This window comes from Taurulus bubalis (genome assembly GCF_910589615.1).
Source record: "Taurulus bubalis genome assembly, chromosome: 3".
Lineage (NCBI taxonomy): Eukaryota > Metazoa > Chordata > Actinopteri > Perciformes > Cottidae > Taurulus > Taurulus bubalis.
Window position 1 is genome coordinate 2,047,876 of NC_136591.1, and position 72,089 is coordinate 2,119,964.

The window sequence follows — 72,089 nt, forward strand, 5'->3', positions numbered from 1 at the left end:
TTTTTCCCCAGCAACAACAGACTCATTGGGTGAAAGGTCGATCCAAGTTGTATCTCCTCACTCACCAACTTTGTGGGGTCAAAAAACGTGCGCGCACACACACGCGGGCGCACATAGACACACACAGTCAATCGTTTTGTGATAATTCTGTGTGTGTCTAAGTCTAATGTATGATATATAAGAATGTGTGTGAAACGTTTTTTGTAGAGTTTAAAATAGAGTGTCTTGGATGTCAGCTGACCAACGTCAGTTGGCTCCTCCTGCGTTTGTATCACCGGTTGTCGTGGTGACAGCCCTGATTGGCTAACTTAAAACAGGTGTGACACTGTCACAGAGCGGGATACTGGACTGTGGATTTAATGAGAAAACAACCTTTCAAACTATTGTATTTGACAGACAACCATGGATCCCATCACGAAAATAATGACATCATGAGAAGCACAAGACTTCTGAGAACGTTTCCGTCTACTTAAATATTTGTAAGGATTTATAAATGAGAGCGTAAATTCAGTTTGTAAAGTGCTCACGTTTCCGTCATGAGAGAAAATTGTGGTCCGATTTAACATGGAGGTTAATGGAGCAGTTGGCCGGTCTTCATGTCGCTTTCAGGCTTGCTGACAAAACAGTATACATTTGTTGGATTCCACGACGCATGTGTACCACCGGCACAATATTTCCAACGTTTTCATATATAAATTATGCCTCAAAAGTCAATATTGTGGAGTGAATGGCAAAATACAAATACAAAAAGGTTGTTTAGGACACAGCTCTGTAGTGGATTTCTATGTTCCTGAACTTGAATAAAAGCCAAGGGGATTGAATAAAATCAAGGATTTAGAGATTAGTTTATATTTAACATTAATTAGAATAGGAGGAGGGGAGAGGAGCTCTTTGCAGGGGTCTGGGTGAAAGTCTCTGTGGGTGCAGCTCATTTGCATAAGGCGGGAAAACCGTGGGTGTGGCTCATGAGCGTCTGACAGAGGACGTTATTAATGGTCTAAAATGTCTATTTGTGTGCCTTATTGGTAATATTAGGATGTTTAAACCGTGTCTATGAGTCTTAAGCTTGTTTAAGTGTTTAATAAGAGGAAGCATATGGAAGAAAAGAAGTTAAGAGGCGTTTATTTGTGTCTTGAGACCGGTGTAAGTGTAGGTAATGAAGATGGCCCATTATTCGAGGTAGGGCGCAGAATTGAGTAGGGAGGTGTGGTTACACCAAGAAATAATACTATTGTATTTGACAGACAACCATGAATCCCATCCCATCACGAAAATAATGAAATCATGAGAAGCACAAACAGTCAAGTGTCAGCTGACCAACTGACAGTTCCTCCTGCGCGTGTGTGCGTGTGTGTCACCGTTGCCATGGTGTTCACTGAGAGAGAGACAGGAGAGTTGATTTAATGAAAAAACTAACTTTCAAACTATTGTATTTGACAGACAACCATGGATCCCATCACGAAAATAATGACATCATGAGAAGCACAAGACTTCTGAGAACGTTTCCGTCTACTTAAATATTTGTAAGGATTTAGAAATGAGAGCGTAAATTCAGTTTGTAAAGTGCTCACGTTTCCGTCATGAGAGAAAATTGTGGTCCGATTTAACATGGAGGTTAATGGAGCAGTTGGCCGGACTTCATGTCGCTTTCAGGCTTGCTGACAAAACAGTATACATTTGTTGGATTCCACGACGCATGTGTACCACCGGCACAATATTTCCAACGTTTTCATATATAAATTATGCCTCAAAAGTCAATATTGTGGAGTGAATGGCAAAATACAAATACAAAAAGGTTGTTTAGGACACAGCTCCTCGTGCTCTAGCGATGACATCACAGCTCTAACCTTCCCCACACACACCCATTGTAAACTCTGAAATGGTTCCCACATTTTCCTAAACTTGAACAATAATTACATGAAAACTGTGCTAGCTATCAAAAAATGCCCAATTGGGCAAATAAACTCCAGACTTTTGTCAACGTTTTAAACTTTAAATCATTTCTCTACGATACATTATGGCGAGTCACTGTGGGCACAAAGATGTATGTTTTTTTGCTCTCTTCAGTCCGAAACCCCAGTCAAGTGAATGGGACAATTTCTCGCCGTTTTTCGCACTTTTCGGGAAAATGGCTGGTCGAATCTCTTAGAAAAGTCATAGCTCACGATTCCCGATCGGGCCGCACGTTTTGATGTATTTTTTACGCATGTGCGGGCAACGCTGTGGGAGAAGATACGGTCCAAAGTTTGGCGGAATAAGAAGAATAATAATAACTAGAAAATTTCACAAGAAATTTTGAAAGTGTGGCTACTACTGCCGTAAGACGTCGCAATATGTATACATTACCGGTAGTGAGATGTGTTATTGAGGTAACACATCTCTCAATAACACAATAACCTCAATAACCTCTGCCACCTTCAGAATTATCAGATCAAATGACTTTCTTTGAGAGGGTGAAAAACGTAGTTTTTTACACAATGAAAAAAAAAAATCCTTAACCGAAAGCCAAATAAAAAAGAGCCAATCAGACTTCTTCTATGGGAGGAGCCTAATCGGATTCGTTGTGTTGTCCATTTTTCCCCAGCAACAACAGACTCATTGGATGAAAGGTCGATCCAAGTTGTATCTCCTCACTCACCAACTTTCTGGGGTCAAAAAACGTGCGCGCACACACACGCGGGCGCACATAGACACACACAGTCAATCGTTTTGTGATAATTCTGTGTGTGTCTAAGTCTAATGTATGATATATAAGAATGTGTGTGAAACGTTTTTTGTAGAGTTTAAAATAGAGTGTCTTGGATGTCAGCTGACCAACGTCAGTTGGCTCCTCCTGCGTTTGTATCACCGGTTGTCGTGGTGACAGCCCTGATTGGCTAACTTAAAACAGGTGTGACACTGTCACAGAGCGGGATACTGGACTGTGGATTTAATGAGAAAACAACCTTTCAAACTATTGTATTTGACAGACAACCGTGAATCCCATCACGAAAATAATGACATCATGAGAAGCACAAGACTTCTGAGAACGTTTCCGTCTACTTAAATATTTGTAAGGACTTATAAATGAGAGCGTAAATTCAGTTTGTAAAGTGCTCACGTTTCCGTCATGAGAGAAAATTGTGGTCCGATTTAACATGGAGGTTAATGGAGCAGTTGGCCGGTCTTCATGTCGCTTTCAGGCTTGCTGACAAAACAGTATACATTTGTTGGATTCCACGACGCATGTGTACCACCGGCACAATATTTCCAACGTTTTCATATATAAATTATGCCTCAAAAGTCAATATTGTGGAGTGAATGGCAAAATACAAATACAAAAAGGTTGTTTAGGACACAGCTCTGTAGTGGATTTCTATGTTCCTGAACTTGAATAAAAGCCAAGGGGATTGAATAAGTTCAAGGATTTAGAGATTAGTTTATATTTAACATTAATTAGAATAGGAGGAGGGGAGAGGAGCTCTTTGCAGGGGTCTGGGTGAAAGTCTCTGTGGGTGCAGCTCATTTGCATAAGGCGGGAAAACCGTGGGTGTGGCTCATGAGCGTCTGACAGAGGACGTTATTAATGGTCTAAAATGTCTATTTGTGTGCCTTATTGGTAATATTAGGATGTTTAAACCGTGTCTATGAGTCTTAAGCTTGTTTAAGTGTTTAATAAGAGGAAGCATATGGAAGAAAAGAAGTTAAGAGGCATTTATTTGTGTCTTGAGACCGGTGTAAGTGTAGGTAATGAAGATGGGCCATTATTCGAGGTAGGGCGCAGAATTGAGTAGGGAGGTGTGGTTACACCAAGAAATAATACTATTGTATTTGACAGACAACCATGAATCCCATCCCATCACGAAAATAATGAAATCATGAGAAGCACAAACAGTCAAGTGTCAGCTGACCAACTGACAGTTCCTCCTGCGCGTGTGTGTCACCGTTGCCATGGTGTTCACTGAGAGAGAGACAGGAGAGTTGATTTAATGAAAAAACTAACTTTCAAACTAGTGTATTTGACAGACAACCATGGATCCCATCACGAAAATAATGACATCATGAGAAGCACAAGACTTCTGAGAACGTTTCCGTCTACTTAAATATTTGTAAGGATTTATAAATGAGGGCGTAAATTCAGTTTGTAAAGTGCTCACGTTTCCGTCATGAGAGAAAATTGTGGTCCGATTTAACATGGAGGTTAATGGAGCAGTTGGCCGGTCTTCATGTCGCTTTCAGGCTTGCTGACAAAACAGTATACATTTGTTGGATTCCACGACGCATGTGTACCACCGGCACAATATTTCCAACGTTTTCATATATAAATTATGCCTCAAAAGTCAATATTGTGGAGTGAATGGCAAAATACAAATACAAAAAGGTTGTTTAGGACACAGCTCCTCGTGCTCTAGCGATGACATCACAGCTCTAACCTTCCCCACACACACCCATTGTAAACTCTGAAATGGTTCCCACATTTTCCTAAACTTGAACAATAATTACATGAAAACTGTGCTAGCTATCAAAAAATGCCCAATTGGGCAAATAAACTCCAGACTTTTGTCAACGTTTTAAACTTTAAATCATTTCTCTACGATACTTTATGGCGAGTCACTGTGGCCACAAAGATGTATGTTTTTTTGCTCTCTTCAGTCCGAAACCCCAGTCAAGTCAATGGGACAATTTCTCGCCGTTTTTCGCACTTTTCGGGAAAATGGCTGGTCGAATCTCTTAGAAAAGTCATAGCTCACGATTCCCGATCGGGCCGCACGTTTTGATGTATTTTTTATGCATGTGCGGGCAACGCTGTGGGAGAAGATACGGTCCAAAGTTTGGCGGAATAAGAAGAATAATAATAAGTAATAATAATAAGCCCGAGCAATAATATGAAGTGCGCTTTGCTATAGGGGTCTATGACCCCTCTAGCTGAAGCCACACTTAACTAGAAAATTTCACAAGAAATTTTGAAAGTGTGGCTACTACTGCCGTAAGACGTCGCAATATGTATACATTACCGGTAGTGAGATGTGTTATTGAGGTAACACATCTCTCAATAACACAATAACCTCAACTAGAAAATTTCACAAGAAATTTTGAAAGTGTGGCTACTACAGCCGTAAGACGTCGCAATATGTATACATTACCGGTAGTGAGATGTGTTATTGAGGTAACACATCTCTCAATAACACAATAACCTCAATAACCTCTGCCACCTTCAGAATTATCAGATCAAATGACTTTCTTTGAGAGGGTGAAAAACGTAGTTTTTTACACAATGAAAAAAAAAATCCTTAACCGAAAGCCAAATAAAAAAGAGCCAATCAGACTTCTTCTATGGGAGGAGCCTAATTGGATTCGTTGTGTTGTCCATTTTTCCCCAGCAACAACAGACTCATTGGGTGAAAGGTCGATCCAAGTTGTATCTCCTCACTCACCAACTTTCTGGGGTCAAAAAACGTGCGCGCACACACACGCGGGCGCACATAGACACACACAGTCAATCGTTTTGTGATAATTCTGTGTGTGTGTGTGTCTAAGTCTAATGTATGATATATAAGAATGTGTGTGAAACGTTTTTTGTAGAGTTTAAAATAGAGTGTCTTGGATGTCAGCTGACCAACGTCAGTTGGCTCCTCCTGCTTTGTATCACCGGTTGTCGTGGTGACAGCCCTGATTGGCTAATTTAAAACAGGTGTGACACTGTCACAGAGCAGGAGACTGAACTGTGGATTTAATGAGAAAACAACCTTTTAAACTATTGTATTTGACAGACAACCATGAATCCCATCACGAAAATAATGGCATCATGAGAAGCACAAGACTTCTGAGAACGTTTCCGTCTACTTAAATATTTGTAAGGATTTATAAATGAGAGCGTAAATTCAGTTTGTAAAGTGCTCACGTTTCCGTCATGAGAGAAAATTGTGGTCCGATTTAACATGGAGGTTAATGGAGCAGTTGGCCGGTCTTCATGTCGCTTTCAGGCTTGCTGACAAAACAGTCAGCAAGCATGTGTACACGACGCATGTGTACCACCGGCACAATATTTCCAACGTTTTCATATATAAATTATGCCTCAAAAGTCAATATTGTGGAGTGAATGGCAAAATACAAATACAAAAAGGTTGTTTAGGACACAGCTCTGTAGTGGATTTCTATGTTCCTGAACTTGAATAAAAGCCAAGGGGATTGAATAAGTTCAAGGATTTAGAGATTAGTTTATATTTAACATTAATTAGAATAGGAGGAGGGGAGAGGAGCTCTTTGCAGGGGTCTGGGTGAAAGTCTCTGTGGGTGCAGCTCATTTGCATAAGGCGGGAAAACCGTGGGTGTGGCTCATGAGCGTCTGACAGAGGACGTTATTAATGGTCTAAAATGTCTATTTGTGTGCCTTATTGGTAATATTAGGATGTTTAAACCGTGTCTATGAGTCTTAAGCTTGTTTAAGTGTTTAATAAGAGGAAGCATATGGAAGAAAAGAAGTTAAGAGGCGTTTATTTGTGTCTTGAGACCGGTGTAAGTGTAGGTAATGAAGATGGGCCATTATTCGAGGTAGGGCGCAGAATTGAGTAGGGAGGTGTGGTTACACCAAGAAATAATACTATTGTATTTGACAGACAACCATGAATCCCATCCCATCACGAAAATAATGAAATCATGAGAAGCACAAACAGTCAGGATGTCAGCTGACCAACTGACAGTTCCTCCTGCGCGTGTGTGTGCGTGTGTGTCACCGTTGCCATGGTGTTCACTGAGAGAGAGACAGGAGAGTTGATTTAATGAAAAAACTAACTTTCAAACTACTGTATTTGACAGACAACCATGGATCCCATCACGAAAATAATGACATCATGAGAAGCACAAGACTTCTGAGAACGTTTCCGTCTACTTAAATATTTGTAAGGATTTATAAATGAGGGCGTAAATTCAGTTTGTAAAGTGCTCACGTTTCCGTCATGAGAGAAAATTGTGGTCCGATTTAACATGGAGGTTAATGGAGCAGTTGGCCGGTCTTCATGTCGCTTTCAGGCTTGCTGACAAAACAGTATACATTTGTTGGATTCCACGACGCATGTGTACCACCGGCACAATATTTCCAACGTTTTCATATATAAATTATGCCTCAAAAGTCAATATTGTGGAGTGAATGGCAAAATACAAATACAAAAAGGTTGTTTAGGACACAGCTCCTCGTGCTCTAGCGATGACATCACAGCTCTAACCTTCCCCACACACACCCATTGTAAACTCTGAAATGGTTCCCACATTTTCCTAAACTTGAACAATAATTACATGAAAACTGTGCTAGCTATCAAAAAATGCCCAATTGGGCAAATAAACTCCAGACTTTTGTCAACGTTTTAAACTTTAAATCATTTCTCTACGATACATTATGGCGAGTCACTGTGGGCACAAAGATGTATGTTTTTTTGCTCTCTTCAGTCCGAAACCCCAGTCAAGTGAATGGGACAATTTCTCGCCGTTTTTCGCACTTTTCGGGAAAATGGCTGGTCGAATCTCTTAGAAAAGTCATAGCTCACGATTCCCGATCGGGCCGCACGTTTTGATGTATTTTTTACGCATGTGCGGGCAACGCTGTGGGAGAAGATACGGTCCAAAGTTTGGCGGAATAAGAAGAATAATAATAAGTAATAATAATAATAAGCCCGAGCAATAATATGAAGTGCGCTTTGCTATAGGGGTCTATGACCCCTCTAGCTGAAGCCACACTTAATAACCTCTGCCACCTTCAGAATTATCAGATCAAATGACTTTCTTTGAGAGGGTGAAAAACGTAGTTTTTTACACAATGAAAAAAAAAATCCTTAACCGAAAGCCAAATAAAAAAGAGCCAATCAGACTTCTTCTATGGGAGGAGCCTAATCGGATTCGTTGTGTTGTCCATTTTTCCCCAGCAACAACAGACTCATTGGGTGAAAGGTCGATCCAAGTTGTATCTCCTCACTCACCAACTTTCTGGGGTCAAAAAACGTGCGCGCACACACACGCGGGCGCACAATGACACACACACAGTCAATCGTTTTGTGATAATTCTGTGTGTGTGTGTGTGTGTCTAAGTCTAATGTATGATATATAAGAATGTGTGTGAAGCGTTTTTTGTAGAGTTTAAAATAGAGTGTCTTGGATGTCAGCTGACCAACGTCAGTTGGCTCCTCCTGCGTTTGTATCACCGGTTGTCATGGTGACAGCCCTGATTGGCTAACTTAAAACAGGTGTGACACTGTCACAGAGCAGGAGACTGAACTGTGGATTTAATGAGAAAACAACCTTTCAAACTATTGTATTTGACAGACAACCGTGAATCCCATTACGAAAATAATGACATCATGAGAAGCACAAGACTTCTGAGAACGTTTCCGTCTACTTAAATATTTGTAAGGATTTATAAATGAGGGCGTAAATTCAGTTTGTAAAGTGCTCACGTTTCCGTCATGAGAGAAAATTGTGGTCCGATTTAACATGGAGGTTAATGGAGCAGTTGGCCGGTCTTCATGTCGCTTTCAGGCTTGCTGACAAAACAGTATACATTTGTTGGATTCCACGACGCACGTGTACCACCGGCACAATATTTCCAACGTTTTCATATATAAATTATGCCTCAAAAGTCAATATTGTGGAGTGAATGGCAAAATACAAATACAAAAAGGTTGTTTAGGACACAGCTCTGTAGTGGATTTCTATGTTCCTGAACTTGAATAAAAGCCAAGGGGATTGAATAAGTTCAAGGATTTAGAGATTAGTTTATATTTAACATTAATTAGAATAGGAGGAGGGGAGAGGAGCTCTTTGCAGGGGTCTGGGTGAAAGTCTCTGTGGGTGCAGCTCATTTGCATAAGGCGGGAAAACCGTGGGTGTGGCTCATGAGCGTCTGACAGAGGACGTTATTAATGGTCTAAACTGTCTATTTGTGTGCCTTATTGGTAGTATTGGGATGTTTAAACCGTGTCTATGAGTCTTAAGCTTGTTTAAGTGTTTAATAAGAGGAAGCATATGGAAGAAAAGAAGTTAAGAGGCGTTTATTTGTGTCTTGAGACCGGTGTAAGTGTAGGTAATGAAGATGGGCCATTATTCGAGGTAGGGCGCAGAATTGAGTAGGGAGGTGTGGTTACACCAAGAAATAATACTATTGTATTTGACAGACAACCATGAATCCCATCCCATCACGAAAATAATGAAATCATGAGAAGCACAAACAGTCAGGATGTCAGCTGACCAACTGACAGTTCCTCCTGCGCGTGTGTGCGTGTGTGTCACCGTTGCCATGGTGTTCACTGAGAGAGAGACAGGAGAGTTGATTTAATGAAAAAACTAACTTTCAAACTAGTGTATTTGACAGACAACCATGGATCCCATCACGAAAATAATGACATCATGAGAAGCACAAGACTTCTGCGAACGTTTCCGTCTACTTAAATATTTGTAAGGATTTAGAAATGAGAGCGTAAATTCAGTTTGAAAAGTGCTCACGTTTCCGTCATGAGAGAAAATTGTGGTCCGATTTAACATGGAGGTTAATGGAGCAGTTGGCCGGTCTTCATGTCGCTTTCAGGCTTGCTGACAAAACAGTATACATTTGTTGGATTCCACGACGCATGTGTACCACCGGCACAATATTTCCAACGTTTTCATATATAAATTATGCCTCAAAAGTCAATATTGTGGAGTGAATGGCAAAATACAAATACAAAAAGGTTGTTTAGGACACAGCTCCTCGTGCTCTAGCGATGACATCACAGCTCTAACCTTCCCCACACACACCCATTGTAAACTCTGAAATGGTTCCCACATTTTCCTAAACTTGAACAATAATTACATGAAAACTGTGCTAGCTATCAAAAAATGCCCAATTGGGCAAATAAACTCCAGACTTTTGTCAACGTTTTAAACTTTAAATCATTTCTCTACGATACATTATGGCGAGTCACTGTGGGCACAAAGATGTATGTTTTTTTGCTCTCTTCAGTCCGAAACCCCAGTCAAGTGAATGGGACAATTTCTCGCCGTTTTTCGCACTTTTCGGGAAAATGGCTGGTCGAATCTCTTAGAAAAGTCATAGCTCACGATTCCCGATCGGGCCGCACGTTTTGATGTATTTTTTACGCATGTGCGGGCAACGCTGTGGGAGAAGATACGGTCCAAAGTTTGGCGGAATAAGAAGAATAATAATAAGCCCGAGCAATAATATGAAGTGCGCTTTGCTATAGGGGTCTATGACCCCTCTAGCTGAAGCCACACTTAACTAGAAAATTTCACAAGAAATTTTGAAAGTGTGGCTACTACTGCCGTAAGACGTCGCAATATGTATACATTACCGGTAGTGAGATGTGTTATTGAGGTAACACATCTCTCAATAACACAATAACCTCAATAACCTCTGCCACCTTCAGAATTATCAGATCAAATGACTTTCTTTGAGAGGGTGAAAAACGTAGTTTTTTACACAATGAAAAAAAAAAATCCTTAACCGAAAGCCAAATAAAAAAGAGCCAATCAGACTTCTTCTATGGGAGGAGCCTAATCGGATTCGTTGTGTTGTCCATTTTTCCCCAGCAACAACAGACTCATTGGGTGAAAGGTCGATCCAAGTTGTATCTCCTCACTCACCAACTTTCTGGGGTCAAAAAACGTGCGCGCACACACACGCGGGCGCACATAGACACACACAGTCAATCGTTTTGTGATAATTCTGTGTGTGTGTGTGTGTCTAAGTCTAATGTATGATATATAAGAATGTGTGTGAAACGTTTTTTGTAGAGTTTAAAATAGATTTCAGAAATTTCTAAATTTCGGTTAGGGTGTTGTCTGAGATGTGTGTGTTTGTGTGTTAATGGGAGGTTATTAAGGGGTTAAACCCGTATATTCAGGCTTAACGAGAATTATACCGAAGAAAGATAAGGGGTAAAGTACCTGTAGTGGATTTCTATGTTGCTGAACTTGAATAAAAGCCAAGGGGATTGAATAAGTTCAAGGATTTAGAGATTAGTTTATATTTAACATTAATTAGAATAGGAGGAGGGGAGAAGAGCTCTTTGCAGGGGTCTGGGTGAAAGTCTCTGTGGGTGCAGCTCATTTGCATAAGGCGGGAAAACCGTGGATGTGGCTCATGAGCGTCTGACAGAGGACGTTATTAATGGTCTAAAATGTCTATTTGTGTGCCTTATTGGTAATATTAGGATGTTTAAACCGTGTCTATGAGTCTTAAGCTTGTTTAAGTGTTTAATAAGAGGAAGCATATGGAAGAAAAGAAGTTAAGAGGGGTTTATTTGTGTCTTGAGACCGGTGTAAGTGTAGGTAATGAAGATGGGCCATTATTCGAGGTAGGGCGCAGAATTGAGTAGGGAGGTGTGGTTACACCAAGATATAATACTATTGTATTTGACAGACAACCATGAATCCCATCCCATCACGAAAATAATGAAATCATGAGAAGCACAAACAGTCAAGTGTCAGCTGACCAACTGACAGTTCCTCCTGCGCGTGTGTGCGTGTGTGTCACCGTTGCCATGGTGTTCACTGAGAGAGAGAGAGGAGAGTTGATTTAATGAAAAAACTAGCTTTCAAACTAGTGTATTTGACAGACAACCATGGATCCCATCACGAAAATAATGACATCATGAGAAGCACAAGACTTCTGCGAACGTTTCCGTCTACTTAAATATTTGTAAGGATTTAGAAATGAGAGCGTAAATTCAGTTTGAAAAGTGCTCACGTTTCCGTCATGAGAGAAAATTGTGGTCCGATTTAACATGGAGGTTGATGTAGCAGTTGGCCGGTCTTCATGTCGCTTTCAGGCTTGCTGACAAAACAGTATACATTTGTTGGATTCCACGACGCATGTGTACCACCGGCACAATATTTCCAACGTTTTCATATATAAATTATGCCTCAAAAGTCAATATTGTGGAGTGAATGGCAAAATACAAATACAAAAAGGTTGTTTAGGACACAGCTCCTCGTGCTCTAGCGATGACATCACAGCTCTAACCTTCCCCACACACACCCATTGTAAACTCTGAAATGGTTCCCACATTTTCCTAAACTTGAACAATAATTACATGAAAACTGTGCTAGCTATCAGAGAGAGAGAGAGAGAGAGATAGAGAGAGAGAGAGAGAGAGAGAGAAATCAGATTAACTAATATCATGTCAGCCACGGAAAGGGGGGGGCCAGACAGAGTTAGACAGACAGGGGGCGGTATATAGATCGAATGGCGGGAAAAAAATAGCACTCAAACACTCATGCGAAAAGCCCATTGGGAGGGGCAGAAGAGGGAGAAGACCTTGAAACAATCATGTCAGCCATCAATTAACCAGAGCTGCTCAATGTAAAAAAGTACAACTTTGCCTCTCTCCTACCCAAGACTTCAGTTGGATTGTTTAAATAAAATGAAATGAATAACCATGTTTAAATCCATGAGTCAGTCACAACAGATATGAATAAAAGCAATGAAATCATGAGAAGCACAAACAGTCAGGATGTCAGCTGACCAACTGACAGTTCCTCCTGCGCGTGTGTGCGTGTGTGTCACCGTTGCCATGGTGTTCACTGAGAGAGAGACAGGATAGTTGATTTAATGAAAAAACTAACTTTCAAACTATTGTATTTGACAGACAACCATGGATCCCATCACGAAAATAATGACATCATGAGAAGCACAAGACTTCTGAGAACGTTTCCGTCTACTTAAATATTTGTAAGGATTTATAAATGAGGGCGTAAATTCAGTTTGTAAAGTGCTCACGTTTCCGTCATGAGAGAAAATTGTGGTCCGATTTAACATGGAGGTTAATGGAGCAGTTGGCCGGACTTCATGTCGCTTTCAGGCTTGCTGACAAAACAGTATACATTTGTTGGATTCCACGACGCATGTGTACCACCGGCACAATATTTCCAACGTTTTCATATATAAATTATGCCTCAAAAGTCAATATTGTGGAGTGAATGGCAAAATACCAATACAAAAAGGTTGTTTAGGACACAGCTCCTCGTGCTCTAGCGATGACATCACAGCTCTAACCTTCCCCACACACACCCATTGTAAACTCTGAAATGGTTCCCACATTTTCCTAAACTTGAACAATAATTACATGAAAACTGTGCTAGCTATCAAAAAATGCCCAATTGGGCAAATAAACTCCAGACTTTTTTCAACGTTTTAAACTTTAAATCATTTCTCTACGATACATTATGGCGAGTCACTGTGGGCACAAAGATGTATGTTTTTTTGCTCTCTTCAGTCCGAAACCCCAGTCAAGTGAATGGGACAATTTCTCGCCGTTTTTCGCACTTTTCGGGAAAATGGCTGGTCGAATCTCTTAGAAAAGTCATAGCTCACGATTCCCGATCGGGCCGCACGTTTTGATGTATTTTTTACGCATGTGCGGGCAACGCTGTGGGAGAAGATACGGTCCAAAGTTTGGCGGAATAAGAAGAATAATAATAAGTAATAATAATAATAATAAGCCCGAGCAATAATATGAAGTGCGCTTTGCTATAGGGGTCTATGACCCCTCTAGCTGAAGCCACACTTAATAATAATAAGCCCGAGCAATAATATGAAGTGCGCTTTGCTATAGGGGTCTATGACCCCTCTAGCTGAAGCCACACTTAATAATAAGCCCGAGCAATAATATAAAGTGCGCTTTGCTATAGGGGTCTATGACCCCTCTAGCTGAAGCCACACTTAATAAGCCCGAGCAATAATATAAAGTGCGCTTTGCTATAGGGGTCTATGACCCCTCTAGCTGAAGCCACACTTAATAATAAGCCCGAGCAATAATATGAAGTGCGCTTTGCTATAGGGGTCTATGACCCCTCTAGCTGAAGCCACACTTAATAATAAGCCCGAGCAATAATATGAAGTGCGCTTTGCTATAGGGGTCTATGACCCCTCTAGCTGAAACCACACTTAATAATAAGCCCGAGCAATAATATGAAGTGCGCTTTGCTATAGGGGTCTATGACCCCTCTAGCTGAAGCCACACTTAATAATAATAAGCCCGAGCAATAATATGAAGTGCGCTTTGCTATAGGGGTCTATGACCCCTCTAGCTGAAGCCACACTTAATAATAAGCCCGAGCAATAATGTGAAGTGCGCTTTGCTATAGGGGTCTATGACCCCTCTAGCTGAAGCCACACTTAATAATAAGCCCGAGCAATAATATGAAGTGCGCTTTGCTATAGGGGTCTATGACCCCTCTAGCTGAAGCCACACTTAATAATAATAATAAGCCCGAGCAATAATATGAAGTGCGCTTTGCTATAGGGGTCTATGACCCCTCTAGCTGAAGCCACACTTAATAAGCCCGAGCAATAATATGAAGTGCGCTTTGCTATAGGGGTCTATGACCCCTCTAGCTGAAGCCACACTTAATAAGCCCGAGCAATAATATGAAGTGCGCTTTGCTATAGGGGTCTATGACCCCTCTAGCTGAAGCCACACATAATAATAAGCCCGAGCAATAATATGAAGTGTACTTTGCTATAGGGGTCTATGACCCCTCTAGCTGAAGCCACACTTAATTACAAATCCCAGGAAAGGAGTTAACATGACAAAGACTGTTCTGGTGTATGTAAGCAGCATGTTGGCACCTATGTGCATTTAATGTGGCTCTGTCTGGAAATACATAACCTTTGGGTTGAAATTGGGAACCAAAAATCTTCCATAATACAACGTCCTATTGAGCTCAATCCCAATGTATCCTCGGCCTACACGCCGCCTCACCGGTATTAAACAGATATAAGAGTCTTACAGCGTTGGCTACACAGCGCCAAACCATCTGTTACTAGTTGGCTTCACAATGTTCAACAACTTCTCCTGTTGGAAAGACTCTCACATGTTCTCCAAGGAGACATGAAGGGTTGTTCTCTGTTGGGAACCCGTTTGTGGATTTTATTGGCGAGGATAACGGAACCATACGAAGTGACCCAGCGAAGAGATACGTCCACAATATTTATCATGATTTAATTGTTATGACCGGTATAATATGGAGTTTCATGATCTGCACTCCTGCTGTTTCTTTAACATTGTTTGTCGCTGAGTCTGATTCCTGTATAGCTTCACGTTAAATATAATCTTTCTTGGAGGTGACATTCGGCGAGTGTCCGGTATAAACTCAGAATAAAATGGTTGTCAGAATGAGGGTTTGCAACTTTGGGATACAAGGGACCCCAAGAGACAAGAATAGATGGAAAGTTTGGAACGATAAAAAACTAAAGATATTGATGGAAAATCAAACTTAGAAGTTTCATTTTATTTATTTACTGGCATATAAATTCCAGAGAAGCAGGCATTGGCAACACAATTCTTAAATCCTCCAACAACACTCATTAAAAATGTGTAAAAAGAAAATCACACAAGAAAAAGACCCATAATATGTCAAATAATGCCGAAATTCAAATAAAGGGATCCAATAAAACATGCATAAAATAAGATTTGTGATAGACAGTAATTGCAAAATGAATGTACAAAGGCAAGATTTAGATTTTACAAGTCAACATTATTATACTCATGACTTAGGAACTCATAACCCTTAAAGTTCTTTGCTACAGAAGTACTTGTACTACTTTTTTCTTTTCTTTTTTTGTATTTGTCATAAAACAAATTTTTATTTTATTTATATATTGTCTTTAATTGGTTGTGAGCAGAAGTCCTAAAGTGGCGTCGTTTCCACGTAGAATAAACCTCTTTATTCAGAGTTCGTATCAAAAATGATTGAAGTACACAATTATCAAAGTGTCTGAAAATTATTTTTTACAAATAAAAAAGTAAAATCTTTCATCACAAAAGTAAGTTCTTCCTTTAGCACAAATGTATCAAAATTCTTAAAAGTAAGCTAAATTCCTGAGACAGATCCTTCATCACTATTTAATGCACTGTTTGATTTACTGATTATCCCACAACCTCATATGTTTTTTTTATTGTATTTCATTCATTTTTGCGCATGTGAAAAAACGTCATGAATAAAAAGCTAAATTCCTATGAAATAAAAAAATCACAGAATAAGCAAAATGAAGTACATTATAATGGAAAAAGCAAAATCCTTAATTATAAAAAATAGCAAAATCCTTCATATCAAATAAAAATCTTAAGAAATCTAAAAATGGAAAGATTAAGTAAACATTCTTACAAAACAAGTACAATATTTTAATTAAACTTCTCAATTACAAAATTCTTATAAAAAAAAAATCCTCAATCAATAAAAACAACCTCTTTTATTGTTGCTGATTGATAATCATCTTTTAGCTAACTGTAGTCCTGCTCACAACAATAAATGACCCATATGAACCACAAGGGGGCGCTACAGTGAAGCCATGAAGTTCATTGTATTTTAAATCACAACAGATTCTCAACACTGCTCCAGATGGTTCACCAACCTGATGAGCTCCAGATCTACAGTACGGGGCTCTGGAACATGTTTCCCTTTTATTTTAGGATTCAGGTCTTCAAATGTTACAACATGTGATTTTAACATTGAGTATTGTGAGACAGAATGAAGAGATGTCATGAACTCGAATACAAACAATATGTCAGCCTTCTTGCTTAAGGGAACATGCGTATATAAGTGAGCCGACGTGCTCGTGTGTTAGAAATCCATCTGGATGTAAGATGAGCTGCTCGGAGAAGCTACTCGGCTCCCTGAGCTCCTTCTTCAGGAACACCCATGTTATAATAATCCAGCTCAATGTTCTCCCGTCTGCCCGGCTTCTGCCCCCTGCTGGCCTGGAGAGACAAGACGGCACAGTCCTGTCTTAGTTCACTAAACACAGAAGGAGTGCTTCATTTCAGTCGCTGGTCTAAACAACAGACGTGTGTCAGTACCTTGCAGTAGAAGTAAAGGGCGGTGATCACCAACAGCAGAGTCAGCGGCAGGACGACCACTCTGATGATGAAAGGTGCTGGATCTGTTCAGACACATGGACAGTCATTACATCACACAAGACACAACATCATGAGTCCAACAGCTCCCATTGAGCCCACAGGAGTTACACGTTAAAGTCACGGGTTCGGGGCTCAGTGGTGTTGTGGCCGATGTGGTGGCAGTGGAGCGTTTGTGATTGGTCGCGTCAGAAGGTGCTTCATCTAGTGAAACGCCTCCCTCAGGTCTCAGAGAACATGAGTTTCCTGGTAACCAAACACGCTCTGCCCTACATGTATTGTTGCTGTTGCATTTACAGACTTGGGTTACGTTTGGTTACTATGTGACTTGTGTAACACAATGACAGCAGTCACAGTGTCCTTCCAGAAACAACCACATGCATGAACTCTGTTGTCAGCTGATCATTTTCAGTCTTTGGACCAATCATCTTCCACAAACCTGCATGTAAAGTCAGTTTACCTAAGACAGTGAGAGAAAGCAGCCGGCTCTCAGAAGAGAAGTCATGAGAGGAAACGGAGACGTGATAAACACAGCTGTAGCTTCCTTGGTGGGCGGGATCTGCTGCAGGAAACAGGAAGTGGGCAGAGTAATTGACAGCTGGCTGGGTGGAGTTTTGTGGCGAGTTGGAAAAGGTGAGCTGGAAGGAGCCTCCTGGGTACTGTGGCTGGATGGAGCAGACGATGGTGAAGGCGTAGCGTCTCAGCACCTCAGCCCCCTGCTGCTGGGCCTCGGAGACCCCGTCCATGGAGATGATTGGCTGAAGCAGCAGGTCTGTAAACACAGAGACAGACAGACAAACAGGTGTGTCCTGCCAGGTGAAGATCAGCAATCTATAGAGGAGTTGAAGCTTCCAGAAACAAGCCCACCTCTGTTCACTTTAGGATGTCGTTGTCCCGGATACTTTACAGTTCAGTCCAATGGAAAACCACTGACTGTCACTGTGACAGAGGAAGGAACATACTGGGGAAATTGCTGTAAAAGATGATGTCATAGATGATGCCACTGATGAGCTTACCTGAGCAGGTGAGATCCAGGCTGTAGGAAGAGAGTGATGATGATGATACACACTCCCTCAGAGGAGATGCAGACTGAACACACTTAGAGTTGATCCTCCACACATTTCTCTTTGAGGACTCGTGTCTCCGTCCTGTAGAAACAGCAGAGCCACAGTCCAGATCTCTGCAGACAACAGCTGCTGCCTTCAGGGTCCAGTCAGAACCATCTACTGGTCTCCAGTCTCCTTGTTTCATCTCCAGTGATCCTGCACAGCGACTGGCTCCTCCCACCAACCTGACAGGAGGTTCTGAACAGAAAGCAGAGAGTCGTCAGTAAAGAACAAAGTGAGTTCCAGGAGAACAGAGATGAAGCAGATCAAAGCTGCAGCTCCTCTTCTACCTGAGCAGGTGAGTCCAACAGCTTTGCCAGGTGAGCAGGTGTTTCTCTCTGAGCCTGAGCTTCTACAGTCCAGGAGAGCAGACTCATGGCCTCCACACTGGAACTCTTTGGTCCACATTGGAGCCTCCACTTCTCCATAGAGCGCCCCCTGGAGGACTGAAGGAGCGCCACAGCCAAGCTCCCTACAGACCACCTCTGCATCCTGCTGGTCAAAGTCCTCTTCACACACGGAGGACCCCCACTGGGTAGACTGGGTAGACTGGGTAGACTGGTTAGACCTCACCTCCAGTCTACCTGAACACAGACTGGTTCCATTCACCAGCCTGACAGAGTCTGAGAGATGAGAGAAGATACAAGAGAGATGAAAGACTCCAGACACGAAATAAAGAGATGTCATTAAACTATAATTCAGAGGAATTAAAAAATAATTAAAAAAGACATAGGTTGATGGTAATAATGATAATTACAATTAGCAATAATAAAACATAACATAATACTGGTTCAATACATGCAGTGCATTGACTGAGGTGTTTTCATAAGTAAATATGTCATAAGTTGGGTCACAATGGTGAAAAGGGGTAACATCATCATATTCATCAGTCAACACAAAAACACTTTAAATAAAGAAAACTTGAACAACTTGAACAACCAATCAGAATGACATAACTGTAAAGCTTTGGTTTGCTAGTGCAGGAGTCAACCTCCGGTTCTGAAAAGTGAAGTCAATGCTTCTCATCTGATTGTTTCGAAGTCTACAAGAAAACTGCTCTACTTCTCATTTGATTCATTACTTTAGTAAACATTGTAAACATGAGTTTATGGCTTTAATCGCTAGTTTCAAGTTTAGTTCACTACAGCATGATGTTCACTGAGAAAATGATGGTCCATTTAGAGTCGATAGATCAGTGGTTCTCAAATGGGGTTCATAAAGGCACTATGTGGGATTCTTTCATATTTACAATTAGCAACCATTCAAAACCCCTTTAAGTATAGTTATTTAATAAATATTCAATAAAATATAAGTTCATAAACAGAATGTGATATATTAATTGATAGCACAGTTGTTGATGATATTATGGAGAGTTTGACGATTGAAATTAATTCTACTTAATTTAAGAGAATATTGTTGCGTTGCATTCATAGAACGCCTTGGTAAAGTTTCTAATAAGAAATCACTTTTTGTTTGTGGTGACTTTAATATTGATCTGTTAAAGTGGAATGAACACAAATTAACAACATATTTTTGTAATGTAATGTTTAGCTAACTGGCCTCTTATTGATGAACCTGGTATATAACTAAGGAAAGTGATCACTTATTGATAACTTACAAATGTTCATGGCCAAGTAACACGTGGCTTGTTTTGAACTGATATCAGTGATCATTTTCATATGTTTGTGATCCTGCATCATTTAAAGGGAACCTGTTCAGTTTAAGTGAGCCTTCCTGTAAACCAGTAAGAATGAGAACAGCTGAGAGAATTGAGGCTTTAAGATGGAACTAAAAACAACAGCTGGGATGAGGAGTATGCTGATGATCATAATCAGGCCTCTGATGCATTTCTTTCATATTGTTTGAGTTATGCAATAAGCATTGTCCTATTAGAAGCTGCAGGGTAAAGGATAGATAGGAAAGCCATGGAAGACTGAAAGTCTGCAGAGAGTAAAAAGAACAATGTACCTGACAAAACACATTTACAACTGAGAACCAATGAAAGTGAAGAAAAATATAAGTTTTATAAGAATAAACTGACTTCCATTATGAGATCACAATACTATAATAAAATACTAGAGGATAGTAAAACATAATATTCAAAGGATTTCAAAGTAATCAGATTACCAGAAATAAAGAATACAAATCTGAATTTCCTTCTAAACAACTCTGTGGACGATTTAAAAAGTATTGTTGATGATATCAATGATTATTTTGGGTGTTGGAACGACTCTGGACAAAAAGATAGTTGTGCCTGATAACGGAAAAGATTAGTTTGATAACCTTATTAAGGATAATTTACATTCCATGTTCCTTTGTGCCGTGAATGAGACTGAAATCATTGAAGTTGTAAACAACTTTAAAAACAAAAGATCTTCTGATATATATTCTATTGATATTAAATCATTAAAGAAGTAATTGATTGTATTGCAGGACCTCTGACCTATGAATGTAATCAGTCTTTCAAAAAGGTATTTTTCATAATAAAATGAAAACTGCAAAGGTAGTACCAATATTTAAAAATGGAGATAAGCATTACATGATAATTCTAGAGCAATATCCCTTCTTCCTCCATTCTCTAAAATATTAGAGAAATTATTTCTGCAGAAATTGTATGATAAGTCAAAATGAATTATTGAGTGAACATCAGTATGGATTCAGTAGAAATAGAACTACTCCCTCTGCACTAATGGAGATGTGGAAGAATAACAAAGAACATGATGAGTATTCTATTGGCATTTACATTGACCTCCAGAAGGCTTTGATGTATAGATCACACTAAGTTATTGATTACAGTAGAAGTATATAAATCACACTAAGTTATTGATTACAGTAGAAGTATATAGATCACAGTAAGTTATTGATTACAGTAGAAGTATATAGATCACACTAAGTTATTGATTACATTAGAAGTATATAGATCACACTAAGTTATTGATTACAGTAGAAGTATATAGATCACACTAAGTTATTGTTTACTTCAGAAGTATATAGATCACAGTAAGTTATTGATTACAGTAGAAGTATATAGATCACAGTAAGTTATTGATTACAGTAGAAGTATATAGATCACACTAAGTTATTGATTACAGTAGAAGTATATAGATCACACTAAGTTATTGATTACATTAGAGAAGTATATAGATCACACTAAGTTATTGATTACATTAGAGAAGTATATAGATCACACTCAGTTATTGATTACATTAGAAGTATATAGATCACACTCAGTTATTGATTACATTAGAAGTATAGAGATCACAGTAAGTTATTGATTACAATAGAGAAGTATATAGATCACACTAAGTTATTGATTACATTAGAGAAGTATATAGATCACACTAAGTTATTGATTACATTAGAGAAGTATATAGATCACAGTAAGTTATTGATTACATTAGAAGTATATAGATCACACTAAGTTATTGATTACATTAGAGAAGTATATAGATCACACTAAGTTCTTGATTGCATTAGAGAAGTACATAGATCACACTAAGTTATTGATTACATTAGAGAAGTATATAGATCACACTAAGTTATTGATTACATTAGAAGTATATAGATCACAGTAAGTTATTGATTACATTAGAAGTATATAGATCACAGTAAGTTATTGATCACATTAGAAGTATATAGATCACAGTAAGTTATTTATTACATTAGAGAAGTATATAGATCACACTAAGTTATTGATTACATTAGAAGTATATAGATCACAGTAAGTTATTGATTACATTAGAAGTATATAGATCACAGTAAGTTATTGATCACATTAGAGAAGTATATAGATCACAGTAAGTTATTGATTACATTAGAGAAGTATATAGATCACACTAAGTTATTGATTACATTAGAGAAGTACATAGATCACACTAAGTTATTGATTACATTAGAGAAGTATATAGATCACAGTAAGTTATTGATCACATTAGAAGTATAGAGATCACAGTAAGTTATTGATTACATTAGAAGTATATAGATCACAGTAAGTTATTGATTACATTAGAAGTATATAGATCACAGTAAGTTATTGATTACATTAGAGAAGTATATAGATCACAGTAAGTTATTGATTACATTAGAAGTATATAGATCACAGTAAGTTATTGATCACATTAGAGAAGTATATAGATCACACTAAGTTATTGATTACATTAGAGAAGTACATAGATCACACTAAGTTATTGATTACATTAGAGAAGTATATAGATCACAGTAAGTTATTGATTACATTAGAAGTATATAGATCACACTAAGTTATTGATTACATTAGAGAAGTACATAGATCACACTAAGTTATTGATTACATTAGAGAAGTATATAGATCACAGTAAGTTATTGATTACATTAGAAGTATATAGATCACACTAAGTTATTGATTACATTAGAAGTATATAGATCACACTAAGTTATTGATTACATTAGAGAAGTATATAGATCACAGTAAGTTATTGATTACATTAGAAGTATATAGATCACAGTAAGTTATTGATCACATTAGAGAAGTATGGATCAGAGGGATCATCACTCTTGGTTGAAAGCTACTTGAAACAGACGCAGTGAGTTCATGACATGGTGTCAGGACTTAGGAAGCTCACCTGTGGAGAACCACAGGGATCAGTGATGGTCCAATACTTTTTATACTTTACATTAAACATATTTGTAATGTTACTAAATTAGTAAAATGTTTTTTGCTGAGGATACAAATTTGTTTTGTTCAGGAAAACGATTGAAGGACCTTTTGTTTTTTATTGAAAAGGAGCTAGAAATGATCACATCCTGGTTCTTAATATAAAGAAAACTAAATTCATGGTTTTTGGAAATCAAATGAATTAGAGGGATATTGAATTACAATTCTGTGATGACAAAACTGAAAGAGTTTTGAGACAAAATTGCTCTGGGTTGTGATTGATCATAAAGTAACATGGAGACAACATATTGAATATATAAATGGTAAAATGTCAAAGTCAATAGCAATACTGTATACATGTAGAGATGTACTAACTTCTAAGGCCTTGTATATCATTTATTGCTCACTTATACTTCCATATTCATCTCATTGTGTGGAGGTGTGGAGGTCAACCTATAAAACATTTATAAATTCAACTTCTTGTTACAGAAACCAGCGATACGCATCATGAATAATGCTGTTACCATGGTATCTATGGTTACTGTGAGCACACACATCCATTGTTTGTCAGATCTCATGTTATGAAATGTAATGATTTGGTTTATTATAAAATAATGCAGACGATGTGCAGAGCTAAAGCAAAGGCACTGCCAGACTGTGTTCAAAGGTTGTTTCAATACATGAATGTGAATATGATTTGAGATGTTTGTAAGTTTATTGTACAAAAAGCTAGAAAAGAGATTAAAAGAAGATGTATTTCTATTGTAGGAGTTCAGTTATGGAACAACAATAACATGGATGTAAGAACGCTCAACTCATCTTTGGTTTTCAAAAGGATTGTTTATGAAACTATTAGTGAGGATTACAAGTGTGAATGAAATGTAGAAACATATATAAATATATATATATATATATATATATATATATATATATATTATTGTTTTCATTATATCCAATTAATTATCTGATTTAATTGATAATAATTTAGGATATAAATATATCAGCATTATGCTTCTACCTGTACCTCTTCAGTCTTTCTGTTTTGTATATTATGACCAAAATAAAACAGGAAACCCCAAATATAAGAAAGTGAAAACATGTAAAACATAAGGTATGAACTTGAAGAGGTGTGACTCTTGTATAGAGTCTGAGCCTCTGTCCTGTTGGTGGACGCTGACTCACAGCAACGTGTTGTCAGTGGACTGGAGAAGATCAAACATAACAATGTAATCAGACTGGAGGAGGATTCTCTTTGACTCAAATGAAACTCTGTCTCATCTGCATTGGGGGCGTGGCCTAACCACAGCACGGCCTTTTGGAGCGCCATTACAAAACAGGGCTCTGATGCTAAGGGACGAAAGTTCATCATGTTGGGAAAACTATCCTGTAGAATTCACCAGCAAGCGTTGTGGATCCACACCTCAGAAGATGTGCTTTAACTTGATGAAGAAACACGTCTCCACTTCAGCAATAAGGTGCTGAGCCAGTAGAGTTAAACATGAAAACAAGTCAAGTTTAATGAGACAATGGGGAATATAATGGTTCACCAATAAGAAGAGACAGGTGAAGGCTCATGGAGGAATAGAGACACCTCAGAGAATGTATTATATACAGATTCACAGTCTGTAGTTAGGGAGGGACAGGACTGAAACATATGAATTACATGATGAGCTTACCTGAGCAGGTGAGATCCAGGCTGGAGGAAGAGAGTTCTGATGATGATACACACTCCCTCAGAGGAGATGCAGACTGAACACACTTAGAGTTGATCCTCCACACATTTCTCTCTGAGGACTCGTGTCTCCGTCCTGTAGAAACAGCAGAGCCACAGTCCAGATCTCTACAGACAACAGCTGCTGCCTTCAGGGTCCAGACATAGTAAGGATCATCTACTGGTCTCCATTCTCCTTGATGCTTCATCTCCAGTGTTTCTGCACAGCGACTGGCTCCTCCCACCAACCTGACAGGTTCTGAACAGAAAGCAGAGAGTCGTCAGTAAAGAACAAAGTGAGTTCCAGGAGAACAGAGATGAAGCAGATCAAAGCTGCAGCTCCTCTTCTACCTGAGCAGGTGAGTCCAACAGCTTTGCCAGGTGAGCAGGTGTTTCTCTCTGAGCCTGAGCTTCTACAGTCCAGGAGAGCAGACTCATGGCCTCCACACTGGAACTCTTTGGTCCACATTGGAGCCTCCACTTCTCCATAGAGCGCCCCCTGGAGGACTGAAGGAGCGCCACAGCCAAGCTCCCTACAGACCACCTCTGCATCCTGCTGGTCAAAGTCCTCTTCACACACGGAGGACCCCCACTGGGTAGACTGGGTAGACTGGGTAGACTGGATAGACCTCACCTCCAGTCTACCTGAACACAGACTGGTTCCATCCACCAGCCTGACAGAGTCTGAGAGATGAGAGAAGATACAAGAGAGATGAAAGACTCCAGACACGAAATAAAGAGATGTCATTAAACTATCCATCCATCCATCCATCCATTATCAGCCGCTTATCCGGGGTCGGGTCGCGGTGGCAGCAGGTTCAGCAGGCCGACCCAGGCTTCCCTCTCACCCGCAACACTTTCCAGCTCATTCTGGGGGATCCCGAGGCGTTCCAAGGCCAGCCGGGAGATATAATCCCTCCAGCGTGTCCTCGGTCTTCCCCGGGGTCTCCTACCAGTTGGACGTGCCTGGAAAACCTCTAATGGGAGGCGTCCAGGAGGCATCCTGACTAGATGCCCGAACCACCTCAGCTGACTCCTTTCGACACGAAGGAGCGGCGACTCGACTCCAAGCTCCCTCCTGATGTCCGAGCTCCTTACCCTATCTCTAAGGGTGAGCCCGGCCACCCTGCGGAGGAAGCTCATTTCGGCCGCTTGTATTCGAGATCTCGTTCTTTCGGTCACGACCCAGAGTTCGTGACCATAGGTGAGGGTTGGAACATAGACCGACCAGTAAATGGAGAGCTTCGCCTTCCGGCTCAGCTCCCTCTTCACCAGGACGGACCGGTACAGCGCCTGTTTTATTGCTGCAGCCGCACCGATCCGTCTGTCGATCTCCCGCTCCACCTTACCCTCACTCGTGAACAAGACCCCGAGATACTTGAACTCCTTCGCTTGGGGTAGGCAGTTTGTCCCCACCTGGAGGGAGCAATCCACCGGTTTCCGGCAGAGCACCATGGCCTCAGATTTGGAGGCGCTAACTCTCATCCCTGCCGCTTCACACTCGGCTGCAAAACGCCCCAGTGAATGCTGGAGGTCACAATCCGAGGAGGTAAACAGGACCACATCATCCGCGAACAGCAGAGAGGCGATCCCGAGACTCCTGAACCGGATCCTCTCCGCCCCCTGGCTGCGCCTAGATATCCTGTCCATGAAGGTCACGAACAGGACCGGTGATAAAGGGCAGCCCTGGCGGAGGCCAACACCCACCGGGAACGTGTCTGACTTACTACCGAGGATACGAACACAGCTCCTACTGCAGGCGTACAAAGACCGGATAGCCCGTGCCAACGGGTCCGGCACCCCATACTCCCGCAGCACCCCCCACAAAAACCCCCGAGGGACCCGGTCGAAAGCCTTCTCCAAGTCCACAAAGCACATGTAGACTGGTTGGGCAAACTCCCAGGACCCCTCCAGTAGTCTTGCAAGGGTAAAGAGCTGGTCCACTGTTCCACGACCGGGACGGAATCCGCACTGCTCGTCTTGAATCTGAGGTTCGACAAGCGGTCGGAGCCTCCCTTCCAGCACCCTGGCATAAGCTTTTCCCAGGAGGCTGAGCAGTGTGATGCCACGATAGTTTGAGCACACTCTCCGGTCCCCCTTCTTGAAGATGGGAACCACCACCCCGGTCTGCCAGTCCATGGGCACTGTTCCCGACCCCCATGCGACACTGAAAAGGCGTGTCAACCAAGACAGCCCAACAATGTCCAGCGCTTTCAGCATCTCAGGGCGGATCTCATCCACCCCTGGCGCCTTGCCACCAAGGAGCTTTTTGACTACCTTAGCGACCTCTGCCAGGGATATGGGAGAAACCACCCCAAAGACTTCCGGCGCTGCCCCCTCTCCGGGGGACATGTTAGCCGGGTTTAGGAGTTCCTCAAAGTGCTCTTTCCACCGCCCGACGATGTCCCCAGTCCGGGTCAGCAGTTCCCCCCCCCCGCTGAGAACAGCCTGGGGTAGGCCCTGCTTTCCCTTCCTGAGCCGTCGGATGGTTTGCCAGAACTTCCTTGAGGCCACCCGAAAGTCCTTCTCCATGGCCTCCCCGAACTCCTCCCATGCCCCGAGTTTTAGCATCCGCGACCATCGCAGCTGCAGCCCTTCTGGCCTGCCGGTACCCGTCAGCTGCTTCAGGAGACCCCTGGGCCAGCCAGGCCCGAAAGGCCTCCCTCTTCAGTTTGACGGCTTCCCTCACCCCCGGTGTCCACCACCGGGTTCTTGGGTTGCCGCCACGACAGGCACCGATGACCTTCTGGCCACAGCTCCGAGCAGCCGCGTCCACAATAGAGGCTTTGAACATGGTCCACTCGGGTTCCATGTCCCCAGCCTCCCTCGGGATTTGTGAGAAGTTCTTCCGGAGGTGGGAGTTGAAGACCTCCCGGACAGGATCCTCCGCCAGACGTTCCCAGTTCACCCTCACTACACGTTTGGGCTTGCCAGGTCTTTCTAGCCGACTCCCCCGCCATCTGATCCAACTCACCACCAGGTGGTGATCAGTTGACAGCTCTGCTCCTCTCTTCACCCGAGTGTCCAAGACATACGGCCGCAGATCAGATGATACGACTACAAAGTCGATCATTGATCTCCGGCCTAAGGTGTTCTGGTACCAGGTACACTTATGAGCCACCTTATGCTCAAACATGGTGTTCGTTATGGACAAACTGTGGCTAGCACAGAAGTCCAACAACAAAACACCATTCGGGTTCAGATCGGGCAAGCCGTTCCTCCCAATCACGCCCCGCCAGGTTTCTCTGTCATTGCCCACGTGAGCGTTGAAGTCTCCCAGGAGAACTATGGAGTCGGCAGGAGGCGCCCTTTCCAGGACCCCTCCCACCGACTCCAAGAAGGCCGGATACTCCGAACTGCTGTTCGGTGCATAAGCACAGACAACAGTCAGAGCTTTACTCCCTGCAACCCGTAGGCGCAGGGAGGCGACCCTCTCGTTCTCCGGGGAAAACTCCAACATAGCGGCGCTCAGCCGGGGACTCGTGAGTATCCCCACTCCCGCCCGGCGCCTCTCACCCTGGGCAACTCCAGAAAAGGACAAAGTCCAACCCTTCTCCAGGAGCTTGGTTCCAGAGCCCATGCTGTGCGTGGAGGTGAGCCCAACTAAATCTAGCTGGTACCGCTCCACCTCCTGCACCAGCTCCGGCTCTTTCCCCGCTAGCGAGGTGACGTTCCACGTCCCTAGAGCTAGTCTATGCTGCCGGCGATCGGCTCGCCCAGGTCTCCTGCCTGGCCCGCCGCCCGGTCTGCATAGCACCCGACCCCGATGCTTCCCCCCGCGGGTGGTGAGTCCACAGGGTTGCTGGTCCATGATCTTTTTTCGGGCTGAGCCCGACCGGGCCCCATGGGTGAAAGCCCGGCCACCAGACGCTCGCCGTCGAGCTCCCCTCCCGGGTCTGGCTCCGGGAGGGTGCCCCGGTTTCCCTTGTCCGGGCGAGGTAGCTTCATTCCGTGGGCCGTACATCATCAGGGTTTTTTGAACCGCTCTTAGTCTGGGCTCTCCCCCGAGACCTGTTTGCCTTAGGAGACCCTACCAGGGGCTGACGCCCCGGACAACATAGCTCCCAGGATCACTGAGCCACTCAAACTCCTCCACCACGTTAAGGTGGCGATTCATTGGAGGAGCATTAAACTATCTTTTTTTTTTTTTTTTTTAATTCCTCTCATTAAACTATCATTCAGAGGAATTAAAAAATAATTAAAAAAGACATAGGTTGATGGTAATAATGATAATTACAATTAGCAATAATAAAACATAACATAATACTGGTTCAATACATGCAGTGCACTGACTGAGGTGTTTTCATAAGTAAATATGTCATAAGTTGGGTCACAATGGTGAAAAGGGGTAACATCCTCATATTCATCAGTCAACACAAAAACACTTTAAATAAAGAAAACTTGAACAACTTGAACAACCAATCAGAATGACATAACTGTAAAGCTTTGGTTTGCTAGTGCAGGAGTCAACCTCCGGTTCTGAAAAGTGAAGTCAATGCTTCTCATCTGATTGTTTCGAAGTCTACAAGAAAACTGCTCTACTTCTCATTTGATTCATTACTTTAGTAAACATTGTAAACATGAGTTTATGGCTTTAATCGCTAGTTTCAAGTTTAGTTCACTACAGCATGATGTTCATTGAGAAAATGATGGTCCATTTAGAGTCGATAGATCAGTGGTTCTCAAATGGGGTTCATAAAGGCACTATGTGGGATTCTTTCATATTTACAATTAGCAACCATTCAAAACCCCTTTAAGTATAGTTATTTAATAAATATTCAATAAAATATAAGTTCATAAACAGAATGTGATATATTAATCGATAGCACAGTTGTTGATGATATTATGGAGAGTTTGACGATTGAAATTAATTCTACTTAATTTAAGAGAATATTGTTGCGTTGCATTCATAGAACGCCTTGGTAAAGTTTCTAATAAGAAATCACTTTTTGTTTGTGGTGACTTTAATATTGATCTGTTAAAGTGGAATGTACACAAATTAACAACTGATTTTTGTAATGTAATGTTTAGCTAACTGGCCTCTTATTGATGAACCTGGTATATAACTAAGGAAAGTGATCACTTATTGATAACATGTTTACAAATGTTCATGGCCAAGTAACACGTGGCTTGTTTTGAACTGATATCAGTGATCATTTTCATATGTTTGTGATCCTGCATCATTTAAAGGGAAACTGTTCAGTTTAAGTGAGCCTTCCTGTAAACCAGTAAGAATGAGAACAGCTGAGAGAATTGAGGCTTTAAGATGGAACTTAAAACAACAGCTGGGATGAGGAGTATGCTGATGATCATAATCAGGCCTCTGATGCATTTCTTTCATATTGTTTGAGTTATACAATAAGCATTGTCCTATTAGAAGCTGCAGGGTAAAGGATAGATAGGAAAGCCATGGAAGACTGAAAGTCTGCAGAGAGTAAAAAGAACAATGTACCTGACAAAACATATTTACAACTGAGAACCAATGAAAGTGAAGAAAAATATAAGTTTTATAAGAATAAACTGACTTCCATTATGAGATCACAAAAGAAGGAATACTATGATACAATACTAGAGGATAGAAAAACATAATATTCAAAGTAATTATGTTAGCACAGCTTAAACAGTGATGCTGGTGAGAAGCTATAAACTGTCCTTCCTTTGAGCTAGTGGAGTATCTGGAGCATCACATTGTGGGTTCATTATACTCTCAGAATGGCCAGAAAAAGAGAACTTTCATGTGAAACTCTCCAGTCTGTTCTTGTTCTTAGACATGAAGACTATTCCATGAAGGAAACTGAGAAGAAACTGAAACTGTATCTGGGTGACCCCAAACTTTTGAACGATAGTGTAAATATATATATATATTTTTTTTTTTTCATGATATCAAATTAATTATCTGATTCAATTGATAATAATTTAGGATATAAATATATCAGCATTATGCTTCTACCTCTTCAGTCTTCCTGTAGTGTATATTAGATTGTGGCTTTACTTATTGTATTGTAATGACTGACTGAATAAAACACAAACACAACCATAATCTAGGTCATACAGCAGGGGATGCTTTAGGGCGGGGCTCCCTTGTGATTGACAGGTCTCTACCACTGCGTGGTCTGGTCTGAGAGTGGTCCGTGTTTTCATCACATAACTTTAACCCTTTCAGTGAGTTTTAACACCATCAAAGTTAATATTAACAGTTTGGTTGCACGTAGCTATATTTCCCTTCTGGTTGAAAAAAACAAGCTGGCGAGAGCCAAAGTCTTATATTCTAGGTTTCTAAACGGTCGTCCAGAAACTGATGGATGACGTCACGGTGACTACGTCCACTGCTTATCGTTAAGACCAAAGACTTCACTGAGGCAAGGAGTCAAGAGGAGAACATCTCCAAATAAAAGTCTTTACTTTCAAAGGTTTGGTTCACAGGTGGGAAGTCAGAAAAGGCAAATAAAGCAAAAAACAGATGAGAGACCAAAGGCAGTCTGGGAAAAGCAGAGTAGAAAACTAGGTTAACAAGATCACAGAGAGAAATGACTTGAACGCTCGACACGGAGCTACCAAGACCAACTGGGACAGACAAAGAGGAGCACAAGGACTAAACACTCAAGGGAGGACAGGTCATTCAGAACAGGTGAAGCTGATCAGGTCGGGACAGTAATCACACTGGCAGGAAACACACAAGGACAGGAAGTGAACTCATGTGAAACGAGAGTGAGCGGCGAATGACAAAAGAAAACAGGAAACCCCAAATATAAAAAAGTGAAAACATGTAAAACATAAGGTATGAACTTGAAGAGGTGTGACTCTTGTATAGAGTCTGAGTCTCTGTCCTGTTGGTGGACGCTGACTCACAGCAACGTGTTGTCAGTGGACTGGAGAAGATCAAACATAACAATGTAAGTCAGACTGGAGGAGGATTCTCTTTGACTCAAATGAAACTCTGTCTCCTCTGCATTGGGGGCGTGGCCTAACCACAGCACAGCCTTTTGGAGCGCCATTACAAAACAGGGCTCTGATGCTAAGGGACGAAAGTTCATCATGTTGGGCAAACTATCCTGTAGAATTCACCAGCAAGCGTTGTGGATCCACACCTCAGAAGATGTGCTTTAACTTGATGAAGAAACACGTCTCCACTTCAGCAATAAGGTGCTGAGCCAGTAGAGTTAAACATGAAAACAAGTCAAGTTTAATGAGACAATGGGGAATATAATGGTTCACCAATAAGAAGAGACAGGTGAAGGCTCATGGAGGAATAGAGACACCTCAGAGAATGTATTATATACAGATTCACAGTCTGTAGTTAGGGAGGGACAGGACTGAAACATATGAATTACATGATGAGCTTACCTGAGCAGGTGAGATCCAGGCTGTAGGAAGAGAGTGATGATGATGATACACACTCCCTCAGAGGAGATGCAGACTGAACACACTTAGAGTTGATCCTCCACACATTTCTCTCTGAGGACTCGTGTCTCCGTCCTGTAGAAACAGCAGAGCCACAGTCCAGATCTCTACAGACAACAGCTGCTGCCTTCAGGGTCCAGACAGAGTAAGGATCATCTACTGGTCTCCAGTCTCCTTGATGTTTCACCTCCAGTGTTCCTGCACAGCGACTGGCTCCTCCCACCAACCTGACAGGAGGTTCTGAACAGAAAGCAGAGTCGTCAGTAAAGAACAAAGTGAGTTCCAGGAGAACAGAGATGAAGCAGATCAAAGCTGCAGCTCCTCTTCTACCTGAGCAGGTGAGTCCAACAGCTTTGCCAGGTGAGCAGGTGTTTCTCTCTGAGCCTGAGCTTCTACAGTCCAGGAGAGCAGACTCATGGCCTCCACACTGGAACTCTTTGGTCCACATTGGAGCCTCCACTTCTCCATAGAGCGCCCCCTGGAGGACTGAAGGAGCGCCACAGCCAAGCTCCCTACAGACCACCTCTGCATCCTGCTGGTCAAAGTCCTCTTCACACACGGAGGACCCCCACTGGGTAGACTGGGTAGACTGGGTAGACCTCACCTCCAGTCTACCTGAACACAGACTGGTTCCATCCACCAGCCTGACAGAGTCTGAGAGATGAGAGAAGATACAAGAGAGATGAAAGACTCCAGACACGAAATAAAGAGATGTCATTTAACTATAATTCAGAGGAATTAAAAAAGAATTAAAAAAGACATAGGTTGATGGTAATAATGATAATTACAATTAGCAATAATAAAACATAACATAATACTGGTTCAATACATGCAGTGCATTGACTGAGGTGTTTTCATAAGTAAATAAGTCATAAGTTGGGTCACAATGGTGAAAAGGGGTAACATCATCAAATTCATCAGTCAATACAAAAACACTTTAAATAAAGAAAACTTGAACAACTTGAACAACCAATCAGAATGACATAACTGTAAAGCTTTGGTTTGCTAGTGCAGGAGTCAACCTCCGGTTCTGAAAAGTGAAGTCAATGCTTCTCATCTGATTGTTTCGAAGTCTACAAGAAAACTGCTCTACTTCTCATTTGATTCATTACTTTAGTAAACATTGTAAACATGAGTTTATGGCTTTAATCGCTAGTTTCAAGTTTAGTTCACTACAGCATGATGTTCATTGAGAAAATGATGGTCCATTTAGAGTCGATAGATCAGTGGTTCTCAAATGGGGTTCATTAAGGCACTATGTGGGATTCTTTCATATTTACAATTAGCAACCATTCAAACCCCTTTAAGTATAGTTATTTAATAAATATTCAATAAAATATAAGTTCATAAACAGAATGTGATATATTAATCGATAGCACAGTTGTTGATGATATTATGGAGAGTTTGACGATTGAAATTAATTCTACTTAATTTAAGAGAATATTGTTGCGTTGCATTCATAGAACGCCTTGGTAAAGTTTCTAATAAGAAATCACTTTTTGTTTGTGGTGACTTTAATATTGATCTGTTAAAGTGGAATGAACACAAATTAACAACATATTTTTGTAATGTAATGTTTAGCTAACTGGCCTCTTATTGATGAACCTGGTATATAACTAAGGAAAGTGATCACTTATTGATAACTTACAAATGTTCATGGCCAAGAAACACGTGGTTTGTTTTGAACTGATATCAGTGATCATTTTCATATGTTTGTGATCCTGCATCATTTAAAGGGAAACTGTTCAGTTTAAGTGAGCCTTCCTGTAAACCAGTAAGAATGAGAACAGCTGAGAGAATTGAGGCTTTAAGATGGAACTTAAAACAACAGCTGGGATGAGGAGTATGCTGATGATCATGATCAGGCCTCTGATGCATTTCTTTCATATTGTTTGAGTTATACAATAAGCATTGTCCTATTAGAAGCTGCAGGGTAAAGGATAGATAGGAAAGCCATGGAAGACTGAAAGTCTGCAGAGAGTAAAAAGAACAATGTACCTGACAAAACATATTTACAACTGAGAACCAATGAAAGTGAAGAAAAATATAAGTTTTATAAGAATAAACTGACTTCCATTATGAGATCACAAAAGAAGGAATACTATGATACAATACTAGAGGATAGAAAAACATAATATTCAAAGTAATTATGTTAGCACAGCTTAAACAGTGATGCTGGTGAGAAGCTATAAACTGTCCTTCCTTTGAGCTAGTGGAGTATCTGGAGCATCACATTGTGGGTTCATTATACTCTCAGAATGGCCAGAAAGAGAGAACTTTCATGTGAAACTCTCCAGTCTGTTCTTGTTCTTAGACATGAAGACTATTCCACGAAGGAAACTGAGAAGAAACTGAAACTGTATCTGGGTGACCCCAAACTTTTGAACAATAGTGTATATATATATATATATATTTTTTTTTTTTCATGATATCAAATTAATTATCTGATTCAATTGATAATAATTTAGGATATAAATATATCAGCATTATGCTTCTACCTCTTCAGTCTTCCTGTAGTGTATATTAGATTGTGGCTTTACTTATTGTATTGTAATGACTGACTGAATAAAACACAAACACAACCATAATCTAGGTCATACAGCAGGGGATGCTTTAGGGCGGGGCTCCCTTGTGATTGACAGGTCTCTACCAGTGGTCTGGTCTGAGAGTGGTCCCATCACATAACTTTAACCCTTTCAGTGAGTTTTAACTCCATCAAAGTTAATATTAACGGTTTGGTTGCACATAGCTATATTTCCCTTCTGGTTGAAAAAAAACAAGCTGGCGAGAGCCAAAGTCTTATATTCTAGGTTTCTAAACGGTCGTCCAGAAACCGATGGATGACGTCACGGTGACTACGTCCACTGCTTATCGTTAAGACCAAAGACTTCACTGAGGCAAGGAGTCAAGAGGAGAACATCTCCAAATAAAAGTCTTTACTTTCAAAGGTTTGGTTCACAGGTGGAAAGTCAGAAAAGGCAAACAAAGCAAAAAACAGATGAGAGACCAAAGGCAGTCTGGGAAAAGCAGAGTAGAAAACTAGGTTAACAAGATCACAGAGAGAAATGACTTGAGGAGCACAAGGACTAAACACTCAAGGGAGGACAGGTCATTCAGAACAGGTGAAGCTGATCAGGGCGGGACGGTAATCACACTGGCAGGAAACACACAAGGACAGGAAGTGAACTCATGTGAAACGAGAGTGAGCGGCGAATGACAAAATGAAACAGGAAACCCCAAATATAAAAAAGTGAAAACATGTAAAACATAAGGTATGAACTTGAAGAGGTGTGACTCTTGTATAGAGTCTGAGTCTCTGTCCTGTTGGTGGACGCTGACTCACAGCAACGTGTTGTCAGTGGACTGGAGAAGATCAAACATAACAATGTAAGTCAGACTGGAGGAGGATTCTCTTTGACTCAAATGAAACTCTGTCTCCTCTGCATTGGGGGCGTGGCCTAACCACAGCACAGCCTTTTGGAGCGCCATTACAAAACAGGGCTCTGATGCTAAGGGACGAAAGTTCATCATGTTGGGCAAACTATCCTGTAGAATTCACCAGCAAGCGTTGTGGATCCACACCTCAGAAGATGTGCTTTAACTTGATGAAGAAACACGTCTCCACTTCAGCAATAAGGTGCTGAGCCAGTAGAGTTAAACATGGAAACAAGTCAAGTTTAATGAGACAATGGGGAATATAATGGTTCACCAATAAGAAGAGACAGGTGAAGGCTCATGGAGGAATAGAGACACCTCAGAGAATGTATTATATACAGATTCACAGTCTGTAGTTAGGGAGGGACAGGACTGAAACATATGAATTACATGATGAGCTTACCTGAGCAGGTGAGATCCAGGCTGAAGGAAGAGAAGAATGATGTTACACACTCCCTCAGATGAGATGCAGACTGAACACACTTAGAGTTGATCCTCCACACATTTCTCCTTGAGGACTCGTGTCTCCGTCCTGTAGAAACAGCAGAGCCACAGTCCAGATCTCTGCAGACAACAGCTGCTGCCTTCAGGGTCCAGACAGAGTAAGGATCATCTACTGGTCTCCATTCTCCTTGATGCTTCACCTCCAGTGATCCTGCACAGCGACTGGCTCCTCCCACCAACCTGACAGGAGGTTCTGAACAGAAAGCAGAGAGTCGTCAGTAAAGAGTTGAGTTTATTTAATGATAAATCAACTAAAACTTCTAATTCTGCTTCATTGAATGTTCATTTCTCTTTACCTGTTGAGTTTCCTTCAGCTTGGAGTCCTGGAGAAATAGACACATATTTGTTGTTTGAAGTAAATGTTATAGAAATCCACACATATTTGTTTTTAAATGTAATCGCAATTTTCATCAACAACTTATTTGGATGTTGTTACGTTTATATACAGACTGTTTTTCAGATGTCCCCTTTTCTTTCAGACAATTACAGGATAGATGAATGTGTAATATTTGTTCTGACAATATGACAAAAAATTTGAGGGAAGGGGCTTAAAAAAGAGACGTGAAAAGTTAAAAGACAGCAGCACAACCAAGCGTTTCCAACAAGACATCCAATCACAACAAGCCTCGTCTGGTTGAGTAACTTCAGTTTGAACAGAATCAGAAATAATTTATTGCTTAAGTACGTTACACTTACAAGGAATTCTGCTCTGTGATTGGTGGATAACAACAAAACAACAGTGTGTTTACACACACATGGAATTTGACTCCCGTTCCACGTTGCTCTTACATACACAATATACAATAAACAAGATAGCTTGATGATATGATATTTCACTGAAACATATCTTGCTTGATCTACTTAATAAAATCGAGGCAACTTTTGCATGAATGTATTACATAGAATGAGCAATGCTGGTTTTTGTATGAATTACTCAGTTTTGTACATAACAAATTCTTCTTTATATTCATTATTAGGTAATTCAACTAATTTTTGAAAGTAAAGTGTACCACATTTTTCAGATTAGTTACTTAACTTGTAAAGTCAACTTGATTTTGTAAGTTAATTCACTAGCACAATGAAGTTGACTTTACTTACAAAATGAAGTTTTTAGTTGTTTAGCATCTCTCACGCCTTGCTACCTGTGCCTTGTCTCCTTGTCTCCTCTCCTAAGCGCCTCCTTCTTTTCCAACCTTCCAACCTTCTAAGTGGAAGTAATCTGTCTGTTACTCCGGACAATGTCTCCAATGAATCCACTGTCAACAACATGATCAAACAGCCTGCTGTCTGGTTTCATCGACACCTTTTTGATGCGAAAGACTTGCAAGCATGCTGTGAGTCCTTCACAATAAAAGCTCCTGTTGTCTTTGTCTTGTTGAGTGTTTTAATGTGTGAGTCCTTCACAATAAAAGCTCCTGTTGTGATTGTCTTGTTGAGTGTTTTAATGTGTGAGTCCTTCACAATAAAAGCTCCTGTTGTTTTTGTCTTGAGTGTTTTAATGTGTGAGTCCTTCACAATAAAAGCTCCTGTTGTGATTGTCTCATTGAGTGTTTTAATGTGTGAGTCCTTCACAATAAAGCTCCTGTTGTGATTGTCTTGTTGAGTGTTTTAATGTGTGAGTCCTTCACAATAAAAGCTCCTGTTGTGATTGTCTTGTTGAGTGTTTTAATGTGTGAGTCCTTCACAATAAAAGCTCCTGTTGTTTTTGTCTTGTTGAGTGTTTTAATGTGTGAGTCCTTCACAATAAAAGCTCCTGTTGTGATTGTCTTGTTGAGTGTTTTAATGTGTGAGTCCTTCACAATAAAAGCTCCTGTTGTGATTGTCTTGTTGAGTGTTTTAATGTGTGAGTCCTTCACAATAAAAGCTCCTGTTGTTTTTGTCTTGTTGAGTGTTTTAATGTGTGAGTCCTTCACAATAAAAGCTCCTGTTGTGATTGTCTTATTGAGTGTTTTAATGTGTGAGTCCTTCACAATAAAGCTCCTGTTGTGATTGTCTTGTTGAGTGTTTTAATGTGTGAGTCCTTCACAATAAAAGCTCCTGTTGTGATTGTCTTGTTGAGTGTTTTAATGTGTGAGTCCTTCACAATAAAAGCTCCTGTTGTTTTTGTCTTGTTGAGTGTTTTAATGTGTGAGTCCTTCACAATAAAAGCTCCTGTTGTGATTGTCTTATTGAGTGTTTTAATGTGTGAGTCCTTCACAATAAAGCTCCTGTTGTGATTGTCTTGTTGAGTGTTTTAATGTGTGAGTCCTTCACAATAAAAGCTCCTGTTGTGATTGTCTTGTTGAGTGTTTTAATGTGTGAGTCCTTCACAATAAAAGCTCCTGTTGTGATTGTCTTGTTGAGTGTTTTAATGTGTGAGTGCTACACAATAAAAGCTCCTGTTGTGATTGTCTTGTTGAGTGTTTTAATGTGAGTGCTACACAATAAAAGCTCCTGTTGTGATTGTCTTGTTGAGTGTTTTAATGTGTGAGTCCTTCACAATAAAGCTCCTGTTGTGATTGTCTTGTTGAGTGTTTTAATGTGTGAGTCCTTCACAATAAAAGCTCCTGTTGTGATTGTCTTGTTGAGCGTTTTATTGTGTGAGTGCTACACAATAAAAGCTCCTGTTGTGATTGTCTTGTTGAGTGTTTTAATGTGAAGCACAGCAGGAAACATTGTGTTAGCATTAGCAGTAGCTTAGCTCTGATACGGCAGGAGGAGAGTGAACAGGAAACAGTATTACATCGTTTCCTGTCAATCTGTCATGAGTCTGGCCCAATCTCAATGTCCCCCTAAACCCTCAAACCCTGAACCCTCAGCTGCTAAGTGTTGAGTGTGAGAGGCTTCAGGGCTTGATGGTGTGAATATGAATGACAGCACTTTTCTGCAACATCACATGACTACATAAAACAATATTGTGTCCAATTGTGTATTTATTTTATACTTTTTATTCACTGATTTGAACGTCTTCCTCACGAGATGAGAAGTCATTTGAAATGATCTGTTTAATCGTTTTGTTTGATGAATGTAAAATAATATTATATATATTTTCTGCTTGCATTCCTCTGATTTCATGTGTTTTTATGTTCCATCTTTTATCCATAATGTTGTAGTGTAAATGTATTTTATCAGGCTGAACGCCCACATGTCTCTTCTTTTTTTACGTCTCCATGCTTCCATTGGGAACTGCGTGTTTAACGTCACATTGCAATGAATTGTGGGTAATTCCCTTAGGCAAAGTCAGCCTCTAATGCTGACTTAGGGAAAGGGATCATAAAGGACTCAACATGTCTGCCAGAGACTCAAACACTACGATGTGACAATGGGACAGAACCAAACCCTCAAGGACTTCAGGGAGCCTCAAAGTCTCTGAGACTGAGTTCATGAATGAACCGGAGACACGAACACCAGAGAAACACTGCACAGAGACTCAACATATAATAATACATGTGGGGGAATAGAACTGAATGTGGACATTTTTCACAAAGTTCAGCGCACATCATCACGTTTTATCAACCAAGAGGATCACATGTCAGCGTTATTTTTTTAACATGGTGGCTGGCACAGTTCAATTCATGCAGTGGTTCTCAAACTGTGGGGAGGTTTATCAAAATTCAGCTCGGACCATTTTGTTACAATCTTGGTGGGACGTGAACATTTCTCTTCCTCCAAAGTGGGGCGTGACAAAAACAGTTTGAGAACCACAATCTTTATTTTTCAGTCGGGATAATTTATGAACGTTTGTTTTTTCACTTTTCTATTTGAAAGACATGAAAATACTACTTCACTGTCATGAACTGTTGTGTGGAATTACAATGACATTATTTCGGTTTAACTGTTTTCTGTGTGTGTGTGTTTTCTGAGTGAAAGCCATATAAATACATAAAGAGTCCTACCTGAGCTCCTCAGCAACAGCAGCAGCATCAACAGGTGATCCATGACGTCCAGGTGGTCCGTCTCTCTCTCTCTGATCACCACATGCCTTCAGGGTATGTCTGCGTACAGGAAGAGAGGAGGAGCTGTGCTCATGGTGGCCTTCAGCTTTATAATTAGACACTTTTCTGAGCTGATTTCCTGTGAAACTGATCATCGTTGATTTCACAAGAAGCTGCTGACCGATGCACGATTACGGGACAGTTACCACGACAACTAGGACTGACAGAGATGTTCCTCTCAGATTAATGCTGAATCCTCTTCTTATTTCTGGTAGACTTGTTCACAGATACCTCTCACTGAGCCTGGCTTCATGTTTCTGTGTTGTTGGCCTTCATGAAGCTCAGCATGTGTTCAGCCCAGTGGCGACCGGTCAATAGAGGTCTAATATTATAAATATTAGACCTCTACTGACCCCACCTTGAGCCACCAAAAAATTATATATATATTTATAAATAAATATGAAGCTGCTGCGAGACTTCTGCCGTTCGAACGCGTTCCCTCGTCACTCACTCTCTCCAGCGCTCTGTCACGGTGTCTCTGCAGAACAGAGTGCTGGACAGGGTCCTGACAGATGAATGCAGAACAGAGTGTTGGACAATGTCCTGACAGATGAATGCAGAACAGAGTGTTGGACAATGTCCTGACAGATGAATGCAGAACGGTTGTGGGCCTTCAAACTCAGTCCAGCAGGTGCTGCTGAACTCGAGCAGCAACAACTTGAACATGGACAAAAGAAGGAGTCGCTTGTGCAAGACATTCCAACCAGATGGAGTTCAGCTCTGGACATGATGAAAAGCGTCCGCAGAAACAAACAGCCACTGAGGGATGTCCACACACAACACCAAGATCGCCATGACAACTACAGCTGAAATGGACAAACTGCAGAGGTTGGAAACGCTGCTGGAGCCCTGCAGGTATATTCTTTACGTCATCTATTTCTCAAGTAAGTGAATGCAATACATTTTGACTGGAATGGGTTTGATTTCCTTTCTGTTGCAGGAATGTGACTGAACTTCTGGGAGGAAAATAGTATGTTTCATGTTCTGTGGTTCTTCTTTTCTCTCTCAGGTGATGAAGAGCTCGGGTGATGAAGAGCTCAGGTGATGACCCTGCCTACGTGGTCAAGTCTATATTCATAACAGACCTGGAGACACGCAAGGAAAACGCCAACATTGCATATCTGAAGATTGCTACCGCATTGGACCCGAGATTGAAGAACTCAAGTGTTTACCCAGAGCTGAGAGGAGTGAGGTGTGGGCCTCAGTCAGCAACTTACTCAAGGAACAGGTTGGTGCAGAGAAATGTGTGGAAGCAACAACATCTGAGCCACCAGAGAAGAAGTTAGCCCTGTTGGTTGCTTCATCAGAGTCTGATTCTGAACAAGAGGAAGACTCAGTTGAGAACAGTGTGTGGATCCAGAGCCCCATCAGTACAGAGGCCTTTCCCTTAGAGTGGTGGTCCACACATGCAGGCTCACAGCCGCCTGGCCTCCACTGCACAGCAGTACTTGTCCACACCTGCAGCTCTGTACATGTGAAAGGTTGTTTTCTCTGGCTGGTCATATTGTTCAGAAGAAGAGAGGTTCTTTATCATCTGAAGACGTACATGACCTTGTGTGTAGTAATACCTTTTTAAATTGAATCATACGGGATGTTTGCTGTAATTGATTAGATGGCCCTACCAAGAAAAAATTGCCACCACCCGCCACTGGTTCATCCTTTATGAAGCTGCAGCATGTGTTCATGTGTTCAGCATGTGTTCAGCATGTGTTCATGTGTTCATGTGTTCAGCATGTGTTCAGCATGTGTTCATGTGTTCAGCATGTGTTCATGTGTTCATCATGTGTTTGTGTGTTCATGTGTTCAGCATGTGTTCATGTGTTCATGTGTTCAGCATGTGTTAATGTGTTCATGTGTTCAGCATGTGTTCATGTGTTCATGTGTCCATGTGTTCAGCATGTAATTATAATTATTGATGCATTATAGAGGACCTATTATGCTGTTCTGCTTTCCCTTCAGCGTTTCATATTGTTTTACATGTAAAGGCCCTCAGGAACTCTGCTGAGACTCAGAGGAACAGGGTGTGTTACTTAACATGACTTTGGGGTGATGATGTTTTATGAGCGCGTTGAGACACTAACTATGATGAAGGTGATGACATGACGATGATGATGATAGGCCTGATTGTTGTTGGCCTGGTCAGACTAGATTACTCCTCCTCAGCTAACCGGCTGATTCCTTTCATTTGAGTTCTTACGTTAGCATGAAGCTATTGTAGCTATACAGCTTCTTCTTCATGTGTTGTATCATTGCATGGGCACTAAGTCCTCTTCCCTAAAAAATGCATCCGCCTATGAAGTTCCTCTCCACAACCTTTAGGACCAAACAACCAGCTGATATTATGGTCTGTATTGAGGTGAACAGTATGAATTCCATACATTTAACCCTCACCTGCTCTGAGGAAGGAGCTTGCAGGTAATACAGTATACCTCTGCTGAATAACGGCTGCACTTTGTAACTTTGTTTAAAGAGATCTATGAATGAAATGAGGCCATCAGCAGATATTCCCATACCTTTAATAACAATGTATAGTCTCCTCTAAAGTCTAATAAAAGGGGACCCACTTCTTAAGTCACTTCTTAAAACACATTTTTATAGAATTGCTTTTAAGTGATGTCATCCTTGCATGTCATTTTATGATCTATTATGCAGTTCTTTTGTTCCCCTGTTTGTATATTTTATTTATTTGTTTGTTTTCTACTCCATTTGCTCTTTTTGGTTATTAGTTTGGTTTTGTTGTGTTCATTGCCTTTATGGTCCTTTTTGTTTACTGGTATTTAAGTTATGTCTATGCTTTGCTTCTCTGTAGAGCTCTTTGTAAACTTTGTTTTTAAAGGTGCTATATAAATAAAGTTATTATTATTATTATTATTATTACTCACCAGCTGAATTGTTCTAACAAACATACATTCACCCCTAACTTCTCAGTAAGAACACTTCAATCAAATGATGTTATCAGCACATACGTGTAAAGCGTTTCACACCAACCGTCTGACGGTCGACCAGCAGATCAATATCACACACCTTCCTGTGTGTTTCCTTGACGATCCAAACCACATCTCACTTTGCTTGTTTCTCCTTCAGTGAACAGTTTCTTGTTTTTAAATATTTCTGATGATTAAAACTGACTGAAAAGAAGTACTCACATCTTTTACTTAGTAAAAGTACTATTACGTCAGTGTAGAAATAATATTTTACAGTAAAAGCACTCACAATGGAAAAATTCAGAATAATATTATTTTATTGTATTATAATTATTGATGCATTATAGAGGACTTATTATGCTTTTTCCCTTCCCTTCAGAGTTTCATATTGTTTTACATGTAAAGGCCCTCAGGAACTCTGCTGAGACTCAGAGGAACAGGGTGTGTTACTGTACTGCTCTGTTACCCTGCACTGAAAACATGTCCTGCTTGATCTACTTCATGAAATCAAGGCAACTTTTTGCATGAATGTTTTACATAGAATAAGCAATGCTGTTTATTGTATGAATTACTAATTTTTTTTGTATGCAGCGAATCATTTTTCCAAGTAAAGTCAACTCCATTGTGCTAGTGAATTACCTATAAAATCAAGTTGACTTTACTTGACAAGTTAAGCAACTAATCTGAAAAATGTGGTACACTTTACTTGCAAAAATTAGTTGAATTACCAAATTTAGCTATATATACCTTTAAAAGAAAAATTTGTTACGTGCAAAACTGAGTAATTCATACAAGAACCAGCATTGCTTATTCTATGTAATACATTTATGCAAAAAGTTGCATAAATTGTTTCATATCATCAAGCTATCTTGTTTATTGTATATTGTGTATGCAAGAGCAAGGTGGAACGGGATTCAAATTCCCTGTGTGTGTAAAGCTGATTCTGATTATATGTTTTTTCAATCAGGAGAGACTTGTTTCAGAGTTTAACAATGATTTATTACAATTGCTTCAGCCCCCCTAAAACAGGCCTAAGAACGCCCCTGGTGTATACTTCATCTCAAAATCATTTTCATCAGTGTGGTGAGTTTCCCCCCTGTACAATGACTCAGCACTCAAGGTATTCAAAGTTGTAATGGCCTTTATTTGCACCAGCTCTCACAGACCGTCTGGCAGCGGTCTACCCCGGTCTCTCCCACCGTCTTTCCTACTGCTCTTTATGTTGGGGAAAACAATCAACATCAGCTGAGGCCAATTAGGCCTCATCCCCGGCACCTGTCCCCTGAGCCGCTATCTTTCAGTTACCTCCTGTTTACTTCCTCAAACGCCAACGGACACCGCTCCGTCCACTGGACCGGATCTGAGGCACCTTTCCGGGTCAGGTCAGTCAAGGGGCTGGTCAGATCTGCAAAGTTCGGGATGAAGCGCCTGTAATAACCCGCCAGCCCCAGAAACTGCCTCACCTCTTTTTTTGTCTTGGGCTGTGATAGCGGCGGTCTTGTCCACCTGGGGGCGCACATGCCCACCGCCCAAGTGGTACCCCAGATACCGTACCTCCCTCCATCCAACTGCACAGTTCCCCGGGTTTCGGTGAGCCCGGCCTGCCTCAGGGACTCCAGCACCGCGCCCACCCGCTGCACATGCTCCGCCCAGGTGGTGCTGTGGATGATTACATCATCCAAGTAGGCGGCCGCATATGCAGCGTGCGGACGCAGCACCCGGTCCATGAGGCGCTGAAAGGTGGCTGGGGCACCGAACAACCCGAAGGGAAGCGTGGTGAATAGTAGCCCTTGGTCAAATCCAGTGTCGTGAAGAAACGCGCCGTGCCTAGTCGGTCCAGGAGCTCGTCAACCCGGGGCATTGGGTACGCATCAAAACGTGACACATCATTCACCCTGCGATAGTCCACGCAGAACCGTATAGACCCATCCTTCTTGACAGCAAGAACGATGGGACTAGACCAGGCACTGTTGGACTCTTCTATTACCCCCATCTCCAGCATAGCAGCTAATTCCCTCTGAACCACTTTTCTTTTGTGTTCAGGTAACCTGCAGGGTCGCAACCTCACCGCCCGGGGGAGTCTCAATCTGGTGCATAATGAGGTTTGTGCGTCCTGTGACGACCCTCCCACTCAACAGTTGGGTCTCCAGCCTAAAATGGCTGCCTGGTGGGAGTCCGCCTCCAAGAGGGTATAAAAGGCGGCCCAAGTGGGAGGTTCTCTCTCGAAATCAGCAGGACCTGCTGCACCAGCCTTGGTTTTGATGGCATGAATTGTTTGGGCCTGACAATAAACAGGGTTTGAGTTGAAGATCGAAGTGTGGCCTCCCTTTTTGTTGCCAGCCGTGAGCCAGGCGGTAACAGTCCTGGCAGGAGAGAACACACATCAGCAAACTGCTCTTGCAACTGGGTAATGTCTGTTCTCTGGGTCCCGGAGAGATGGTCTTCACAAAGGAGCGAGGCCGGATTGGTGGATTTTGGGGCCTCAGGCCTCAGCTCCTCTCTCTCAGAAACTGCAGACACCAGAGAAACAGACTCCGCCTCTCTCCTTGCTTTTAGGAGGTTGAGGTGGTAGATCTGTGTAGCTCCGCCCCTGTCAGAACGCGCCGCTGAGCACAGTGCACATATCGCATGACCCTGTTTGTCGTGACCGCACCCCCCCGCCCCATTAATTTATTAAACCCTGGCCAATCGGTTCCCAAGATTAGAGGGTGCGTAAGGCGGGAACTAACCGCAACCTTTATATTTTGCTTTCCCCCCCCCGTGTCTAATCTCAACTGACACCATGGGACACTCGTGAACATCCCCATGCACACACCTAATCCTCACCACAATGCCTCCACCAATGCCCCGGGTCGAACCAGGCTCTGGTGGATCATAGACTGCGTACAGCCAGAATCCACCATTGCCTGATGTGTACCCCCCTGGATTCATACCGGAACGTGGTACGTCGCTCCCGGACCGGGGGAGGGTGTTGGAGAGCCGGCAACCCGAATCACCTGGCCCACTTCCTGCCCGCACCGCCAACACACCTGCCCTGGCGCTTGAGGGACCCCCTGTGGGTTGGGGAGGGTGCCGGTGTTCACTGCGGTCAGAGGATCAGGGACCCGGGTGGGGGGTGGACAGCGGTGTCGGCACGGATCCTCTGCCGGGGGCAGACCCAGGGCCGCTGACTGCGCCTCCCCGGTGAGCAGAGGCAGGAGACGGACCGCCCACTTCGTCGCAGGCCAACCACACGCCTCCGCCACCGCCTGGGACGTCTCCAAAAAGGACTGCGCGTCGTCCGCCGCCGTCATTTTCTGTAGTGCCACCCCAAGGTGTTGAGCCGCACTTTAGGACCAAACAACCAGCTGATATTATGGTCTGTATTGAGATGTACAGTATGAATTCCATACATTTAACCCTCTGTGTTTAAAGATATCTATGAATGAAATGAGGCCATCAGCAGATATTCCCATACCTTTAATAACAATGTATAGTCTCCTCTAAAGTCTAATAAAAGGGGACCCACTTCTTAAGTCACTTCTTAAAACACATTTTCATAGAATTGCTTTTAAGTGATGTCGTCCTTTTATGTCCTTTAATGATCTATTATGCAGTTCTTTTGTTCCCCTGTTTGTATATTTTATTTATTTGTTTGTTTTCTACTCCATTTGCTCTTTTTGGTTATTAGTTTGGTTTTGTTGTGTTCATTGCCTTTATGGTCCTTTTTGTTTACTGGTATTTAAGTTATGTCTATGCTTTGCTTCTCTGTAGAGCTCTTTGTAAACTTTGTTTTTAAAGGTGTTATATAAATAAAGTTATTATTATTATTATTACTCACCAGCTGATCTGTTCTATCAAACATACATTCACCCCTAACTTCTCAGTAAGAACACTTCAATCAAATGATGTTATCAGCACATACGTGTAAAGCGTTTCACACGAACCGTCTGACGGTCGACCAGCAGATCAATATCACACACCTTCCTGTGTGTTTCCATGACGATCCAAACCACATCTCACTTTGCTCGTTTCTCCTTTTTAATTATTTCTGGTGATTAAAACTGACTGAAAAGAAGTACTCACATCTTTTACTTAGTAAAAGTACTGTGTAGACATAATATTTTACAGTATTAGGCACAATGGAAAATTTCAGAATAATATTATTTTATTGTATTATAATTATTGATGCATTATAGAGGACTTATTATGCTTTTTCCCTTCCCTTCAGAGTTTCATATTGTTTTACATGTAAAGGCCCTCAGGATATAAAAATAGTTAGTCTAATTGTCAGTGGCCATTGACAATTAGACTAAGTATTCGGCCCATGTTAATGTTGTCTGATTGTCATTTTGTCAGGAGTCGATGATCCTTATAATTCAAAAAATGACAATTCGACTACATTAACATGGGCAAAATAGTTAGTCTAATTGTCAGTGGCCATTGACAATTAGACTAAGTATTTGGCCCATGTTAATGTTGTCGAATTGTCATTTTGTAAGGAATCGATGATCCTTATAATTCAAAAAATGACAATTCGACTACATTAACATGGGCAAAATAGTTAGTCTAATTGTCAGTGGCCATTGACAATTAGACTAAGTATTCGGCCCATGTTAATGTTGTCTGATTGTCATTTTGTCAGGAGTCGATGATCCTTATAATTCAAAAAATGACAATTCGACTACATTAACATGGGCAAAATAGTTAGTCTAATTGTCAGTGGCCATTGACAATTAGACTAAGTATTCGGCCCATGTTAATGTTGTCGAATTGTCATTTTGTAAGGAATCGATGATCCTTATAATTCAAAAAATGACAATTCGACTACATTAACATGGGCAAAATAGTTAGTCTAATTGTCAGTGGTCATTGACAATTAGACTAAGTATTCGGCCCATGTTAATGTTGTCTGATTGTCATTTTGTCAGGAGTCGATGATCCTTATAATTCAAAAAATGACAATTCGACTACATTAACATGGGCAAAATAGTTAGTCTAATTGTCAGTCAGTGACAATTAGACTAAGTATTCGGGCCATGTTAATGTAGTCGAATTGTCATTTTGTATGGAATCAGTAACCTTTATAATTCGTGAAAAAAAAATTCAACAGTATTTTAATTCAAATGAATTACTTTAAAACTACATTAACATGGGCAAAATAGTTAGTCTAATTGTCAGTGGCCATTGACAGTTAGACTAAGTATTCGGCTCATGTTAATGTAGTCGAATTGTCATTTTGTAAGGAATCAGTAATCTTCATAATTCGTAAAAAAGACAATTCAACAGTCTTTTAATTCAAATTAATTACTTTAAAACCACTTAGAGATGTGGATTCTTTTCCTAAATTAAGAGGGGCTTCTCAACATACATTCCCTCAAATTTGGGGCCAAAAGCTGCAAGGCCTCCAAAACAGTCACAACGTGTGACCTTTGACCCCAATTCCTTCTGTTTTTTGACAAGTGTAAAAATTGCAATAATTTCCTAAATATTAATTTTTAAACTCCCATTTTTCTCACAGACACTCAGGACAGTGCCTACAATGAGGTCATTGGGTTTATATTGTTCAGATTGAAGGTCATTTTTTTCTACGCATGTCAGAGCTTAGCTTTCTTTTTGAAGGTGTGGCCACTATCAAATGGGTTCCAACCATGTACTTTATACCACTCTAGCCCTTAGCCACGCTGCGTGGGAGTGGTTTAAAAGCCCAAAAAACACCCAAATTCACACTTTCAAAGGTTAAAAACTCCCTTAGAAAAAGGTCCAAACTGCTTGAAACTTGGTGGGAACATTGCTCTGGAAGCCTTAAATGACATACTAAAAGCACAAGTCTGCAGACCCTCTAGAAAGCTTACTTCCGGTAGCAGCATGCTAGCTAGCTAAAACCAGTAGAGCATGTGACAATTAGACTAACTATTTTTCCCATGTTAATGTCGTCGAATTGTCATTTTTAATTATAAGGATACTTGAGTCCTTACTCAAATTTAGTCTAATTGTCAGTTGAGAAATCTTGAGACCGGTCTTTTAATTCAGAAAAAATACTTTACATGAAGTTAGAGATGTGCATTCTTTTCCTAAATTAAAAGGGGCTTCTCAACATAAATCCCCTGAAATTTGGGGCGAAACGCTACAAGGCAAGACCCCCTAATACAGGCCCAAAGTGTGAAATTTGACCCCAATTCCCTTACATTTTGTTAATGTAAAAATTGCAATAATTCCCTAAATATTAGTATTTAAACTCCCATTTTTCTCACAGACACTCAGGACAGTGCCTACAATGAGGCCATGAGGTGAAATCTCCTCTAAAACATTCACAAGAAGGAATTGGCCGGGTGCCAAACTCCCAAATTTATGCCAATTGTCAGTGGCTAAATCTTGAAAAAGTCTTTTTATTCAAATTAATTACTTTAAAACCACTTAGAGATGTGCATTCTTTTCCTATTCAAAGAGGGGCTTCTCAACATACAGAATCTCAAATCTGGGGCCAAAAGCTGCAAGTTAAGGGCTCGAACCCGACCCTAACGACGTTGCCCTTTGATCTTTTTTGACAAGTGCAAAAATGGCCATAATCCACTAAATATTAATATCTAAGCTCCCATTTTTCTCACAGACACTCAGGAGAGGGCCTACAATGAGATCATGTGGTGAAATCCCCTTAAAAACAAGCAAAAGTCTTAATTGGCAGCATAAAATTCAGGATTTGGAGAGGGTCTAGGACTTAGCGAACCTGAGACCACCTGAAGAGTCTGGGCCGATCGGGGCTTTTTTTGTTCTGAACGTGCTAGAGCTTAGCTTTCTTTTTGAGGTTGTAGCCACTCCCAAATGGAGTCCAACCATGCCGGATGTGGTTCCGTAACCCTTAGCAACGCTGCCTGGGAGTGGCTTAAAGAACCCCGAAAAACACCAATTTCACTCCTTCAAAGGTTCATATCTCCTCAGAGAAAGATTGAAAGTGCTTGAAACTGGATGGGTCCATTGTCCTGGAAGCCCTGAATAGGATTCTAAAAGCACAAGTCTCTAGACCCTCTAGAAAGCTAACTTCCGGTAGCAACATGCTAGCTACTTAAAATCAAGTGGCCCTAGTAGAGCATCCTCTGATGTCCACCATACTCCAGTTTTGTGCAAAAAAGTGATTTTAAAGTGTTTCAAGTGCACCCAGCAAAATGTCACTCGAGTCGAGAAAGGCCTCTGAAAGGCCTTTTTCGAAAAATGCATTTTTGGAAATGACCCAATTGTCTGGAAATGACCCATTTGTCACAGACAGGGACAATTAGACTAACTATTTTGCCCATGTTAATGCAGTCGAATTGTCATTTTTTGAATTATAAGGATACATGAGTCCAAATTTAGTCCAATCGTCAGTTGAGAAATCTTGAGACCAGTCTTTTAATTCAGAAAAAATACTTTACATGAACTTAGAGATGTGCATTCTTTTCCTAAATTAAGAGGGGCTTCTCAACATAAATCCCCTGAAATTTGGGGCGAAACGCTACAAGGCAAGACCCCCTAATACAGGCCCAAAGTGTGAAATTTGACCCCAATTCCCTTACATTTTGTTAATGTAAAAATTGCAATAATTCCCTAAATATTAGTATTTAAACTCCCATTTTTCTCACAGACACTCAGGACAGTGCCTACAATGAGGCCATGAGGTGAAATCTCCTCTAAAACATTCACAAGAAGGAATTGGCCGGGTGCCAAACTCCCAAATTTATGCCAATTGTCAGTGGCAAAATCTTGAAAAAGTCTTTTAATTCAAATTAATTACTTTAAAACCACTTAGAGATGTGCATTCTTTTCCTATTCAAAGAGGGGCTTCTCAACATACAGAATCTCAAATCTGGGGCCAAAAGCTGCAAGTTAAGGGCTCGAACCCGACCCTGACGACGTTGCCCTTTGATCTTTTTTGACAAGTGCAAAAATGGCCATAATCCACTAAATATTAATATCTAAGCTCCCATTTTTCTCACAGACACTCAGGAGAGGGCCTACAATGAGATCATGGGGTGAAATCCCCGTAAAAACAAGCAAAAGTCTTAATTGGCAGCATAAAATTCAGGATTTGGAGAGGGTCTTGGACTTAACGAACCTGAGACCACCGGAAGAGTCTGGGCCGATCGGGGCTTTTTTTGTTCTGAACGTGCTAGAGCTTAGCTTTCTTTTTGAGGTTGTAGCCACTCCCAAATGGAGTCCAACCATGCCAGATGTGGCTCCGTAACCCTTAGCAACGCTGCGTGGGAGTGGCTTAAAGAACTCCGAAAAACACCAATTTCACTCTTTCAAAGGTTCATATCTCCTCAGAGAAAGATTGAAAGTGCTTCAAACTGGATGGGTCCATTGTCCTGGAAGCCCTGAATAGGATTCTAAAAGCACAAGTCTCTAGACCCTCTAGAAAGCTAACTTCCGGTAGCAGCATGCTAGCTACTTAAAACCAACTGGCCCTAGTAGAACGTCCTCTTTTGTCCACCGTACTCTACTTTTTTGCAAAAAAGTGATTTTTGTGACCCTCTAGAAAGCTAACTTCCGGTAGCAGCATGCTAGCTAGCTAAAACCATTAGCGCATGTGACAATTAGACTAACTATTTTGCCCATGTTAATGTAGTCGAATTGTCATTTTTGAATTACAAGGATTCTCGATTCCTTACTCAAAATGTGCTCAATCGTCAGAAATGCTCCCATCGGCAGTCAATTTTAAGAATGGTCATAATACATCACAGATTAGTTCTAAAGACTCCAGATTTTGCACAGACACTCTGCAAGGGGTCTACAATGAGGTCGTGGGGTTGATATTGCTCAGTTTGAAGGTCATTTTTTTCTAAACATGTCAGAGCTTAGCTTTCTTTTTCACGTTGTAGCCACTCCCAAATGGGGCCCAACCATGTCATTTATACCACGCTAGCCCTTAGCATCGCTGCGTAGGAGTGGTTTAAAAAACCCCAAAACGCCCAAATTCACACATTCAAAGGTCAAAAGCTCCCTTAGAAAAAGTTCCAAAGTGCTTGAAACTTGGTGGAACCATTGTCCTGGATGCCCTAAATGACATACTGAAAGCACAAGTCTGTAGACCCTCTAGAAAGCTAACTTCCGGTAGCAGCATGCTAGCTAGCTAAAACCAACAGATCCTTGAAGAGAGTCCTCTGTTGTCCACCGTAGATGATTTAAAATATTAGTTTGGAATAATAGCAAATTTCCAACCTTTTCAAGCTTTTCAAGGTCATTCAAGGTCATTCAAGGACTTTCAAGGACTTTCAGATGATTTGAGGAATCTTTGTTCCAATTGCCACAAATGGCCCTAAACGTCACAATGCACTCCCACATTTGCATGAAACAAAATAATTTAGTCACATTGTCAGTATCGTTCCTATCCGTCACAGAATCAATTATTTGTAAGTTGTCGCCCCCTGCAGGATTTTGTAGTTCAACACACCTTCACGCCCCAATTGTCATTTGTATGCCCATCTCCCAGTTTTGTTCCGAATTGACGCCATGTTAATTTGTTCCATTTGTCACCGTGTCCCAATTGTCAAAAATCGAAGACAGCGTGTCACATTTTTGACATTTAGAACAAGGCCCAATGCAAAATGACTGACAATTAGCACACATTTTGGGGAGTTCCCTTACCTGGGGTAGGCCCTGCTTTCCCTTCCTGAGCCGTCGGATGGTTTGCCAGAACTTCCTTGAGGCCAACCGAAAGTCCTTCTCCATGGCCTCCCCGAACTCCTCCCATGCCCGAGTTTTAGCATCCGCGACCATCGCAGCTGCAGCCCTTCTGGCCTGCCGGAACCCGTCAGCTGCTTCAGGAGTTCATAATTGTATATTTATTATAATTTAGTAATGTGGGTTTCTTAACCCTAAATTAAATGGATTTCTGTCAGAGTAACAGAGACATTTGCTTCCATATTTTTTTACATTTATATAAATGCATGTACAATATGTTTACACTTGAATAAACAATAATCTAACACAAAGACAGTTAACATGATGTTGGGAGGAGTTACATGTCTACAGTGTTACAGTTACAACCCTTTGAGGACGACCATGATGCTGATGAGGCCCGGGGTGAAGAGGAGTTTGACTCCCCTGCTCTACACCCTGAACCCTGAACCCTCAGGACTCACTGGCGTCAGCTGCTAAGTGTTGAGTGTGAGAGGCTTCAGGGCTTGATGGTGTGAATATGAATGACAGCACTTTGCTGCAACATCACGTGACTACATAAAACAATATTGTGTCCAATTGTGTATTTATTTTATACTTTTTTTTAATTCACTGATTTGAACGTCTTCCTCACGAGATGAGAAGTCATTTTAAATTATCTATTTGTTTTTGTCAAAACCAAATGTTTGATGAATGTAAAATAAATATGATTATATATATTTTCTGCTTGCATTCCTCTGATTTCACATGTTTTTATGTTCCATCTTTAATCCATAATGTTGTAGTGTAAATGTATTTTATCAGGCTGAACGCCCACATGTCTCTTCTTTTTTTACGTCTCCATGCTTCCATTGGGAACTTTGTGTTTAACGTCACATTGCAATGAATTGTGGGTAATTCCCTTAGGCAAAGTCAGCCTCTAATGCTGACTTAGGGAAAGGGATCATAAAGGACTCAACATGTCTGCCAGAGACTCAAACACTACGATGTGACAATGGGACAGAACCAAACCCTCAAGGACTTCAGGGAGCCTCAAAGTCTCTGAGACTGAGTTCATGAGTAAAGAGTTCCTTACTGAACTCACGCTTGAGCTTCATAATAACAGGTTCATGCATTCTGACCAATGGTTCATGACTTTTCCATGACTTTAAACCAAATTTCCACGACCAAACATTTAGTGAAATCTGGGTGTAAACAGTAAAAAGTGAGTAAATGTAGTATTTAAACTAACAATGAGAACACAAAGCATACAGTAAACCTTAAATGACACAAATGAATGAGACAATAGTTTGATTAAAAGAATAAACATTTATATAGATGCCTGTATGTATGCCTGCTTATATTTTGAGTCTTTCTTTTAAAAGTATATTAATTATTTCAAACTTAGCGTAAATGAACGTCATGAACACATGAATATAACACATTTACATGAACACATGAATATAGCACATTTACATGAACACATGAATATAACACATTTACATGACTTTTACTAAACCTTTTCCAGGCCTGGAAATAACCATTTTAAACTCCATGACTTTTCCAGGTTTTCATGACCGTCAGAACCCTGATAATACCTTTGGTAGAACAACATATGTTCTAGTTATAGAAAAAGCCATTTATTTATCCAATTGACATTGTTTATTCTCTGCACATCATGTACATGAACGCAATATTACAAAAGATTACATAAGATGTCCAACAAAACGTTTGAGCTGACTGTGCCTTCGTGCAGATAACCAATGAAAAGAAAACATAAGCATCAAACATCAAAGTGAAGAAGTGTAAATTGAGAAATGAAGCAAGAGGGAGGTCACTCAAGCCCCCTGCCTTCAATGCCTGTCTGACCTTTAGCTTTACAATCTGACCTTCAGATCATGGACAGAGTGAAGTGACATTTGCATTAAAAACTTAGCTGTAAGATAACAGTCTAGTTGCTGTGTGAAATGCGTGTGAAGCATCACAACAACCGTCTGGCGGTCGACCAGCAGATCAATATCACACACCTTCCTGTGTGTTGCCATGACGATCCAAACCACATCTCTGACATTATTTTATATATACTTGTGTTCAATCCACTCTCTCAGATAACTATATTAGTTTGCAGAAACCAACCATTTTTATAATAATAACAATAATTATTATAATTTTAAGAATTATTATAAGTTTAACATTAGTTTAAATAGAAATGATTTTAAGTGAAATCAAAATTAGAACACAATAAATCATAATTTGTTTTTATTTAAGATGTCATTCATTTTCAGATTTCTGAATCATATTCAAGATTCAAGATTCAAGATATTCTTGTCATATGCACAGATACAGACAGTTACTCTGTACAATGAAACACTTATTTAGCTGGGTCCTCCTGACACAGAATTACAATAAACTTAAGGTAGAAAATAAATAAAAATAAGGCACAAAATATGATAACAGTATTGCTCAGTGTATGAAGTGTATAAAGTGCACTATGCGTTGCTACAATATCCAAGTATGTGAAATATTATGCTATTTCACCAGAAAATGTGAGTAGAAAAGAGGAAATTAAGTATTTGACGGCAAAAATGTTTTGGGGAGAAGATCCTCAAGACCCTAAATACCCTCAAGACCCCCAGGACCCTCTTAATTTGTATCTGCACCATGTTGAAACCAGACTATGACCCTTCCTCAGAACGCATGATGCAAGATGCAGACATCCAAAACGGGTCAATCTAGTGACGTGCTAACGCTAACTATCGTCAACAAACACACGCTAGTTACGGTCTTACAAACACATAATGGAGGTCCAACACGACTAGTCGTACTAAGTTCACTGTAAGAAAGTTAACGGTGATCGGGGCAACAATTGATTACTCACCGTTCAGTCTCACAGAAACGCTGTAGCCAGCTATCTGGCCCGTTAGCTCCGGCTAGCTCCTTGTTAGCGAATCCTTCAGGCACTGGAGCTGCGCCGTCTGTCCCCTCCAATATAGCTTTGCTCAGGACTCTTTGCTTGGCGTCTCCTGACTCACACTGAGGCTTTGCACACGTCGTAAGACACGTCCATGTTTAGATGCTCCGACACGGAAGTGGAAACCATATCCGCCAGATTTGAAACCATGTGATGTATTATTGTGATGATATAATTTTATTAAAAACTTAAACACCTGGTTTTACGCATCGCCGCGGGCCCCGCCCCCAAAGGGTTAAGTGACTAAATATTGTGCATTCCTTCCTTAACAAGCTGTATCTGTGTAATCTTAGCAAATCTTCTGAAGTCCATCCACACAACACACATTGGATCGTTGCATTTACTCAGCAAAGTAGTGGTGGTCACGTGACTCCATTTCGCCCGATGGCGGGGGGTTCGCTTAGATTTTTCAAAAGTTACCGAGAAATATACACTGTACTATCTGATAACACCGTTGTTGTAACCAACCAGCAGACCGGAAGAGTCTGTCTCTTCCTGAGATGGAGTTTCTTCTTGTTGTGAAAGTGGGCGAGCTCTACCCAGAATGCAGTGTGGCGGTGTATTTTTATAAATGTACAATTATTAGTGTTACAAATTGTTTATGTCACAAACTGTTGTGTCTTAGTGTTTTACCCTGTTAAAGAGCATTAGTTGTGGGTTATTAACTGTTGTTATAAAGTTTTAACCATGACTAAAGTTAAAACCATGACACAAGTTATAACCAGCACAATAACGAGCTCCAACCACTGGGCCCTCAGCGGTAAAAAACAAATGTTGTTGCCTGCCGAAGACCGACAACAGTTGCTACAGCTAAATTTGAAACCGGTATACTCATATTTAAGCAATAAGGTACTCGAGGCAGTACTGTGTTGTGCAATAATGACGCAACTCAAGGGAGTTGTTGGGCCCTTCACTAGCTGTGAAAGAAAGTCAAAAAGCATGGAGAGGTCTCCGGCTGGGCTCTGCTGCACAGGATATCTGACTCAGGGAAATCACATGTCAATACTTCATTTTCACAGTTTCTTCCTCATTTAATTTCTTCTTTCTTAATGCTTTCTCTCCACCTCTTTGCCACCACTAACCCTTCTCTACTTTCACAATCCTTCTTTCAACTTCCTTTTTCCATTTTCTTCTTTGTCCATTCTAATGAACCAAATATTGACATCACATTGCCATCATTTTCCCAACCTTAAAAGATATGTACAAGTGTTTCTCAAAATTATTATGTAGTATGTGTCAAAACGTATCACTTGGTTTTGGCGTGGCCTCTCTGGAAGGCGTGTGAAGCCTTTGCAACGACTTCAAACAGCCCGACCCAGTGTCCACTTTCAGAATCCGAATCATTTGTATGTCTATGCTAAAATGTGTCATGTCAGGTGGTGCATAATATTAAACATTCTAATACGGGTAGATCAAATCAAGCATTCTGAGTGGTTGAGAGTGAGTCACGAGGTGTAGTTTATTCAGCCATAAAGTACTGTACAGCCTGTTTACATTTAGAGCGTTCCATATCAGTGCGCACTTAAAAACAACAGGTAGATTTAAATTGCGTGACCGTTAGTTGTCATTTCAAGCTTGACATTTACCAAACATGTTTCGTGTAAACTTTGATATTGTAACGTCCGCAGTAACGACCCGCAGACAAGAATATCTTGAATCTTGAATATGATTCAGAAATCTGAAAATAAGTGACATCTTAAATAAAAACAAATATTGTGCAAATTATGATTTATTGTGTTCTAATTTTGATTTCACTTAAAATCATTTCTGTTTAAACTATTGTTAAACTAATCATGATTCTTAAAATGATTATAATTATTGTTATTATTGGTATAATGGTTGGTTTCTGCAAACTAATATAGTTATCTGAGAGAGTGGATTGAACACAAGTATATATAAAATAATGTCAGAGATGTGGTTTGGATCGTGATGCTTCACACGCATTTCACACAGCAACTAGACTGTTATCTTACAGCTAAGTTGTTAATGCAAATGTCACATCCACTCTGTCAAAGTAGAATTAAAGTACATTAAATAAAGTTTATTAAATAAAGTACATAAAATAAAGTACATGTAATAAAGTATGTGCTGACAACATCGTTTGATTGAAGTGTTCTTACTGAGAAGTTAGGGGTGAATGTATGTTTGATAGAACAGATCAGCTGGTGAGTAATAATAATAATAATAACTTTATTTATATAGCACCTTTAAAAACAAAGTTTACAAAGAGCTCTACAGAGAAGCAAAGCATAGACATAACTTAAATACCAGTAAACAAAAAGGACCATAAAGGCAATGAACACAACAAAACCAAACTAATAACCAAAAAGAGCAAATGGAGTAGAAAACAAACAAATAAATAAAATATACAAACAGGGGAACAAAAGAACTGCATAATAGATCATTAAAGGACATAAAAGGACGACATCACTTAAAAGCAATTCTATAAAAATGTGTTTTAAGAAGTGACTTAAGAAGTGGGTCCCCTTTTATTAGACTTTAGAGGAGACTATACATTGTTATTAAAGGTATGGGAATATCTGCTGATGGCCTCATTTCATTCATAGATCTCTTTAAACACAGAGGGTTAAATGTATGGAATTCATACTGTACATCTCAATACAGACCATAATATCAGCTGGTTGTTTGGTCCTAAAGTGCGGCTCAACACCTTGGGGTGGCACTACAGAAAATGACGGCGGCGGACGACGCGCAGTCCTTTTTGGAGACGTCCCAGGCGGTGGCGGAGGCGTGTGGTTGGCCTGCGACGGAGTGGGCGGTCCGTCTCCTGCCTCTGCTCACCGGGGAGGCGCAGTCAGCGGCCCTGGGGCTGCCCCCGGCAGAGGATCACCTGACGGTTCATGCCTGCGGTCAGGGGGACAGCGATCGCACACCAGCTTTAGCCCGGCCGAAGCCCGCCCCGCGGAGGAGACCCCCACCGCAGCTCCTGGTGCGGCCCGTGTCGACACCCCCCAATTCATACAATAAACAGCATTTCTTATTCTATGGAATACATTCATTGCCTTGATTTCATGAAGTAGATCAAGCAGGACATGTTTTCAGTGCAGTGTAACGGAGCAGTACAGTAACACACCCTGTTCCTCTGAGTCTCAGCAGAGTTCCTGAGGGCCTTTACATGTAAAACAATATGAAACACTGAAGGGAAAAAGCAGAACAGCATAATAGGTCCTCTATAATGCATCAATAATTATAATACTATACAATAATCTTATTCTGAAATGGTCCATTGTGCATAATGAGTGTTTTTACTGTAAAATAATATTTCTACACTGACATATTAGTACTTTTACTAAGTAAAAGATCTGAGTACTTCTTTTCAGTCAGTTTTAATCATCAGAACTAATGAAACTGAGACGCTCGCACGTGGTTTGGATCGTCATGGCAACACACAGGAAGGAGTCTTGCTGGTCGGCCGTCAGACGGTTGGTGTGCAGGCCTCACTTCTACCACGTTAACACAGCTCAGAAACAACACACAGACTCTCAGCTTCAGCTCAGTTTGAGAGTAAAGAGCAGAGCAACAGAATGTGAACACATAAACACATGCTGAACACTCATCAGCTTCATGAAGGATGAACACATGAACACATGCTGAACACTCATCAGCTTCATGAAGGATGAACACATGAACACAGGCTGAACACTCATCAGCTTCATGAAGGATGAACACATAAACACAGGCTGCACTACAACAGACTAAGTCGAGTATATGACCTTTGTTATGGGTTGGGAGGTTGACATATTGTATAATGCCGAGACAGTCCAGGAGTGATGTGAAGTCTTTAGCAAAGATACTAGATGGGTTATCAATGTGGATGTTGAAATCGCCGAGGAGGATAACAGTGGGGGACATTGCCACGTTGTTGCGCCACGTTGTTGCGCAACAACGTGGCGCAACGACATGAGCACATGCTGCACTCTGCATGTGTGGACCACCACTCTAAGGGAAAGGCTTCTGTACTGATGGCTCCGCAGACGTGCACTAGCAGCAGAGACGTGCACTAGCAGCAGAGACGTGCACTAGCAGCAGACAGAGACGTGCACTAGCAGCAGATACGTGCACTAGCAGCAGATACGTGCACTAGCAGCAGACAGAGACGTGCACTAGCAGCAGAGACGTGCACTAGCAGCAGACAGATACGTGCACTAGCAGCAGACAGAGACGTGCACTAGCAGCAGACAGAGACGTGCACTAGCAGCAGATACGTGCACTAGCAGCAGAGACGTGCACTAGCAGCAGACAGAGACGTGCACTAGCAGCAGAGACGTGCACTAGCAGCAGACAGAGACGTGCACTAGCAGCAGATACGTGCACTAGCAGCAGAGACGTGCACTAGCAGCAGACAGAGACGTGCACTAGCAGCAGAGACGTGCACTAGCAGAGGGGACAAGCAGGAAAGCATATATTTGGCACAGATATCCTATTTTGCAAATATTACTGGGTATATTCCATAGCTCAAAAACACAAATATTGACAATTTGTATAGTTTATTAATATTATTATGTGTTTTATAATTAATAATATTATAAATATTAGACCTCTATTGACCGGTCGCCACTGGGCTGAGCACATGCTGAGCTTCATGAAGGCCAACAACACAGAAACATGAAGCCAGGCTCAGTGAGAGGTATCTGTGAACACGTCTACCAGAAATAAGAAGAGGACTCAGCATTAATCTGAGAGGAACCTCTCTGTCAGTCCTGGTTGTCGTGGTAACTGTCCCGTAATCGTGCATCGGTCAGCAGCTTCTTGTGAAATCAACGATGATCAGTTTCACAGGAAATCAGCTCAGAAAAGTGTCTTATTATAAAGCTGAAGGCCACCATGAGCACAGCTCCTCCTCTCTTCCTGTACGCAGACATACCCTGAAGGCATGTGGTGATCAGAGAGAGAGAGACGGACCACCTGGACGTCATGGATCACCTGTTGATGCTGCTGCTGTTGCTGAGGAGCTCAGGTAGGACTCTTTATGTATTTATATGGCTTTCACTCAGAAAACACACACACACAGAAAACAGTTAAACCGAAATAATGTCATTGTAATTCCACACAACAGTTCATGACAGTGAAGTAGTATTTTCATGTCTTTCAAATAGAAAAGTGAAAAAACAAACGTTCATAAATTATCCCGACTGAAAAATAAAGATTGTGGTTCTCAAACTGTTTTTGTCACGCCCCACTTTGGAGGAAGAGAAATGTTCACGTCCCACCAAGATTGTAACAAAATGGTCCGAGCTGAATTTTGATAAACCTCCCCACAGTTTGAGAACCACTGCATGAATTGAACTGTGCCAGCCACCATGTTAAAAAAATAACGCTGACATGTGATCCTCTTGGTTGATAAAACGTGATGATGTGCGCTGAACTTTGTGAAAAATGTCCACATTCAGTTCTATTCCCCCACATGTATTATTATATGTTGAGTCTCTGTGCAGTGTTTCTCTGGTGTTCGTGTCTCCGGTTCATTCATGAACTCAGTCTCAGAGACTTTGAGGCTCCCTGAAGTCCTTGAGGGTTTGGTTCTGTCCCATTGTCACATCGTAGTGTTTGAGTCTCTGGCAGACATGTTGAGTCCTTTATGATCCCTTTCCCTAAGTCAGCATTAGAGGCTGACTTTGCCTAAGGGAATTACCCACAATTCATTGCAATGTGACGTTAAACACGCAGTTCCCAATGGAAGCATGGAGACGTAAAAAAAGAAGAGACATGTGGGCGTTCAGCCTGATAAAATACATTTACACTACAACATTATGGATAAAAGATGGAACATAAAAACACATGAAATCAGAGGAATGCAAGCAGAAAATATATATAATATTATTTTACATTCATCAAACAAAACGATTAAACAGATAATTTCAAATGACTTCTCATCTCGTGAGGAAGACGTTCAAATCAGTGAATAAAAAGTATAAAATAAATACACAATTGTCCACAATATTGTTTTATGTAGTCATGTGATGTTGCAGAAAAGTGCTGTCATTCATATTCACACCATCAAGCCCTGAAGCCTCTCACACTCAACACTTAGCAGCTGAGGGTTCAGGGTTTGAGGGTTTAGGGGGACATTGAGATTGGGTCAGACTCATGACAGATTGACAGGAAACGATGTAATACTGTTTCCTGTTCACTCTCCTCCTGCCGTATCAGAGCTAAGCTACTGCTAATGCTAACACAACGTTTCCTGCTGTGCTTCACATTAAAACACTCAACAAGACAATCACAATAGGAGCTTTTATTGTGAAGCACTCACACAATAAAACACTCAACAAGACAATCACATCAGGAGCTTTTATTGTGAAGCACTCACACATTAAAACACTCAACAAGACAATCACAACAGGAGCTTTTATTGTGTAGCACTCACACATTAAAACACTCAACAAGACAATCACAACAGGAGCTTTTATTGTGAAGGACTCACACATTAAAACACTCAACAAGACAATCACAACAGGAGCTTTTATTGTGAAGGACTCACACATTAAAACACTCAACAAGACAATCACAACAGGAGCTTTTATTGTGAAAGACTCACACATTAAAACACTCAACAAGACAATCACAACAGGAGCTTTATTGTGAAGGACTCACACATTAAAACACTCAATAAGACAATCACAACAGGAGTTTTTATTGTGAAGGACTCACACATTAAAACACTCAAGACAAAAACAACAGGAGCTTTTATTGTGAAGGACTCACACATTAAAACACTCAACAAGACAATCACAACAGGAGCTTTATTGTGAAGGACTCACACATTAAAACACTCAATAAGACAATCACAACAGGAGCTTTTATTGTGAAGGACTCACACATTAAAACACTCAAGACAAAAACAACAGGAGCTTTTATTGTGAAGGACTCACACATTAAAACACTCAACAAGACAATCACAACAGGAGCTTTTATTGTGAAGGACTCACACATTAAAACACTCAACAAGACAAAGACAACAGGAGCTTTTATTGTGAAGGACTCACACATTAAAACACTCAACAAGACAATCACAACAGGAGCTTTTATTGTGAAGGACTCACACATTAAAACACTCAACAAGACAATCACAACAGGAGCTTTATTGTGAAGGACTCACACATTAAAACACTCAATAAGACAATCACAACAGGAGCTTTTATTGTGAAGGACTCACACATTAAAACACTCAAGACAAAAACAACAGGAGCTTTTATTGTGAAGGACTCACACATTAAAACACTCAACAAGACAATCACAACAGGAGCTTTTATTGTGAAGGACTCACACATTAAAACACTCAACAAGACAAAGACAACAGGAGCTTTTATTGTGAAGGACTCACAGCATGCTTGCAAGTCTTTCGCATCAAAAAGGTGTCGATGAAACCAGACAGCAGGCTGTTTGATCATGTTGTTGACAGTGGATTCATTGGAGACATTGTCCGGAGTAACAGACAGATTACTTCCACTTAGAAGGTTGGAAGGTTGGAAAAGAAGGAGGCGCTTAGGAGAGGAGACAAGGCACAGGTAGCAAGGCGTGAGAGATGCTAAACAACTAAAAACTTCATTTTGTAAGTAAAGTCAACTTCATTGTGCTAGTGAATTAACTTACAAAATCAAGTTGACTTTACAAGTTAAGTAACTAATCTGAAAAATGTGGTACACTTTACTTTCAAAAATTAATTTAATTTCAGCTCTAGCAATGATAGTTACCAAAATATTTCAAGCTTTACTGTGAAGACAAGTACAGTACTGTAATTATTACCGTAAAACTAACTAGAGTACAGGTACTGTGATTCATTTGACAGTAAGCTACTGTGAAATGTACGACAGCAATTTACTTTTATTTGCTGCCAGCCAGTTACATATCACAGTGTTCTTGTTGCAGTGCAGGATGTTCACTGTTGCAGTTGGTTAAGGTACAAGTACAACGTGGCATGACAAGAAAAGGCTCAAGTAAAGTACAAGTAACTCAAATGTAAATGTACTTTGTAGCATTCCACCATGCTGATACTGCTGCTCCCACTACTGCTGCTAGTACAAGTACCTCATCACCAGTGTTCCCTCTAAGCTGTGTGCGTGCGCGGCCGTGCAGGCCAGTCGAAGTGGCCGCGCAATAGATTTTTCAGACCACACAAACAATTTTTTTTTCAGGGGTTAAAAATCTTTTTTGCGCCAGTGTTTCTGAGATAGGAGTGAGCCATCTTCACAATAATAAGATCTTTGATGTGACGCGTCGAGTCTTCTTGGCCAATCAGCGTCCAGTTTCTCGACATGCGCTCTCTGCACCTCTGCTAGCGCTCTGCCTCCGTTAGCACCCCCCACCCCCGCTGTCCTCCTCCGGGCGCCAGGAGTGAAGCTCGTCCAGAGCGCCACATGAGCTCGGGCCGGCGCTGTTTAGGCTCCTCTTTGCGGGCCCTGCTCCAGCAGCTATAGGCTACCATGGAGAAAAGAAAGGCAGAGCAGGCGCCCCAGAAAAAGGTCTGCCTAACGTTCAAACATGAGTGGCTAGATGCAATAGTCCAAACTGACACAGGTAGGATGAAACCTTCAGATGTATTTAAATATGAAGTTATTAAATTGTTTATATAGGCTACCTTTAGGAAAAATGACACCATGTCAATTTAATAGGCCTATAATTATTGTTAAGCACTGCATTAGCATTTTTCTTTCAATGAAGTTCCACTTAAATGTTGTATATATCTATCTATCTATCTATCTATCTATCTATCACATAACAGGACGGCACGGAGGACACCAGATTTAGGGCAGCAATCACAGGCAGAGTCAGTTCGGCTCAATGCTTCACCGTCACAAACAGGAGAAGCCGCTCTTCTCCTCTCGTCGCCCTGCTCCGTTCCCCCCTCCTTGGCTTTTGTAAGCCTCTCTGACGAGGGGGATCTGGATCAGGTGTGTCTCGTCCCACACCTGATCCCAATGCTCTCCAAACGAGTGGGTGGAGCCTTCTGGCTGCAAGGTAGATGCCATCCACCACACCTCCCCTCAGGCCCTTACACACCCCTCCCTTCAGTTCTGGCCTTGAAGGGGGCGACCAGTGTCCACAGGGCGTCTCTTCGGGACAGAGCATCTGCATTCCCATGCTTGGCTCCCGATCTGTGAACAATAGCAAAGTTAAATTCTTGCAGAGAGATGAACCATCGCCCTACCTTGGCATTGGTGTCTTTCTTACTAGCCATCCACACCAGGGGCGCATGGTCGGTCACCAGAGTGAAGTGGCGTCCCCAGAGGTAATACCGAAGGCGCTCTAGTGCCCACTTTATGGCGAGGGCTTCCTTTTCCACCGTGGCATATCCTTGTTCTCTTGGGTTGAGCTTCCGACTGATGTACATGATGGGATCTTCCTCACCTCCAACTTCCTGGGAGAGTACTGCTCCTATGCCCATCTTTGATGCATCCGTTTGAACAATCATCTCCCGGCTGAAGTCGGGGGTCAACAATACCGGCTGTAGTCGGGGGTCAACAATACCGGCTGTGAACTGAGGGCCTCCTTTAGGCCCTTAAAGGCCTGTTCCGCTCCTTCGGTCCACTTAACCCTGAGTGGCTGGGAGGCTTTGGTCAAGTCTGTGAGGGGAGATGCTACAGCAGAGAAGTTTGGGATGAAGCGGCCATAGTAGGAGGTCAGACCTAAAAATGTCTTTACCTGGGCCTTTGTGGATGGGCGTGGCCAGCCCTGGATCGCCTGGACCTTGCGGTCTTGTGGCCTCACGTTGCCCCTCCCAATAGTGTAGCCCAGATATTCGGCTTCTTCCAGACCAAGCTTGCACTTTTTGGGGTTTGCTGTCAAGCCGGCCTTGCGGAGAGCTTCTAGGACTGCGGCCAGCCTTCCCAGGTGGCCGTCCCAGGAGTCACTGTGAATTACCACATCATCGAGATACGCAGCTGCATACTCACGATGCGGCTTCAGGACCCTGTCCATCAGTCTCTGGAACGTGGCTGGGGCTCCATGCAGGCCGAAGGGCCGCACCGTGTAGTGATACAGCCCTGATGGGGTGGCGAAAGCAGTCTTTTCCCTCGAGGTTTCCGCCAGGGGTACCTGCCAATATCCCTTTGTCAGGTCCAGGGTGCTGATGAACCGGGCTTCCCCGAGGCGGTCGATCAGCTCATCTACCCTGGGCATAGAATAAGCATCAAACTTTGAAATTTCATTTAATTTCCGGAAGTCATTACAGAATCGGGGAGTGCTATCTGGTTTAGGGACCAGGACAACTGGGCTGCTCCACTCACTGTAGGATTCCTCTATCACCCCTAGAGCCAACATTTTCTGGACCTCGGTTTCAATGTCTGCCCTTCTGGCTTCGGGTATCCTGTAGGGGCGCAATTTTACCTTCTTGCCTGGTTCGGTTTTAATGTGATGCTCCACCAGGGAGGTGCGCCCAGGTTGTGCGGAGAAAACATCCAAATTCTGCTGAACCAGCTCCCTGGTTTGTTGTGGCTGTGCTTTTGATAAGCCAGGGCCATAAGCTACTTCCGTCACTTCACTTCCTGGAGAAGGAAACACATCAGGGGACACACAACACAGGAGCGTATCTCGGCTGCACTACCTTTTCAGCAGGTTAACATGGTATATTTGGGCGGTTTTGCGTCGCCCAGGCTGACATACCTTGTAGTTGACTGGGCCTACCTTCTCGGCCACCTCATAGGGCCCTTACCAGGACGCCAAGGACTTGTGGTTAGTGGTGGGGATTAGGACCAGCACTTTGTCCCCTGGTTGGAACTCCTGAGGTTGGGCCCCCCTATTGTAGACTCGCTTTTGTGCTTCTTGAGCTTGAGCCATGTGCTCCCTCACCATTGGCCACACGTTCTTCATGTGAGCCTGCATCTTCTCCACATGTTCCACAAGGCTCCGATGAGGACTTGGTTGCTCCTCCCAGGCTTCTTTTGCTGTGTCGAGGAGACCTCTGGGCTGTCTCCCATACAGCAGCTCAAAGGGGGAGAAGCCAGTGGACGCTTGAGGAACCTCCCTGATTGAAAACAGAACATAGGGCAGAAGCTGGTCCCAGTTACGGCCATCTTTATCAACCACCTTCTTCAACATTGACTTCAACGTTTTGTTAAAACGTTCCACTAAACCATCAGTTTGTGGATGATAGACAGAGGTGCGAAGCTGTTTTACCTTGAAGAGCCGGCAGAGGTCTTTCATTACCCTGGACATGAAGGGGGTGCCCTGGTCCGTCAACATCTCCTTGGGGATTCCAACTCTGCTGAAGAAATGGACTAGCTCCCGAGCAATCGTTTTTGTGGTCATGTTCCTCAGGGGAATGGCCTCAAGGTACCTTGTTGCATAATCTAGTATCACCAGAATATACTGATGTCCCCTAGCCGACTTTACCAGGGGCCCCACCAAGTCCATTGCAATGCGGGAAAATGGCACATCAATTATAGGGAGAGGTATGAGGGGACTTTTAAAGTGGGGCTTAGGACCCATCTTTTGGCATTCAATGCAGGTCCGACAATAGTCCTTTACGGCTCTTACCACTCCTGGCCAGTGGAATCGGCTTGCAATCCGCTGCTTTGTCTTCTCAACCCCGAGGTGGGCCCCCAGGACATGGCTGTGGGCTAGGTGCAACACTGTGGAAACATATGGTTTGGGGACAACCAACAAGTCCCTCCTATGGCCTTCTGTCTCTTTAGTATAGTACAAGAGTTTATTTTTGATTGTAAAACACGGAAAGGTTAGCTTACCCAGCCCTGGAGCCAGTTTCCCCTCGATTTCCATGACATTGCTGCGCGCCGGCAGCAGATTAGGGTCCTCGAGCTGGGCTGTTCCGAACTGGGCCTTCAAACTTGGCGGCAAGTCCTCCGCCACACCATCTGTGCCTGATCCCGGCAGGAAGGCAAAACCCAAGTTGTCCAAGGTTCCCGCTCCGTTGGAACTTTGGTTACCCCTCGTTTCTTCAAGGGCGGAACACACCACTTTAGGCGTACCTTTCCTCTCACGGCTTTTTAGTTTAGACCCAGACTTGCTTCTTGGTGAACCCTTTTTGTTGTCCTGCTGCAGCCGGTCATATAGGGGGCAATCACGACCCACCAAGACTGGGACCGGGAGAGATGGGACCACCCCGACTGTCAGCTGACAGCTGCCTTTGACGGTCGTGAGACTGATGACCCCTGTGGAATATTCTTTGGTGTCCCCATGTACGCGGGACACCGGCACCATCGCACTAGACCTGGCTGGTTCCAGGAGATGGGGTTGGACGAGGGACACCACACTGCCGGAGTCAACCAGGGCTACTGCATCCCTCCCATTTACTTTGACCGGTATCATACGGGCTGGCGAGGTTTCCTGCACCCAGCAGGAGGCGAGCATGTGACAAGGTCTTTCACCCGACGAGGCGGCCGTGGGCATCAGTTCATCCTTCCCTGGACAGTCCCAAGATGTGGCCTGGCTCTCCACATTTAAAGCAGCTCCTTAGATCATTTGTTGAGGGTGGTCGCCTTAGTCTTGGACCCTCCAGTTCATGCATCTTCCTAGCCCTTGGTACCTCTTCCCTGGATTTCCGGCGCTCCTCAGGCTCTGCTCGCGGTGGTCTTAGCAATTTGGCTGTAACTCTCTGGCTCTCCACCAGGCTAACCAGGTCGTCCAGGTTGGCTGGGTTCTGCTGACTGGTCACTTTCTTGGCCTCATACGGTAGAGACCGGATGAATTTGTCCATCATGACCCTCTCCAAGACACTTAGTTCCTGTGGGTCAGATGTCAGCCAAGCTTTGGTTACACGACCAAGGTCATACATTTGAGCCCTGGCTGGCAATTCGGGTTTAAACCTCCAGTCATGGAAAGTCTGAGCTCTTGCTGCTAAGCTGTAGCCGTACCTTGCCAAGATTTCTTTCTTCAAGACCGTGTATACCTTGGACTGGTCGGGAGGGAGGTCGAGGTATGCCTGCTGGGCCGGACCGAGTAGGAAAAGCCCGACCAGATCTGCCCAGGAGTCGTCAGGCCAGCCCTCCCTCTTAGCGGTGCGCTCGAAGGCTGTCAAGTAGGCCTCTACATCATCGCTCTCGGTCATTTTGGGAATAAAACGACTAGGGTTGGGCTGCCTGGTCTCCTCCCTTCGTGCTGGAGGGGTGGCCGCCAAACACTTCTGGACCTCTGCATGGAGAAGGGCGTTGTGCTGTCGTTGCTCTTGAATCATTGTCCGGTGCAGGGTCTGCTGTTCAGCCGAAATGCGCACCCACTCTCGCACTAGATCTTCCATTGTTTGACTGCTACGCCACCACTAGGGTCCTTGCCCGCATTCTCCACCAGTGTAGCAGGACGGCACGGAGGACACCAGATTTAGGGCAGCGCAGGCAGAGTCAGTTCGGCTCAATGCTTCACCGTCACAAACAGGCGAAGCCGCTCTTCTCCTCTCGTCGCCCGTCTCCCTGCTCCGTTCCCCCCTCCTTGGCTTTTGTAAGCCTCTCTGACGAGGGGGATCTGGATCAGGTGTGTCTCGTCCCACACCTGATCCCAATGCTCTCCCAACGAGTGGATGGAGCCTTCTGGCTGCAAGGTAGATGCCATCCACCACACCTCCCCTCAGGCCCTTACAATATCATTATCAGTCATAACCAGTCATAACCTCCCCTTATTGAAGTTCAACAAAGATCCTTTACCGTTTTTTCTGAATGCTTAAACACTAACAGTGATTCTTGAAGCACGATTTCTGAAACCATTAACACTTTTAGCCAATGCATTTACCAAGTGTGCCAAACTGAATGCACGTTCTCTGCGTTACACTCAGTTTATAATTTTATAACACACGTCTATCAAAACTGTAAACATTGGTCTCTACATTGCTACACTATTTTGCCAATTGCTTTTCCACATTGACACATGTGAAAACACTTTCAGAAAATGAGTTCACTTACAAATCAAAACTTGAGGAGGAGGAGGAGAAATAAGAGGTGAAGTAGGATGGGGGATAAGAAGAGGACGGGGAAGAGGAAAGGGAAGGGGAAGGGGAGTCAGGAACACAATAACTGCTCTTTTTTTCTAACACAAATGTTATTGTTTTCTTCTACTGCGCTTTTGTTTGTTGTTTGAGTGTTAGGAACAAAAATTAAACGTTTCTTATTTGTACGCATTTTGATACCTGTGTGTGTGTGTGTGTTTACTACACAGACAAAGCAAAAGCCACAAGTGTTTTTCATTTATACTATCAGTGCGTAGTTGCTGCTTCGTGTGCTTATTCAAATAATGGTTTGTGTGTACTGTATTGACACAAAAACAAATGTTTTTCAAAGAGTTTGAAGAGTTTTGCAAGAATTGTTTGCTTTTGCAAGAGATATATAATGTTTTGCTGGTTTGGTGTAAGGTGTTGTGGTTAGTGTGTAGAGTTTTGGAAAATTAGCTTATAGTTTCCAAGATAGTGCCTAAGCAATCAGAAAAAACTGTAATGCATACATGTGTGTGTGATCTAGTGTGTAACCACCCAACAGAAACACTACAGATACGAGTAGCAGTAGTATAAGTACTAGTAGTGTAGTACTACTTCTGCTTTTATTGCTGCAGCTTCTAATACTTCCACGTGTGTCCTTACAGCAGGGAGCTGTGTGCACGTCTTCATGTGGTCGACCTGTAGTTCTCCTCCTTCTCCACAAGGTGGGGCAGTCGGCCCGTGTCTGAGGTAAGGCTGGCTGACTGAGCTGCATTCATTCACTTTTTATTGATTTTTTAAATTTTAATAATGCACAAACTTAAAAATAACAAAGCAAATTTCTTTTGTATATTTCATTACATGTACTGTGGTGTATTTGAGTTGAATGGCAGATAAGGTTATGGTGAGCTGTGGCATCACTCCTGTCTCCATAGTGTTTTTTGCTGCCCTCATGAAGTGTCCTCGGGTATGAAGAAGTCCCCTCATTGTCTCTGTGGTTGTTCTTGAGGCTTCACCTGTACATTCACGTGTCGTGCTTTAACCGTCTTTTGTATTTTGGGGCTTTTTAAATCTAGATTAAACATGTCAATTAACGTTGGTCTTTGAAAAGCGCTGATAAACAAAACAAGTTGTAACAGGGCAGGTTTAAAACATGGACATTGACCATCTGCAACTTGTTTTATCTCCATGTTTGTGCTCTGCTTCACAGAGCCTGGGTACGTGGCTACAAAACAAATTGCCTTGGCAATAAAAAAGTATCGGCTCAGGCACCGTTTAGGCACCGGTATCGTTTTAAAAGTATCGGTTTAGCACCGGTATCGGAAAAAACCAAACGATACCCATTCCTATTGGAGAGTCTATGGTGAAACGTAGTAAATACATGTAGTCAAGTACTTCTGTACCATTTTGAGGTTCCTGTACTTTATACATCTTGTACTATAATACAAAATTCAACAGTAAAATATTGTACATTTTGAATCCACTACACATATTTGATACTTTCAGTTTCTTTAGATATTTGTTCCACTTAAATGTTGTACCTGCTGAGAAATGACGAAACACTTTTGATACTTTTATATATATATATATATATATATATATATATATATATATATATATATATATATATATATATATCATTATCAGTCATAGCCAGTGAACCAGTCATGACCTCCCCTTATTTAAGTTCAACAAAGATCCTTTAAGATCAATTAAACTGACTGGTAAAACACCATCATTAAAATGTTCCCAAAGTCCAGCCATTATAAAGGATGATGAATAAATATCAACCTTGTATACATATTGATGCATTTACTGTCATCTCTTTGAATCCCCTATGGCTAACGCAGGCTTGTGGTCATTTGCGGCAGGTCACGTGGTTGCGAATTGCTCACAGTGCTGAAATGTGCGCTCAGAACAAAAAAAATTTGCTCAGTGCTGAAAAAAATTCGAGGGAACATTGCTCCTTGGTGTAGTTAACTATGAGATAAACTCCTTGGTGTAGTTAACTATGAGATAAACTCCTTGGTGTAATCCTGCTGTGGTTGATGAGAGACATTACAGAGTGAGAAAGCCAGCGCAGCAGCCTCCCCTAGGTCCTAGTGCCCTAACTAAAGTATGATGATAGGCTATTGGATTGTCATTTTAAGGGGAGAAAACATACAAACCAGAACACACGCACATATGTAGCATGTTAGAGTTATAAATAAGTTGTCCATTTGAGAAACAATAGTTTAATTTAATGACATCACCAAAATAAAAATAAAATTAAAAAAAAGATTTTTAATTTTTTAATTTTTTTAAATTAATATTTGAGGCTAAAGCCCCGGATGTTTTAGCCTAGGGACGCCACAGGTATGTACCAGCGCCATTGTTTGGCTGATCACCTCTGCAAATTCCGTAAATGTGCGCTGGCACCGCCCTCGTGGGTAGGGGAGGGGGGAGCTGCACTCATGTGATTGGTTGAAAATGAGGACGACATCTGATTGGCTACGGATAGGTCCATATCGAAAAAAATGCATTTGCGAATCCAAAGGACGGCAGGGGAGTCTCATAAAAGCCACTCGTAAATGTGAAGCTTTTCACAAACAAATGCAGAGTATATTTGTGATTTTTTTGTTTTACATGTATATAAATCATTGGAATGTATTTGTAAACCCTTCTGTGTGCATTTGTGAATCTTTCTGTGTGCATTTGTTATTTATGAGACTGAACTAACCCCATATACTACCGCCAGTATATATAGTAAAAAAACTGCAACAGTTTTTAAAATCACTGTACATATTGATGCATTGATAATTATATATGATACATTATTAATAATTAAAATACAATAATACAATTCTTATTCTGAAATAAGTGCTTTTACTTTTAGTATTTAGAGTATATTTTGATGCTAGTACTTTTGTACTTTATCTGAAGTACATTTTCTTATGCAGGACTTGCAGTACTGCTACTTTGACTTGAGTCAAAGATGTGAGTACTTCTTCCTCCACTGTCCAGAGCATCACTTTTATCAGTTTGATGAATGATTTGTCAGCATGATAACAGAGATGGAA

The 72,089-nt window shown here is 41.7% G+C and overlaps 1 protein-coding gene across 1 annotated transcript; it reads right to left on the reverse strand.

The window, feature by feature from the left end:
* Positions 1-16,271: 16,271 nt before the first annotated feature.
* Positions 16,272-39,588, reverse strand: LOC306733847 (scavenger receptor cysteine-rich type 1 protein M130-like; the record flags this gene model as incomplete). Its single annotated transcript, XM_079215153.1, has 10 exons — positions 16,272-16,724; positions 16,824-16,906; positions 17,341-17,652; positions 17,897-18,184; positions 18,277-18,609; positions 24,296-24,589; positions 24,682-25,014; positions 31,675-31,971; positions 32,062-32,385; positions 39,546-39,588. 10 exons carry the CDS (start codon positions 39,586-39,588, stop codon positions 16,629-16,631), a joined length of 2,403 nt encoding a protein of 800 aa, XP_079071279.1. The 3' UTR covers positions 16,272-16,628.
* Positions 39,589-72,089: the final 32,501 nt, after the last annotated feature.